The 72,089-nt window shown below is 39.1% G+C and overlaps 1 protein-coding gene across 1 annotated transcript; it reads right to left on the bottom strand.

The window, feature by feature from the left end:
• Nucleotides 1–2,896: 2,896 nt before the first annotated feature.
• SHISAL1 (shisa like 1) lies at nucleotides 2,897–17,491 on the bottom strand (the record flags this gene model as incomplete). The annotated part of the gene is made up of 3 exons (XM_084288522.1): nucleotides 2,897–3,206; nucleotides 9,305–9,518; nucleotides 17,425–17,491. 3 exons carry the CDS (start codon nucleotides 17,489–17,491, stop codon nucleotides 2,897–2,899), a joined length of 591 nt encoding a protein of 196 aa, XP_084144648.1.
• Nucleotides 17,492–72,089: the final 54,598 nt, after the last annotated feature.

Here is a 72,089-nt window from a genome sequence, read left to right on the forward strand (position 1 = left end):
GGACACCATCTGCTGTAATATAATGGTCCTTTAAGTCTGAGCTGCACTGAATATATTCAGTCAGTACTGACTGCTACACCAAATGAGTTCCTTTCTCACTGATCCTTTTCCTTGGTCATACTATCATTACCTTTTCTATCCCAAAAAATCTTCAACCTTTTTGCTCTAGATTTTCTTTTAAAACTAAAGAGCAAGTTATGAAATAAAAGGACTGCTGCTAATATCCTTTTTTACAAAAGAGTGCCATCCAAAGGTTTCAGATCAAGACCAACACTGTCTTTATATGCTCTACAGCTTCAGGAACTGCTGTCATCTTTTTCACCCTGCTCATTCTTGGATCACTTAATTTTGCCAAATCTCGGTGTCTAGCCCTCTGGAACACTTCTAAATTGCACTGGTGACTTTCTACCCTTTCCCTCCAGGACAAGTCTAGAAAACTCTTCTTGCCATGAAAAAAATCACCTGCCTCTTTTGACACCTCATTCAGAGTATTGGTTTATTCGTCTATCTTCCTTTGATTCTGTTTTCTTTGGTAAAAAACAGGCAAAAATTATTCAATGACATTTTGTCCCATGGTTATCAGTCCTCAGTTTCTTCTTTTTATGTTCTTGCTACTCCTGAATCTGTCTCCCATTAGGCATGTGTTTGTTTTTTTTTCTTTTGTTTTGTTTTGGTTTCATTTAACTTTACAGTAGCCTACTTGTGTCATTCTGTCAAATGAGATTCAGGTATGCTTTTTCAGCTATGCATATAAAAAACTAACCTGGTTTTCATATTGCTTCTGTGTCTCATGCCACAAATGGTGTGCATTGGTGACATCTCACATTGAAGTTATTGCACTGTTGATATTTATACAGTCTTTTAAAACCAGACCAACAGACACGTAGATACACACAGCAAATTGTCTTTGGTACCAAATGAAAATTAACTTTATAATGGTTGATGCAGAAACAAAGATTTGTAATTTATTTGTACCATAGAGCGGAATCACAGAATGGCTTGAGTTGAAAGAGACCTTTAGAACCACTTAATTCCAATCTCCCTGCCATGGGCAGGGACACCTCCCACCAGACTAGGTTGCCCAAAGTCCCATCCAACCTTGCCTTCAACACCTCCAGGAATGGGGCATCCACAGATTCTCTGGGAAGTCTCTGCCAGTGCCTTGCCATTCTCTGAGTGGAGAATTTCTTCCTTAAACTAAATGTCCTGGTTTCAGGTAGGATAGAGTTATTTTTCCTGCTGGTAGCTGGCATGGTGCTGTGTTTTGGATTTAGGATGAGAATAATGTTGATAACACACTGATGCTTTAATTTTTGCAGAGCAGTGCTTACACCAAGCCAAGGACTTCAGCTTCTCACACTGTCCTGCCAGCGGGCAGGCTGGGAGTGCAGCGGGAGCTGGGAGGGGACAGACCCAGGAGAGCTGACCCAAACCGGCCAAAGGGGTATTCCATACCATCTGGCATCATGCTAAACAATATATAGGGGTGGCTAGCCGGGGTCGGGGGACCAGCTACTAGGGGATAGGCTGGGCATCGGTCAGTGGGTGGTGAGCAATTGCATTGTGCATCACTTCTTTGTACTCATTATTAGTAGTATTACTATTATCACTATTATTATTATTTTCCTTTATTTTCTGTCCTAATAAACTGTCTCTATCTCAACCCACAGGCTTCATTTTCCTGATTCTCTCCCCCATCCCAGAGAGGGAGTGGGGAGGGTGAGCGAATGGCTGTGTGGTGCTTAGCTGCCAGCTGGGTTAAACCACAACATTAAACCTCCCCTCTTTTAGTTTAAAACCAATATCCCTTGTCCTATCAGTACATGCCCTTGTAAAAAGTCTGTCTTATAAGCTCCCTTTAAGGGGGCAAGAACCTTCTCTTCTCCAGGCTGAACATCCCCAACTCTCTCAGCCTTCTTCATAGGAGTGGTGATCTAGTCCTCTGGTGATCCTTGTTGCCCTCCTCTGGACCTCCTCTAATGGGTCTATGTCTTTCTTGTGCTGGGGGCCACAAAGCTGGATGCAGTATTTCTAGATGAGACCTCATGAGGGCAGAGTAGAAGGGCAGATTCACCTCCCTTCACCTGCTGGCCACTCCTCTGCTGTTGCAGCCCAGGATACAGTTGGCCTTCAGGACTACAACTGCACATTGCCAGCTTATGTCCAGTGTTTCATCCAACAGTACCCCCAGGTCCCTCTCCATAGGGCTGATCTCAATTCATTCATCCCGCAGTCTGTACTTACGGATTGTCCCAACCCAGATGCAGCACCTTCCAATTGGCCTTGATGAGCTTCATGAGGTTCATGTGTGCTCACTTCTCAAGTCTATCCAGGTCCTTCTAGATGGCATCCCTTACCCATATAGTGCCAACTGCACCACTCAGCTTGGTGTCATCTGCGAATGTGCTAAGAGTGTGCTCAGTCCCATTGTCTATGTCATTTATGAGGACGTCAAACACTACCAGTCCCAAGATGGACTCCTGAGGGACACCACTCGTCACTGGCATCCACCTGGACAGAGAGACCTTCACCACCACTCTCTGGGTGTGGCTATCCAGCCAATTCTTATCCACTGAACTGTCCACCCTTCAAATCACTTCTCTTCAATTTAGAGACAAGGATGTTGTCTAGGTGTAGTAAAACTCTTTACCACTGAAAAATGGCAGCACCTATTTCTCTGAGACAACAACATTAAAAGATAATTTAAAATACTCCAGAATAAGAAATCACTCCTAAGCAGTAATTATGTAAGACAATTCACAATATAAAGAACTATCTGCTAGGTTCTCAAATGGTGTCACTCAGTCTGAATTTGTAGAAACTTCCAAATGCAGATCATTGTTTAAACTACAAAACAAGAGAGTCAAAAAATACATCACAGAATGGCTTAACATACTTACCAGGCAGATGTACTCTGAAAAGACACCAGAGGTGGGCTTAAAGCATCTCCTTTTAAAGTATGTACTGTCTGTGACGTTTGAGGCTGTGGCTGAGGCTGATGCTGTGTCTGTACTTGGCTTGGATCCTGAGCAGGGTTAATCCATCGGCTCTGTCCTTGTGTCATCCACTTTCCCTGGATTCCCCACCGTGCCAGGTAAAGTTTGCAAATATCATAGTTCATTGAAGAGTAATATAAAAGGTCCAGTACCAGCAATATCACCACAAAAAAGCCATAGATCCACACCCCTAACAGTGCACTGTAGTTGCTGTGAAAGTAACAAAGGCAAAACAAAACAAAACAAGTAATGTAATAAGTATAGTGGTCATTATAGTAAAGGTTCTTTGTTCCACTAATTATGTAAAAATAATATACAGATGAATGATACCAAAATTTTGTTTTAACGAATGTCGTAAAATATTATCTATTATTTTAATCTGTCTAAATACTGCTGTAATCATGATATGGGAGGCTTTTAAAAATGAAGGCCCCTACCCTGCAAACATTTTTATTTCTCTCTCATCTGTGTACATATATATAAACGTGGTATGTGATTAACTTTGATGCTTTAAGTGAGCCCATTGATAAACAAATGTTTGATGGGTCTTATTCTAAGTTTTATTCTGCAAATTCTCTCTCAGAGAGCCACCCTTCTGGAAGCAACAGGGCATTTATATGAGTGAGGATTAACAATATGAAAATATGCTGTAATCATTGAACCCAAGGGTGCCTCTACTATTGAAACATTCACTGCTGACAAGCATTATAAACCCCTTGTCTTAAAAGCTGTTTATCATGTTTGGACTTGCTCTGAATTTTATGACTAATAATTACTGGTTGCAGAAGAGACTTTCAAGAGCAACTGCTAAAGATCTAAAGTTAAAAGCCTGCTAAAGTTAGCTCGTGCTCAGTTTAGGTAGGAAGAATATGGACAAAACTGTATTATATAATGCATTCAATAAGAAAGAAAATGCGTACTATGTTTGTACATTCATGTTGGTGTAGCTATAAGGTACTTATGGGTAAAGGCAGTGAAAATTATCAGCTGCCGGCATGGTGCATGGAGCTTTGTAGCTAAGACAGGTGAGTAAAGTTACTAGAGGGTAAAGAAAGGAAGAAAAGGTATAAGGGATCAACAGTACAGAGATCAAAAAGGGGAAAAACGCTAAAGCTACTGATGCAATATTCCTAAAAGAAAAAAAAAAAAGATTACGAGTCATAAATGTAGTTTGAATTGGAAATTCTGTGAGTGGGGAAGAGGAGACCAGAACAGAGATGCGAAGAAACAAGTAAGAATGAAATTATTACGTGTGCAGAGAAAGAAGTCCGATCTAGACCTAAGAGCTTATGTGGAAATAATGTGTAGTAGAGACTATAAAAACAAGAGCAAGCAGAAGGGATACTAATAAAAAGTATCATTAGGAAGACAATCTTGGGGGAAAATGACATCTAAGCATATCAACAGGCAGCCCCCATCTATTTGAACCTGAACTTACGTGAATACAACTGAACACATTGATGAACATTGATGAAAACTAAAGTGCTCCAAGAGGAAAAAAGCCTGAGAACACATATTATAGATATAAGCCAGAAAGATATATTGACAATTTCAAAATATGTTCCAACCCTTTTAAAACCTAAAACTTTTCAAGTCTCTGCTTCGAACTTTCACTTCCATTTAAACTTTTATACAGATCTTCCATTTTATAAACATAATCAGCATTTGAAGCAAGAGATCAGATAAGAAAACAGAATTTTAATTTGTGTTGCTGCCTGTCAGCAATTAATGAGACTGATTTTCCTCTCCAGTGAATGGTTCTTCCACTACACTGATATAAAATGCTTAGATTAAATGTGGTTCCATAGCAAACAACTGTGAGTAATGAGAGCTGTTAATGGGCCCTTTCTGTCTAACTTTATGAACATTCATTCTAGCCTAGGAGTTTTAAACTTTTCAGTAAGTTTCTAGGAGGATTAGAAGTAGACAAAATGTAGTGATTCTGAAAACTCTTAATTCAAGAGTCTTTGCCTCTGCTAAAGACCTGTACCTGCATGCCTAAATTCAAACAACAGTGGGTAGGCTTTTGACATGCATTGAAATCCTTGCAGTCCAAAGCACTTGGAACTGTAAGTGGGTTTGGTTAAGCTAGGCTTCTCAGTAGTGGTACTCTTCATTTTCAGTGGGTTTACTCCTACTGGGGTAAAATTCTCTATCTTCTGCTAATATAAATAAAAGTGAAGGCCAGAGAAGTCAGGAAGAAATCTGCTGTGACAAATCCTGTTCCTATTCATTACTAATACCAATGCATGTTAGGAATAGGTGTGCTGTATTTGATCCATAGTAAATATTGGAAAAAACGTTATTTTTTGTTTTTGCAGCAATTTGAGAGGCAGAAACATTTCTTTCAGTTACCTCAGAAGAATTCTTTTGTATTTTAGGCATCTACTTTTACCCAACAAACTTTGGCTAGTGAAAATTTGAGCTATTTTGAGAGTTCCAATTTAAATCTGTTCCTTCTAAATAACATCTGTCTCTCACTAGTACAAAAATGAAAGACTTCTTTATTTAAAATAACAGACAGTGGCACTACAGCACTGTCAAAGGTACCTTGTGAAAAATCACAAGCAAAATTAATAAGTAGTACGTTTTGTATACAAAGGGAAATGCCATACTTTGATATATTTTGTTTCTCAAAGTATTAAGATGGTAGAAAGTACTAATTTTGCTGATACTTACTAATCACATTAAAAATTAAAACTTCCCTACAAATTACGAAGATGCCTTAATTAGAAAATAAACAACCTTTCTTCTGTATCACTGAATAAAAGTAGGGCCAAAGATACAGCAAAGAACTGTGAATCAAAACACCTAGACATGCTCTCATGTCTTGTTAGACATTGGAACAGGCTGCCCAGGGAAGTGGTGGAGTCACCATCCCTGGAAGTCTTTAAAAGACGTTTAGATGTAGAGCTTAGGGATATGGTTTAGTGGGGACTGTTAGCGTTAGGTCAGAGGTTGGACTCGATGATCTTGAGGTCTCTTCCAACCTACAAATTCTGTGATTCTGTGATTCTGTGATTTCATTGAACTGAATAATTTAACAGTAAAAATTTCATCTTACAGACGAATTTTTCTGTACTTCTGTTCAGAAGTTTCATTTCAATTAAAAATGAAGTGTGAGTGGATTCCAAATCTGTCGGGATTCAAATTACTGGGGTTTGCTCCTTTGCTCGGACAATCAAATATAATAAGATTTTTTTTGGTGTGGTTGTGTATCCTCCTCCCCTTCCCCAGCTGAAAAGTTTGGTTGGCCTTGCCTCCCAGTTCTCCTGCCCTCTCAGTCAGTCACTTTGGAGCTTCTCTTTAGGTTCAACACAATGCTTTGCAACGTAACGCTGAAAACTACTTCCACAGCCATGTTGCCCAGTCCTCTGCTGTTGCATGACCAACAATACAAAAGCGAAATCTGGAGTAGAGTTGCATGATAATTTTTTTCTAGCTTAGTGAGAGAGGGTAATTCATAGGTATGTCAGAAAAGCTTAGTGGCTCATTATTTCAAGATACTTCAGCTTTTACAAAAATACAATGTATATATGGTAGACACTTGATACAGAGCCTACTTGTGTAACGGTCAACCCTGGAAAACTTAGCGATAGCTCAGTGATATGGTTTAGTGGAGGACTTGTTAGTGTTAGGTCAGACATTGGACTAGGTGATCTTGGAGGTCTCTTCCAACCTAAATGATTCTGTGATTCTGTGAAAACAGGAATGAGAGATAAGGAAAAACATGGATGTATTACAGACTGCCATAATGTATCAGATTAAGGATCAGATTAAGGATCCCTGCTGATACCCATCATATCTGCTGATACCCATCAGAACTTGCATAATAGAAAAACAGAGAGAATATGAATACAAGATTTAAGTAAATACTATTTTTAAGACAGATTAAGTAATTTATTAGATGGAAAAATACTTTCGATGGCAGAACTTTTTTTTTAGTCTGTTAGACATCATTGGTATTTCTGTATTTAATACTAAATGAATTGTTCACATTCAAAAATATTATAAACTGATTAGTTTGCATGATTGCAAAGATATAATAGCCCAGTATTCTGCAGTTACCAAAACAGGGGAATCTTTAGTTATGGTAATGGAAATAATGTAAATAAATCTGGCTACAGTTACACTGTATGACTGTAGAAGACGAATGTGTTTTTTCATCTGCACTGTGACAAAGAAGTTACCTGTGACTTCATTTTTTTTTTTCCCATCAACTGTATGATAAAACAAGAGGTGTGTTTTGATGATCACAAGAATGGCTATGGAGAAAAATAAATCAAATAATGATATCGAATCACTCTTCCCTTACAACTATATACATTTTTTCAGTTCATTGCTATTCCCATATCCTAAATTATTCTCCCCAGCCACAGTGCAACCACAGCCACAGTTCCACTAGAAGCTTTTTTCAGTGGTGTGTGAAATTAGATCTAAATAAATAGCTGACTTTCTAACAGTAAAGTGAACCCTAGATGTATTAGAATCCAGATGAAGTTAAATTATTTTACATATTAAATAAAGTCAGAGTGTATTAAGATGCTCATTACAATGGTCTTAATGTAGGCATCTAGGCTTCACATTTTTTGGCCCCTCCACAGCATGTTAACATTATTAGGAAGTCTTCCACCAATCTCAGTGAGCTCAGGATGATGATCTCTCTCTCCCTCTCACTACACTGGAGGAGTTTTAAATAGAAAGTTAGCTTCCCTTCATTTTTCTGGCCCTGATGGAATTATCAGAGGTAATATTTCAGGAACTTACACAAGGGGAATACTGGTTCCACTCTGGCACTTCTCTAAATTACATCTCCAAAAGCTTTTTATTGTATTTAACATGTTTTCCCCTATCTTCACAAAAGATCAGCATGTAGCTAATGTCCACAGGAAATTCTGGACTGAAGACATATGTGGGAATAAATCTGAAGGTGGCTCTCAACACTGACTTTTGACAATAAAGACATATACATAAGTAGTTTTCTCTTTCACTTGAGATGACTTACAAAAAATGATAGCTTGATTATAACTAAAATAACACACGCATTAGGCTCTAAGTACTTAAATTAAAATTAGATACTGTAATCCATAGAATACCAAATAGCCTTCTTTCCCATTGATGAACTGCTCACACACAATAGCCCTATAATATGAACAGCTCTACTTGTTTACTTTTGTGGGTGCAGGTGCATGTCTGTACATGTACACAAGTGAGTGGGCACACAAACAGAGAAGGCAGGTAGCAGAGAAAGGTAGTACACGCCAGGGGATATTTTGCAGTCCTAACTCTTTTATACTACACATGATACAGGCTTCTTTATACTACGTGATTGCCACTAACACCTGTGAAATTAGAGTGTGTGATTTTTACATCTATACAAGATTCAAACTTTGATAGGCAGAACTGTATGAAAGGTGGTTGTTAAGGAAGACAACAGTTTGCTGACACTGAGCTGGGCTGCTGCTGGCTGCAGCTGCACACAGTGAGCTGAAGAGCCAACATCAGTATTCCAGCACCATAATCTCCTAGCAGACTTGCACCTTGTTTCATATGAATGAATGACAACACACTGACCAAGTTTGGCTCCAGAGAAGAAAACACTGAAATCCCTGTAGTAATCAAAAAAATCAATAGACTGGAATTCCTGTTGTTTTTAATCCACCCCTTTCTTGCCCTTGGGGGGGCTGGATACAAGAATAAGCTGACAGGGGAAGGCAGAAAGATCAGAACTTGACCCTGGGGTTTTACAGGGAATTCCATCAGCTGGAATTTGCCCTCTGAATCAAAAGAAATAACAGTGGATTAGTGTGGCCTGAATATCAAGTAAGAAATAGGATACAGATCACAAGTGAATATTTAGCCATTATAAATAGGTAATCAGTAACAAACATCTGCTTGCTACATATTAGTTCCTTAGGACAAAAATCAGTGATATTTAACTTGGAGGATAGGTCTCAGAACAACATGGAAGTATCTGAGGTAACAGGCAGGAAGACCACATGGTTACAGTTTGGATAAGACTGAGGTTGGGGAGAGACACTTCATGTGTAACTTTTGTATGTAACTCTCTATTTCTTACATTTAAATGCAACTTTTACATACATACTGTCCTAGCAATGTTTATGGGAAGTGTCAAAACAACAATAGCAAAGCTAAATATCCTTTTCTTTTAGGTGTTCTGTAAGCAAGTTTCTGTGTGTATGTAATTATTCTAATTGCTTCCATCATTAAGTACACCTCAGATTACGTTACTAGACCATGAACAGTTTAGTGAAGAGCACTTTAAAAACTCATGTACTCATACTCACTTATGCATATATCCATCTGCATTCCCTGTTAAGTTCATCTGCATAACAGTCTGAAATTCTGTCTCATTGCAGCAGTATTTAAATACTGTGTTGTTATGGTGACAGCAAAAGATGTAAGATTTATTGTCAGAAAGACGGGGGCAGTGAAAACCGAAGTGGTAGCGACCTTTGTAGTCTGTATATGGCTCGCAGACCCGAAAATGTGCAGACAATACTGTAAAACAAAGAAAAATATTGGCTTTGTAAGTTACTTGTGTTTTATGTATGCAATAAACTGTAATTTTTCATTGGTTAAGCTTAAATATTTTTCTTTGATTTCCGAAAAATGTTAACACTTCAGAACTTTCAACTTCATAACATTTAACACTAAAACATTTAGCATGGTTTTTGACTGTTATCATTGCTGTGGTTCTGATTATTATTTCTTTTAAGGGATGAGAAGAAATACCCTTCATGCAAGAAACCCAAAATTATTCAGGGAAACATTTTCATACTGCACTCACTAAATATACAGATAACCACAAAGACTTAACAATGTTCATGTTTGATTTTCCTGTGATGACTTCATAAAAACAAAAAGCCTATATAAAAACTACAATAAAAGTTTGATGACACTTGATTTACAGTCACAGTTACTGACAAAAAATTGCTTTTCCACTGTAAAGGTAATTCTTTGATAAGGATTATTTTGCCATAAATAGTAAGTACAAAACAGTATAACAGATCTGAACAACTCTGAATTTGCAATGATATAGAACTAATAGAAATATTGCTACTCCTGGAAGTTCTTACAGGTCTTCTCTATTAAATTTTCATGTGAAGTGTTTATTACATCTCTGAGAACATTTTTTTCTGAAGAATGTCACAATGATTTCACCATCATTTTCCCTGAAAATAAATAAACAAATAAATAGAAATGTTCTCCCATACATATCCTTAGAATGCAGACTCAAGGCTGCTTGCTGCATGGTGCCTGGCACACCACAGTTACATCTTTGTGGTAAGATTGCTGGGGACCTAATGGTTATAAACAGCTCTGAACTAGAAGCTTTGCAAGCATCTCAGTTTGCCAGAGCTAATCAAGCATGCAGAGGAGCAGCACAGCAATCCCTTCCAGCATGGGCCTTAACCACCTGCACGTGACTTCCTGGTACATCTGAAAAGGCTTGCAAAAGAAAAGCCTATGGCCAATATTTGGCTCCACACACTGCCAGCATTTTAACTGATTTATAGGTTTTTTGTTGTGGTAGGCCCTGTGGCATATGAATCAACCTCTGTAAGTTCCTCTCTCTACTTGCCTCTATCTCTATGGATTGTAGACCCTGCAGAAGCTATCCTCCTTTCTCATACCTCAGCTTCATTCCTAAAATTAGTTGAGATGAACCTAAGCTCTAATATAAGCTAAGCACAGTATATATATATATATATAAGCACAAAAGTAACAGAAGTAAGTAATTTCAGCTGATTGGTAGGATAATGCATCTATTGTTCATGTTATAGATACATATACATCCATATGCATGCCTGTCACCATTACTTTAACAACTTTGTTCCAAATCCAATGACACTATAACCTGTAAATATTTTTTTTTCTTTAGACCTAGGTGAGCCTCTGTAGCTCTAACAACAAATATGCATGATCAAATTCTGTTGCAACATCCACAAAGCAGGTAATTGCATGAACATGTATTTGTTTGAACATATACTAACTTCCCTGTCTACTCCCCCTTTAATTAACACAACAATGATGTAAGTGTTCCAGGATTGATTAAGTTTAGAAAAATCACCATGGCTGAAGTTGTAACAAAGACCACCTGGTCCAACCCCTGCTCTAGCAGGGTCACCCAGAACAGGTTGCCCAGGACTATGTCTTGGTGGCTTCTAAAGATTTCCAAGGAGAAGACTCCACAACCTCTCTGGGTAACCTGTGCCAGTGCTCCCTCACCTGCCCAGCACAGAAGGGTTCCTGATGTTCAGAGGGAACCTCCTGTCTGCCAGTTTGTGCTCACTGCCTCTTGTCCTGGCACTGGGCACAAAGCCTGGCTTTGTCTTCTTTGTATTTCCCATTCAGGTATTTACAGACATTAAAATTCCCATCTGAGCCTTCAGTTCTCTGTACTAAACAACTCCAGCTTTCTCATCCTTTCCTCATATAAGAGAGGCTCCAGTTATTTCATCTTAATGACCTTTTGTTGGATTCTGTCCAGCATGTCTAATTCTCTTGTACCGGGGAGGCCAGAGCTGGACACAGTGTGGTCTCACCAGTGCTGAGGAGAGGGGAAGGATCTCCTCCCTTGACCCACTGACAATACTTTACCTAATGCCAGATACCATTACCTTCTTTGTGGCAAATGCACACTGCTGGCTCACATCCAACTTGGTATCTACCAGGATACCCAGGTCCTCTTCTGCTAAGATGCTCTCCAGCTGGGCAGCCCCAGCATGTACACGTACATGGGGTTGTCCCTCCTTAGGGACAAGACTTTGCAAACTGCATGAGGTTCCTGTCAGCCCATTTCTCCAGTCTGTCCAGGTCCCTCTGGATGGCAGCAACATGATCTCTGGCCTATCAGCCACTCCTTCCACATCTATATTATCAATGAACTTGGTAAGGGTGCACTCTGTTCCATCATCATATTAGTTTTATCTATTTATTTATTTATTTGAAAACACGAGACGTGGCAGGAAAGAAATTCATAAACCAAACAGAGCTTTTAGCTAATTATTTGTTTCCTAAAAAGAATGGGAGCTTGATGCAGTTCCTTAAATACAGGACTCCAGTGCCAGCTAAGATTTCCCTAGCCTGTCTCCAGCTTTCAGTGGAGGAGGTAGATGTCTCTCATAGGTCCAGTGCACACATGGATGACCTAGGGCAAGCCAAATGGTATTAAATGCACATGGTTAAGCATTTGTAAAGGGCCCTAGGTGTTTGGTACCAGCTTGCAAGGGTGCATTACATGCACATTGCATATATACATTGCGTATAGTAATATTAGTCATTATTCCTAGTTTAAAAAAAAAAAAAAAAAAAAAGGAAGTTGACCCATTTCTAGTAGTCATACAAAGTGGCATATCAAGGTAATGCCTGCCTAGTGTTTTACTGTAAGTCTCTTCAAAATCAGGTTCTAAGTCATATTATTATTGTGCCTAATAAATTTGAGTGAAGTGGTAGCCTTCATAACGTAGCATTACACTTCAGTAGTGACGTTTATTCACAGCATTTTTATTTTCAGTATTGAACAGGACAGCACCCATCTAATCCTTCTCTGATAAATGGCTAGCTTCAGATGCTTCAAAGGAAGATACATGTGCCTTATTTAAAAAGCTATGCAAAAAAAAATGTAGTAAGACACATACACTTATCTCATTATACATGTTTTTCACTTGTATATTTTATTTATAGATATCTAAATTGTAATATATATATATAATAAAAAATGCAGGTATAATTATTTTTGTTATAATGCCTTTTAAGGCTTAAGATATATTAACTTATTTTTCTGTTAAAAATGTTGTATTGTTACAACTAATTACATGTTAGTAATTTTTGAAGTGTTTAGTATAGATTGTTGTTTCAAGTTTTGGACATTTTAAAGAAAAATGCCAGAACTGGCATTGAAAATAAAAGGATATTAAAAATACCATTTTTCATATGTTTTATGTTGTTAGAATTGAAACTTGTTCTTTATGTTTCACAAGCAATCGAATACTTCCATGCTTCTGAAATTATTCAGTGCTGTGACAGAAACTGAATAGTGACAATGCATTAGAAGACTATAGAACTTTGAGAGGCTTAAATTACTCCTCACTGAAAAGCAGTTTATTTATCCACATATGTGAAATATTCCCTGATCCCTAGAGAGGTTCTTAGTACATTTTAAAAGGAAAATTAAACCCAAACTTCTTTGGTGATCAAAACTCGGGGAAGGGTAACTATAGAAAGGGGGGAGAATGGAAAATAACATCAGGTCAGATCATGAGTTATGCCTCTAATAAAATGTATTCCAAAGCAAACCCCTAATAGTAAAATGTGTATCAGCGATTAAAATAAATAGACAAGAAAAAGCATAAAGTTATGTATTAATTCAGTCACTGTGTTAAACCCAGTATGTAGCTAATCACCACAAAGCCGCTCAGTCACTCCTTCCCCCAGGGAAATGCTGGAGAGGATCTGAAGGGCAAAGCAAAACAACTTGTGGTTCAAGATAAAGGAAGTTTAATAAGTGAAGAAGGAAGAAAAAAATAGGTGACGTGAAAGCAATCACTAACCACTAGCAGACCGATGCCTAAGCAGTCCCCAGGCAATGGTAATTTTCAAAAAAACTCTCGTCCCAGTTTTATGGCTGGGCACAACATTATCTGCTCTGGAGTATCACTTTGGTCAGTTGGGTTCAGGGGCATCAGCCATATGTCCCTGCAGCCTCCTTGCTGGTGAGAGGGACGGGAGCAGTGAGAATCAGAGAAGGCCTTGATAGCGCCCAGAAACAGCTATGACGCTGGTGTGTTACTGATGCTGTTTGGTCACCAGTCTATAGCAAGGCATCACGGGGGCTGTTGTGAAGAAAATTAATCCCATGCCAGCCATATCCAGTACACAGTGAAAAACCTTTATCAATTTATTACAATCTGTGTAATTTCAGTTGCTGTCTTTATTGGATCTCCGATTTCCTGATAAAACAAAGTACAATGTTTTACAAAGTATTCTTCTGGAAAATACATGTAACTTAAATCCTGAGCATGAAAGAGCTTTAACTCTGCTGAAATTAGGATAAAACTGGGACAACTGAAAGGTTTTAAGCTGTCTGTTGCAAAGATTGCAGCTGTTACTGAAGTGGAATTGCTTGTGCAAATTCTCGTCCTATTTCTGAAATGTATTATTGAACAGGTTAGTGATATAGATGCTCTTATCTCTGTTCCTACTAATTGATGGATAATGGTCATGCTTCAAACGACTGATTTGAGCTCATCTTAAAATGTATCTACCATAAAAAGTAAACAACCAGTGTACATCAAGTTACTACTTCACTACTTGTTAACAGTTAATCTGTGTAATGTTGATTAATTTTTTAATTTAGCTACCAAATTTGTAAAGTACCAGGTTTTGAGAATGGTTGATCTTTATAAGCTTTCTGTATGAATCTATACAAATATTCATATATATATATGTTATTTAGCACAATGACAATCATTTGAAAGCCTCAGACAATTTTGATATACAGACATTAATTTTTTACTTGAAAGGATAATTACTGTAATGTGCAAATAATCCCTCACCTTTTGCTTTGCTGCCATCCCTGATTTTATAAATGTGTTTCAATCTATTACATGAGTTTAAGCATCAACATTCCTGCAAAATAAATCTAGGAGATAAAGAAGCCTGAAAGAATATTCTTATGGTATGACTGCATGCCAGTCCTCCCTTTATTAGGCAGTCCCTATCAGATTAGTACAATTAATGTGTCCACAAATCCTAAAATTGTGTGCATTGTGATCTTGATAACATTGAAAAAACATTAGTCTGAAGTTTTGGTATTCCCAATTTGATTTTATACTCCTTTCCTCCCTGCACAAAGCCGCAGCCTACCTACTCCAAACTAAACCCTTCCTTTTCAGAGTTATTTCTCCTTGCTCTGAGAGCTTTTTGCCCACATTGGGCAAGTGCATCTCCTTCCTAGCCACATAGCTAAAGCTGCCAAACTTTATCCTCATTCTGAGTCACCACCTTAATACCTAACCTAAGTTTGTTCCACTGCCATTGCTTCTCTCCTTTTCTGACAAAAAGACTGGGTGCTGAGAACAGCTCGTCTGAGAGCTTGCCTGTCACTTGTGCCTATATTTTCCTTCCATTGACAGTTACATTTCCAATTCTTAACTGCAGTTTTAAGCCATGCAGAGAACTTCAGTATTAAGATTGCACAACTTAATATATCAGACTTGGAAGTAAAGAATGATCTTACAGACAGAAGTTTGTAAATCTAGGGAACTCCAAAGGGCTTTTGCATTTAGATTTTGATTTCCGCTCAGTTTAAGAATGATGTACATAACATTCCAGTGAGAGTAGTAGCCTATTTTTCCTGTCATTGTCACTGCATGAAGCCAATAGTTGTCCTTTGTGGAAGCTGATCTATGGTGGACAAAAATGTACATTCAATAAATAATAAATTTCATCTATGCCCTGTAAAATGCCAGTTAGCAACAGCCTAAGTGCACTCCTACAGATGTCAGTAGCAAAACTCCACAAGAAGTAAAGTTAGGCTGGCACCAAAGGCTTGTGATGATTCCAAATGAAGCCTGCACTCTACTTGCTAATAATCAGTGTTAGGTAATAAAATACTAATAACCAAGAAGCAAAAAGATAAGGTACATTTACAAATACAATAGTTTATGATGTTAGTAGATAAATTACATAAGAAGTAAAAGCTATTCACAATTAGTTTCAAATAAAACGTTTTACTTCAGAGGCAGTACATTTCTTTTCCTAAAAGAAAAACATGTCAAAACCCTGGCTTTATGTTTGGGTTTGAGGGAGTAAGTGCACATATATCAGTGGCTGACTGGTACTATTTGCACTCTTAATGTGATTCCCAGTCAGCTGGAACAAAGCCATTTATATAATATTGAGGAAAATGATTGGAGAAGTAGGATTTGAGGAGGTCCCAGTAGAAGTTCCCTAAAATGAGTGGTAAAAGTATGGAAACAATAAAAAGCAGCAGAAGAGACTGGAGCATCTGGAACAGTTTTGTGATGTTTGATCAGTGGTATACAATCACTGAAGTCTTCTTGAATAACTGGCTTCCTTTATATATCAGCGAAATAGCTTTCTGAAATGACTTTAAACTGGAAAATGACAAAGAGGTTGCTATAACCCCCTATGCCTGACTCTAGCACATAGGAATAGGTTACTTAGATAACTAGGGATGCAGTGCCATACATAGGGATATCAGTGAGAGGACTTCACAGGAAATGGCTAGAGAATAAACTGTCATTAGTAAGAATCAGCTTGAACACTTGCAAACAAGCATTGAGACTGTAGGAAATAAAATGCATGATTCAACTAATTGATGAGGACATTACACTGGATATTACAGGCATTACACAGATACAGTACTGTAACAACTTTTACTGGAGCACAAAGATACTTTAAGATATATAATACCCGGTGAAGTTTTAAGTATAGTGATTATGGATGTGTACTACAAGGGAGTATGAATCAATTATGACGAAAATCTCCTTTTGAATTAAAAAGCAGTTCAAGAATGGAGGGTAAAAGAGGTTGTATGTACTCAGAGTTTGAAATACCTAGAACCAAATATATTTGGACTGTAAATATCCTTCTCCCCCCTTCCCCCTCTTTTTTTGTAAATCATCCTTCACTACAAAAAACTTTAATGCTATAGATAACTCCTGAAGAACAAATGCAACTAGTAATCATAGCACTCAACTAATTCTCAGTCTAACAGTTGACAGATTTCTGCACAAAACATCTCTGTGTGCTAGTAGCAAACATCTAGGGCAGATCTAACAAACACCTAGAGAAAAAAACACATGCATACTCCCTGGAACAGTCAATTCTTCAGATTCAGAAAAATAACACAATACTTGCATACTGCAATGCCATGCACTTTTATTTAAGAATGTATGTATTTAAAATAAATAACATCATATCTAATTTACACTGATCTCAAACATAGCTTACATTCCATATTTGATGCTTCACATGCTCATATAGTTTTGTGTACACTTATAAAAATCTGTAACCCAACTTACTCTTTTTCTAAGAAATGGTCATTTAGCAAAATGGTTGGATATTATGCTGGTGCAGAGCTTGCTTTTTTTCTTTTAGATGAGCTGAAAAACTAGCATATCTAAACAGTAGTTTTGTTTCTTTTAAATTTTCAGTCTGCTTTACCATGTCTGTGCCCACCACCTTTGATTTCTTGAACTAAATTTTCAGTTACACTTCAAATTTCAGCTTTAGTTATTAAATGCAAAGATGGCTTTATGCTATTCAATTAACAATTCATTTGATCTTTTTTTTGTAGGAATTCAGTATTAAACTGAAATTAATTTTTCCCTGTGACATATATCAGTGAAAGAAAAATTCAAGGTACAAAGGTTACCTGCTGACAAGAGCAATGAAAGCAGAACCATTAGCACATTCAAGGACTGTTGACCACAACTTGTCATCGTTGGCTTTCATTGGTCCATTACAGAATCACCTGTTTGACAAGATGCAACAATATGGTTAAGTGTCTGTTTCATCTCATTTTCATTTGTTCAAGCATGTGCTTCCCCACAAAGCTTTGTGAACTGAGATTGTTTCATACAATAAGAAAAAAAAAATCATGTCTTTCTGGACCGGGTTTTAGAAGAGAAATAAATTATTGTTTCTATGATTCCTTTCTCATTTCACCCTGAATGTATACAGCTATTTATATACTTTTCATTAACCCAGGGTAAAGATAAATTTAATTTAAATTAAGTCTTTATTGGATATTCACACTTCCCTTGTAATCTAAGTTCAGCACGATTGTGCTTATTTTATTATTTCATGAATGGGCTGTTGTATTTTGCCTTTAAGAACTAGAAGGATATAAACAGTATAAAAGTAAATTATCTGCTTTGAAAGTCAATCTGTTTTACCCCATTAGAGGGTGCAGTCATTCAGAAAGTGGGTTAAGCAACTAAGATGGTTGGAAACATTTCAAAAAATGTCTTTTCATGACAATCAAAGCATTTCATGGGATTATTCTTATTTCTTGTTTTCCTGGAAATGAGAGCGAGATGTGATGCAATTTGGCTGGCAGTTGTTCATAAAAAGGCTCTCCTAGTCCTTTTGTAAAACAGCCCCACAACTGGTGGAATCCACACATCTTACATCCATCTTGATTAAACATCACCAGCTCTAGATCATGTAGCTCTGGTGGAGGTTGTGTCCCAGTGCAAACATCATTATCAACACCAGTAGGAACATCTGGTACCCTATCCTCTTATCATTGCTAATGAAGACTAACGCTGGTCTTCAGCATCCTGAACTCACATGGACATTGGAGAATAATGAAGAAATAATTTGTTGATCTGTACAACACTAGGAGCTCAGGCTATAAACCAGAGAGATGAGGTGATACTGATGAAGGTTGGTGGGACACATCAAATACTTGGGTGTTTGTACTTCCCCCCCCCAAAAAAAAAAAATTAAAAAAAATTAAGGTGTTTATAAAGGCACAGCTTGGAAAAATTAGAGGAAAATGGCAATTTCTGCCAAAAATTAAATTGTTTTTGACATCTCAAGAGAAACATGACACCAAATGCTTATGAAATCAGTACTGTATAACAGATAAATACAATGTAGTTTACTAACTGATGCCTACTATAGGCTATGGTAGCAAATTAAATACTGAGGCAACTGCACCCGCATTTTAAAAAAGGGAGAAAATATTAGCACTATTATCATAAATAACTGCATTCTGAGTAACATTCTGAGTAACATTTTTTGGCATGGGGAGGGAGACAGTGCTATTTACAAAGTGTTTAGGGACAATAGATTTCTCGGTAATAAAATATACATGTTAAGCACAAGTAAATTCTGTAAGAAAGCAGACGAAGAGAACAAATCACAAACCTAAAAATCAGTGCTAACTTCTGTACAAGAAGTCATGATAGATTACACTGTAATCTGCAAGTGCAACTAAAGTCCAAACCATTATAATGCTTGTAGCTTTAAAATAAATCAATTGGTCAAAGGGGAAAACTATTGGAGGTCGTAACACTATGAAGGGAAAAAATGGGACAGAAAATTATGTATGCTAATTAGGAGCATATTAAGAATACTTCTATATACATCAACTCTGTTTGAAAAAGCCATCACCTTTTTCCAAAGGAATATCACATCAATTAAAATATCAAGCAGATTTAAAGGTAGAATTTCATTAAAAAAAGAGTAACACAGAGTATAAGACAAAGGTTAAGAATGTGGAAGTTTAATCAAGCAAAACAGATTAAAAGAACAAGTTATTACCCATATTGTAAGGAATAAAGAGAATAAGATTTTTTTCCTGTGTAAACCAAAGCTGCAAGAATTCCAGTAGTGATTCATTACAAGAAGAAAATCTTGGCTTTAGTAACAGTTAATTAAAAAGAGATCAATAAGCACTTATGTCGTGTATCTGGGGAGACACAATGTTTGGTATAGCTGAGACTACTAGATAATTCCATACAAAGGAATATTTTTAAATCTGCAATTCTGTGTAATCTGTATCCAGTTATTTCAGAAGAGATGGCTGGGGAGCATATATATCCTTTTCTTGTTACTTTTGTTGGTAAACTATGGTGGCTTTCAGAGGAGATAAAGAAACCTAATGACATTTTAAGCAGTAAATTGGATAATCCAGGTAATTTTAAGCTTGTGAGAATGATAAGGAGAAAGTTAATAGAATGGTTAATATAGAACCCAATTAATAACTAGTTAAAGAGAGTAATATATGCATATCACAGTAGGCTAATGGAAAGTAAATTGTATGTTTCAGTATTGATGTTGATGAAGGTTGCCTAATAAAGAGAGTAATAACATCATAGATTTCTGTAAAATAGTTTATGAAGTATCACAGAATCACAGAATTTCTAGGTTGGAAGAGACCTCAAGATCATCGAGTCCAACCTCTGACCTAACGCCAACAGTCCCCACTAAACCATATCCCTAAGCTCTACATCTAAACGTCTTTTAAAGACTTCCAGGGATGGTGACCCTACCACTTCCCTGGGCAGCCTGTTCCAATGCCTCACAACCCTTTCGGTAAAGAAGTTCTTCCTAACATCTAACCTAAAACTCCCCTGGCGCAACTTTAGCCCATTCCCCCTCGTCCTGTCACCAGGCACGTGGGAGAACAGGCCAACCCCCACCTCACTACAGCCTCCTTTAAGGTATCTGTAAAGAGCAATAAGGTCGCCCCTGAGCCTCCTCTTCTGCAGGCTGAACAAGCCCAGCTCCCTCAGCCGCTCCTCGTAGGAACTTGTTCTCCAGGCCCCTCACCAGCTTCATCGCCCTTCTCTGGACCCACTCAAGCACCTTGATGTCCTTCTTGTAGCGAGGGGCCCAAAACTGAACACAGTACTCGAGGTGCGGCCTCACCAGAGCCGAGTACAGGGGGATGATCACCTCCCTAGCCCTGCTGGTCACACTGTTTCTCATACAAGCCAGGATGCTGTTGGCCTTCTTGGCCACCTGAGCACACTGCTGGCTCATTTTCAGCCGACTATCAACCATCACTCCCAGGTCCTTCTCTGCCTGGCAGCTCTCCAACCACTCCTCTCCCAGCCTGTAGCTCTGCTTGGGATTGTTGCGCCCCAGGTGCAGGACCCGGCACTTGGCCTTGTTGAACTTCATGCAGTTGACCTCAGCCCATCGGTGCAGCCTATCCAGATCCTCCTGCAGAGCTTTCCTACCCTCGAGCAGATCGATACATGCGCATAGCTTGGTGTCATCTGCAAACTTACTGAGGGTGCACTCAATGCCCTCGTCCAGATCATCGATGAAGATATTAAAGAGGACCGGCCCCAGCACCGAGCCCTGGGGAATGCCACTAGTTACTGGCCTCCAACTGGACTTGACTCCATTTACCACGACTCTTTGGGCCTGGCTATCCAGCCAGTTTCTAACCCAACAAAGCGTACTCCAGTCCAAGTCAAGAGCAGCCAGTTTCTTGAGGAGAATGCTGTGGGAGACGGTGTCAAAAGCTTTGCTGAAGTCAAGGTAGACCACATCCACAGCCTTTCCCTCGTCCACCCAGCGTGTCACTTTGTCATAGAAGGAGATCAGGTTCGTCAAGCAGGATCTGCCTTTCATAAACCCATGCTGACTGGGCCTGATCGCCTGCTTGCCCTGCAAGTGCTGCGTGATGACTCTCAAGAGGATCTGCTCCATGAGCTTCCCTGGCACTGAGGTCAAACTGACAGGCCTGTAGTTTCTCAGGTCTGCCCTCCAGCCCTTCTTGTAGATGGGCATCACGTTTGCTAGCCGCCAGTCAACTGGGACCTCCCCCGATAGCCAGGACTGCTGATAAATGATGGATAGTGGCTTGGCCAGCTCCTCTGCCAGTTCTCTCAGTACCCTTGGGTGGATCCCATCCGGCCCCATCGACTTGTGCACATCTAAGTGCCGTAGCAGGTCACCAAACCACTTCTTCGTGGATAGTGAGGGCCACATCCTGCTCCCCATCCCCTTCCACCAGCTCAGGGTACTGGGTATCCAGAGAACAACTGGTATTGCCGCTAAAGACTGAGGCAAAGAAGGCATTGAGCACCTCCGCCTTTTCCTCATCTCTTGTAACTAAGTTTCCCCCCGCATCCAGTAAAGAATGGAGATTCTCCTTAGTCCTCCTTTTTATGTTGATGTATTTATAAAAACGTTTTTTGTTATCTTTAACGGCAGTAGCCAGATTGAGCTCCAGATGAGCTTTGGCCTTTCTAATTTTGTCCCTGCACAGCCTCGCTACATCCTTATAGTCCTCCCTAGTGGCCTGCCCACTTTTCCAAAGATTATAAACCCTCTTTTTCCTCCTAAGATCAAGCCACAATTCTCTGTTGAGCCAGGCTGGTCTTCTTCCCCGCCAGCTCGTCTTTGGGCACGTGGGGACAGACCGCTCCTGCGCCATTAAGATTTCCCTCTTGAAGAGCGCCCAGCCTTCCTGGACCCCTCTGCCCTTCAGAACCGCCTCCCAAGGGACTCCACCAACTAGTGTCCTGAGCAGCTCAAAGTCAGCCCTCCAAAAGTCCAATACAGCTGTTTTACTGGTCCCCTTCCTGGCCTCGCCAAGAATAGTGAACTCCACCATTTCGTGGTCACTCTGCCCAAGACAGCTCCCGACAATCACATCCTCCACCAGTCCTTCTCTGTTTGTGAAGAGAAGGTCTAGCGGGGCACCACCCCTGGTAGGTTCACTAACCAGCTGTGTCAGGAAGCTATCTTCCACGCTCTCCAGAAACCTTCTAGACTGCTTTCTCAGGGCTGTGTTGTGCTTCCAGGATATGTCAGGGAAGTTGAAGTCCCCCACGAGTACAAGTGCTGAAGATTTTGCAACTTCTGTCAGTTGCCTGTAGAACTCCTCATCCGTTTCCTCATCCTGGTTCGGTGGTCTATAGCAGACCCCGACCAGGACAGTAGCCTTGTTGTCTCTGCCGATCCTAACCCAAAGGGACTCGACCTTGTCATTCCCAGCCTCGAGTTCTACAACCTCGAAAGACTCTCTAATATAGAGAGCCACACCACCACCCCTTCTGTGCTGCCTGTCCCTTCTGAAGAGCTTATAGCCAGGCCATTGCAGCACTCCAGTCATGAGACTGGTCCCACCATGTCTCTGTGATGGCAACCAAGTTGTAGCCTGCCTGCTGCACGATGGCTTCCAGCTCCTCCTGTTTGTTACCCATGCTGCGTGCATTGGTGTAGATGCACTTCAGCTGGGCCATTACCTTATCCCCCGGCCTTGCCATTGTTCCCCCTGGCACAGCCCCAACAATCCTTGCTTCAGCCCCTTCTTACCTAGTTTAAAGCCCTCTCAATGAGCCCTGCCAGCTCCTGGCCCAGGATCCTTTTTCCCCTAAAAGACAGGGACCCATCTGCGGCCATCAGGCCAGGTGCTGAGTAAAGTGCCCCATCAGGAAATGAGAACGATACAAAATAACAATATAGTTTGTCAGCTATGGAAGACTAACTCAGACTGCAAATAAGATGCACATTTTTTAAAAAGTATAGTCTTACTGGCAATGGAGTGCAACTTTACTAGAAGAAATAAATCTACAGAAATCTAGAAGGTTTTCAGGGAGGTGAAAATTTACCCAATTACATCCAATCAATAAAAGTGGCAACAATGATTACGGCATTTTAATTCAAGTCTTGTTATGCTTGCCAGCTCAGAAGATCAGAGTGAGGAGACTTGAATGGTAGAGATATATAAAAGAGGCCAGGAAAATGACAGAGAGAGAGAGAAAGAGAGAGAGATATCTGGTGCATCATCCACCAATCAGTGTTGATTATCATATCACCTACGGTGATATGGCGTATCATGACACCAGTCAGTGGATATATATATATATGTATATACACATACACATATAAATGTACATATAGAATCACAGAATGGTTTGAGTTGAAAGGGACCTTTAGGACCACCTAATTCCAACCTCCCTGCCATGGGCAGGGATACCTCCCATCAGACCATGTTGCCCAAAGCACCATCCAACCTTGAACACCTCCAGGGATGGGGCTTCCACAACTTCTTTGGGCAGCCTGTTCCACCGTTTTAATTTTTTAATTTTTATTTTTTAAAAGACAACATTTGAAGAAAGACAATTTTGTTGTTGTTGTTGTTTTCTTTTTATAAAATTTGAACAGCATGTAACAAACCCAGTGGGAAAGGCAAAGGGCCTGGAAGTTAAGAGATTAGGTTTTCTTCCTTCTTCTGTACATTGTTGATTAGCTGTGTTGTCTAATGCACCAATTTTAATTTTCAATGCACCACTTCAAGCTTATTTGTGGTCAGTGTGATGGAAAGGAGAACACCCATTCTTTTCCCTTTCCCTTGACAACCTATTCCTAGCCTTACACCACCTTCTCTTTTCTACCAGCAATTGCAAGTGTCACTGCAACTACATCATAAATTAGGCTGAAGAAATAGTTTGGGAATCACAGTTTAAGAGGGTGGTGGTTTCCCTTTCCCCCCTCCATCCTCCCCCGGCATTTCAACATTTCTACTATGAGATAGAAGTAATGGTCCTTATAAGTGATTTGCTGTCTTTTCACAGAACAAGGATTATGTTAGGAATATTGCTTTCGCTTGCAGAATATGCAACAATGAATGATTCAAAGAGAACCAAATTCAAAATAAAGGTGCTGTGATGTTATGATCAAGGAGAATAGACATTAGTATGAGACAATGGGTGGGTAGCTTTTTGTTCCAGCTGACAGAGCCTGTGGTTGCACTGCACCTTCTAATCTCACCACCACTACGGAAACCAAACTCATTTGCTTTTAACCGCCGCCCTCACCATGTGATCACTAGATGAAGTGATCAGATATATGTTATCAGATCATTATACAAGACTACTCTTCAGCCACACACTGTGACATTCTAGCTCATTCTTTGCTGCTACGTACACTGCTTTGGTTATCCATATGTTTTTATCTTGCAGTGTTTTCTTGAAAGGAATCAGTGAATCATTTGAAATAAAAGCTGCCAAGAAAAATAACCATTTCACATGGCAAGATTTTATGCAGAAATATTTTCTCCTCTTCACTCTGAAGGAAGGGGTAAAGCTATGTTTAGGTGAGATGCTTGAAATATATTGTACTTTTTTGTTGTTATTAGAAAGAACAAAAGGTGCTAGCAAGAGGATTATTAAATACATCAGCACAGTCTCACAAGTTAGCTCTGTGCACAGAACAACAGAAAATTAGGCTAGTAGCAATCCAAGAGATCATCTAACCCATCTTTCTGTCACAGGATTAAGTACACCAAGTACATTCTTAGGAGAAGTTCACAGAATCTTCACCACCAGAGGCATTTTCCAGCCTCTGAGGGAGATTCCCTTCCAGTGTTTGTCCAATCTCATGGCTAGAAAGTTTTCCTCTACCTAACTTGCAGCTCCTTTGCTTTTATTCAAGCCCATCCTCTTGAGTCCAATGGACCTGGAGAACAATTTGCTCAGGGACATATTAGTTACACCTCTCTCTGTGTCAGCCTTCAATTAACATATACAAAAAGAGCCATCATACCCCCACTCAGTCTTCTCTTAGGTTCACAACTTCTACTTCTTGCAATCTTACCTTTAAGAACACATTCTCTACACCTCTTCATAAATCTTGCTCTACAGTTTATGGAAAGGATATCACACACTTCTGTGGTGTGCCTGTAGTACTGTTTCAGCTTCAGTTGTTTAATTCATACTTTGTTAGTGCTCAGAAGGTCCTATTAAATACCCCTGTGCTTGCCAACTCTTCCAAGTTAGATAAAATTATGACATCCCAAATGTGCGGAGAGCCACAGGGCTTCTGCTAAATCTCACAGTTTGTCAAAAGATATGTAGGTATGTTATAATCAGATAGGAACATCTACATACAGACATAACAATATGCCATACAGACATAAAAACATGCCACCACATGTGACATAATGAAGGACTCCTACTCCTTTCCACACCAATCTCCAGCAGGTCTTCCAATTTTAGTGATGTAGTGGGTTTAAATGGCAAGTTTTTGGTAGCAGGGGGCCATAGGGGTGGTTTCTGTGGGAAGGATCTAGAAGCTGCCCCATGTTTGGGAAGGGCCCCACTGCTGACCAGAGCCGAGCCAATAAGCGATGTTGTTTTGCGCCTCTGTGAGAGCATATTTAAGACAGGGAAAAAAACGCTGCGCCACACTGGGAGTGTGAGAGGAGTAAGAGACAGCCTTGCAGGCACCAAGGTCAGTGAAGAAGGAGGGGGAGAGGTGCTCCAGGTGCCGGAGCAGAAGTCCCCTGCGGCTTGTGGTGAGGACCATGGTGAAGCAGGATGTCCCCCTGCAGCCCATGGAGTACCATGGTGGAGCAGGGTTTCATGCTGCAGCCTGTGGAGGAGACCACGGTGGAGCAGGTGGCCCTGCACCGACAGAGGCTGCCGCCTGTGGAAGACCCCTGCCAGAGCAGATTCTGGGCCGGACCTGTAGCCCGTGGAGAGGAGACCACGCAGGAGCAGGTGACCTAGCAGGAGCTGCTGCCTGTGGGGGAGCCAGGTTGGAGCAGATTTCTCCTGAGGGATGGACCCCGTGGTACAGACCCATATCTGGAGCAGTTCTGGAAGAGCTGCTGCCTGTGGGAAGCCCATGCTGGATCAGTTCATCAAGGACTGTATCCCGTGGGTGGGACCCCACAGCACAGGGGACAAGAGTGACCGAGAAGGAGCGTCAGAGAAGAAGCGCTGTAGACTGACCATAACCCCCATTCCCCCATTCCCCTGCGCCACTCGGCTGTGGTGGAGCTCGACTGCCTTACAAACTTACTTGTCTTTGGGTTGCAGTAGCCAATGTAGTTCCACTTGACAGAACTTTATGATATGGTCTCGCTGATAGTGTTGTATATGTAGTGGTAATTCGTGTCGAGAAAATGGTTGATATTAATAAAGAAGGGGGAGATTTGGGAATGTGGCCATGGGGGTTGGAAAACCCCGTGACTGAGATAACATTAGACTCTTAACGACGAGGCCATCAGGAATATAAATGAGTTCAGAGGGAACAAAGAAGGGTGATTCAGGAGACTCCATGCAGTCTCAGGTTTCTTGTTCTCCAGATGGTTTCTTGTTCTCCAGCTGTTAAGGCATGGATGTTTCCGGATGTTTGCTGTTGTTGTTACATTCAAAGTTGTTTGACCAATGAAAAGTTGTTTTGAAAAGAACTGCTGTGGAGAGAAGAGTATAAGAGGGGAGCCTGCCCTCCAGATAAAAAAAGGCAACACGATGAAGTTACATCAATAAACAAGCAGGAAAAAGAAGTGAGGGGGAACAGGCTGGCAGAACAGAGACCAGGACGGGAACAGGCACTTTGATTGCCTCATGAAGATAAGTTCGGCCAAACTCAGCAAACTGCTCAGAGAAGCTCGTACAGGAAGTCACTGGAAACAGGCGCACTGGAGCTGGAGAGAAGCTCGAGCTGAGAGAAGCAGACCTGTGCACACAACTGCCTCTCGCTGGTAAGCAGTTGCGCATTATGGGGAATCATACGTCCTTAGGAACAAAGACTGTCCTGGTAACCTTACAGCTAATTCTCCTTATTAACAATTGGACAGTTTATGAGCCTGAAATATGGGACCAAACTGAGGTCAAGATGTGGGACTCTGCAACTAAAAACGACAAGGTTGCAGTGGGATTGCTCGGCACCTGGCGAGCAATCTCTGAGGCCTTAAAGAGCCATGTGGACCCACAGTCACAAACGTGTGGTTTTCCAGATAGTGAGGGAGCTGCGGGCTCCTTTACTGATCCGACTGCTACGCCATCGGTCCCTCTGCTGCTACAGCCATCAAAGGCCTTTGCTGTTACGCCCCCTGTTGACCTGAACGTGCCTTTTGACCCAGGCCTATTGGCCTTGAAAAGGAGATGGATATGCTTTTCTTCAATCTGGGAAGAACGGGATACATAAGGCCTGAAGACAGAGTTGCTTGACAACTGAAAGTGAGACATATTGTTCAAAAGGAATGGGAAATGGAGACTGTTAAGTCATGGAACTGAAAGGATTGTTTGTTACCTTTTCTGATCGTGAATATGTATAGGCGTACTCCATTTTAGTAAGTTATGGAACTTAAAGGATTGTTTGTTACCTTTCCTGATTGTATGTATATATATAGGCATGCTTGCGTTTAGTATGTAAAGCAATGTTCTGTATATTTAGAATGTTTGATGTTTGTGTGTGCATGTTGGTGGAGCGTAGACTCCCTGCACACCCAGCGCTGTTTACTTGCCTTTTATACCTTTTAGAAATATTTGTTTTATAAATATTACAAAATTCAGATTGAGTTGAGACCTCATTTATAACAATAGCGACAATTGCTTCTTCTTCACCTTATACACCAGCATACAGAAAATCATTGACAGAACATACCAGCTGTAAATAACACACACAAAGTATAACATTCATCATGCATGTTACGCAGCAAAGATTACTAGCAAGCAGTACTGCAGTCATGCAGTCTGTTTCTTCTCCTAGATACTTCAGAGTCCAAAGAAATGAAAAGAATAATAGTGGAGATTGGGTACTATTTCTATTTTCCAGAGAGAAAATGAGGCATGGAGAAGTTACAGTCATAAACGAAGAACATACCAGATTTGGGAACTGCACATGAGGTTTCTAGATCTGATGACTTAAACAGGAAACACTGATTAAAAATGCCATGCTCCTGTGAAAACTGACCAGGTTAGGGGAAACTGAAAAAAACAGACTCATTCTCTATGAGAATATAAACTCATTTGATGTTTAAGTAATTTTCATACAGTTTACATATGAAAGAGTGCCTGGCTAGGTAATTTTGCTTACCCTACTTAATAGTCAAATTTGAAGTCATTATAAGCCTCAGTGATGCCTTTGGTCCTAGTAAAGCTGGAAAAGCAGAGTCAGAAGTCCAGCTTAGGACAGGAACTAGATGCCTGCCATTGTCTCTGAGATACTCCTGCAAAATCTCTAACCTAAGGAACTCGAAGGAGAATTACTTAACCAGTGTGTAATTAAATACACACCTTAATTTATGGAAAGATTCTGATGAAGGACACCAATAATGCTTTAAACGATCCTTGCAGATTATTTTTTTTTTTTAATCACTGTTAGATATCTTAGAATAGCCATACCAACTTTCAAATTTAGAGACAGTGAGGAACAGGACACAACTTAGATGTGCTAAAGAAGCCAAATAAGAATGTAGAGTTTTGAATCACTGGAATGATTTGATTTTTTTTTTTTTCCTGGAAATTGTGGCTGATTAACTACATTTCCTATCTGCAGCAACACCACATTATATACATTACTTCATCACGGTCTAAGTGAAGAATCCATTATCAGCACAGGGAACTGTTTCTCACAACCTAATCCCAATGATGCATTCTTTTGGGTATTTCAGAAAAATGAAATTGGTTAATTTATTGTCATAATTTTATTGTCCTGTAATACCGATAGTGTTAGCTGTTTTATTTGAATGAGCAACAGAGAAAACTGGTTGTAAAACTTCGCATATGACCAAAAAAAAGCTGGTGCTACAGCTTCTAAGGGGGCACACTATGCACGCAAATTTTATAAGCAGAATATTACTTTAATCTTAATATCTCTATGGGCTTTCAAGGTCTATTTGCAAACGCCCTATCTATTGTCACAAAGTTTTTTGGACTCTCTTGTCTAATAAAAATATAATCTTTTGGCAGTTACCACAAACACTCATTATGGAGTGAGATTCTTTTCACTAACCATAAGACTTTTCATGCCCACTGTGTAATGTATTTGTCAGTATGGATGAAGTCATATACCCCAGACAATCAATTGTGTCTTGGGACAGTAAATGACATCCAAAATATGCTGAATTATGAAATCCTTAAATCTCAAGTATAGTTGAACTGAACCTAATGAGGTCTCTGAAGTGCAGAGAAGCTTTTTGTTTAGGCTTAACTCACTTCAGCTAGAAGTTCCAAAACTGAATTCCAACCTTCCCACAACAATTTTTTTTTATGCTTCTCTATTGCACCGAGACACTGTTCATCTTGTTGCCTCATCCAAAAATGTGATATAAACACATTTTCTGAAAATTATGTGTATTTGTGACACATTTAAACATAGCAGAAGTGAAAGATTAGCCTAATCACTGGAACTTCAAACTGCTGTAGCCTGTCCCCGCCTTCCTTCCTTCCAGGCAGTATTATACCTTGCTACAACTGTCATAACTATAGTTTAAACATTCTAATTTTCTGTTTACTGTCCAGGCTGGTAGCACCATTAGAGGGTTATATTCTAGTTAGTTAAGGTCACCTCTATTCTTTCAATCCAGTTCTCTATATTTCTTTCCCATGTAATTTAACTGATAAAAGTTTATACAAGTTCTTGTTCTTAAGAAGTCTTCTTTGAGCAAAAGAGCCTATTTCCTGGTTTCCTACTTGACTGTAGCATAAACCAGAATAGGTCATTTTGTCTACACTGCATAGAATCATAGAATCATAGAATACCCTGAGTTGGAAGGGACCCATAATTATCATCGAGTCCAACTCCTGGCACCACACAGGGCATGCACCAAAGCATCCACAAAGTCAGGTAAAAAGGTTGTTTTTTAAAAATGTGAAATGTTTCGCATCCTAAATGCAGACATTGAAGAATAAAAACAGGAAAAAAAACCACAAATGTTGTTCTAGAAATGTCTAAGTGCTTTTTTAATTTCTCTTTAATTTATAGAGCAAGAGAAATATATGTTGTCCTGGGTCAAGTGAAACATTCTTTGGTTGACTTGACAGTTTTTTCTTCCTTCCTTGAAAAAGCAAAAACATTTCTGTTTAACCTTATTTAATGTCACTCTGTTCCCCACACAGTATACTTTATTTTTTCCATATGGCCACTCAGAAACCTAAATTAAATGACAACTTCATTACATTGAAATCAATGACAAAATTTTCAATAAAAGAACAAAGCCTGGAAGTTTTGTTTCTTAACAATAGATTTTTGGTAGTATTCCTGTAGGTTAGAAAGAGGCTACAGTCAAATTCCTATTAAAAACTTGTCTGTCATACCAGTCACAGGTCAAATTCATTTTTCCATTTCCAGAACAGACTGCTAGATATTTGAAAATGGACATGATCAAAAGTTTATCTTAGAGGTAAACTTCTATATCCCTATGATTAGGGGCTCTGGAATGTCTGGAACTAAAAAACAAAACAAGCAAACAAAAAAAACCCTGAAAATTCTTTAGTTACTAGAACAGTGAATCATTACAGTTATCTCATTGCGTCTGTTAAGTGCCTACTCTTCTCTGGAGCTCTTGTTGGCACAGATACCTTTTAGCTCAATGACTTCTATTGATTAGTTGTAAATAAATAGTAAATGCTGTTTGACTGGTTTAACATTCTATTTGTTATGTCATCTCTAATTTTGTATGTCCTTTTGAATCCCACTTCCCAATAAACGGTTTCAATCTTTTCCATATTCTTTCTGGAGCAAGTTTAGTGTCACATGTCATGTGAGGAATATGGGAGAAATTCAAGAGTCCTTGATTATGAAACTAGGACTGTTTTAATAAAACTTGCATCATAATGCTTATTACAAATACATGCTTAGAAAATGAAAGTGTATTGAAACATCAATTAATTTGAAGAAGTAGGAAATGATTTTGAAATGTTTTTATTTAGATTGATGTTAACATAGGTTAAAAATTGTTTTCTTCAAGAAGTTGCATCATAAGCAGTTCAGAAACCCTATCAATTAGAAATACCACCCAGGGAATATCAAAAAGTCAGTTAAAAGGAGGCCTTGTTCTTAACTTAATATATTCCTAGCTAGGAGCTATTTGTTCTCTCTGGATACTTTTGATCTGTATTCCCATCCCAAAACCCACCCCTATCTTTATACCAGTTGTATACTGAAAATACCAAACTAGCATGGTTTAAATGCAATTTCACCTTGCTTCTAATCTCTAGGAATAGCAGCTTCTGAAGGTGATTTTAAACAGATGAATTTCCAAAGCCAGTAATGCAATTCGTTATCTTCCTCATAAGGTAATTAAAAATAATTGGGAAGCCCATTCCAACTTATACGAATCACAAATCTCTCTCAGTCTAAAAAGAAAACTCATCTTGTAGTATAGCACTGATTAAGGAAGAATTTGCCTTAAGAGAATAACATTTTGGAAAACATTTCCCAGTTAATCAGGCTTGCAGCTTGATATTGCACCAAGACCAAGCTCTACTTAATCCTTCGTAGAAAGGTTCACATAACCAAGTTAAGCATCTGCACTGGAACTGCATTCTAATGTCATAAACCTTGTCACAAAGGAACTCTTCAAATGAAAACTATATCCAACTGTGCACAGAGATGAGACCAAAGTTCACCTGAAGAAGTAGTAATTTTTTCAGGGAAGTCAAGAGGCAGCAATTAGAATTTAAACATCACAGTTTGCTTCTTTGTAGGGCAGTCACTTGATAATTTATAAAGGTAAAAGTTGCAAAAAGCACACATCTAAGAATCACTGATATATATATCAAAGTGTAAATGGATCTGTTTATCTACTAGAAAAATATCTGTGATCTTCAATTGGATGAAGCAAGTCATAAAGAAATCCAGAGAGCATTGTTTATTAAGTAAGCAGAAAGGAAAACTGTATAGGAATGAAGACAAATATGACTGTTAGTGTTTATAACCCAACAAGCTACGAGAAGAATCAAAACAGCAGCTTATGTGATGGCAATACACAGATTTCTAAAGATCTCTGACCAACTGCTAAATGTCTGCAACACAAAACAAACTGATGCACTTAAGAGAGGAGACCTGTGGGGATATCAGCTCAACAAACCTGAAACAAGCTAATAATAAAGTGCTGTCTCAATTGCAGCCGTATAACACCATCGGTTCAGAAAAATAGACATGTGAATGGCTAACAAAGCATTTGCAATTAAAGTCATACATTTAAAATTTTGGTAGTTGAATGGTATGACTACCCCAACAGACTTTTTTTTTTTTTTTGAAAACTGGTATTGCAATTAAAAAGGCAGCTCTGCCATAGAAGTACGTATGCAAGATTTCAAAGCCAATAAGGGACCAAAGGTGTTGCCAGTTAACCTGAGGTGTTTGGGTTCTGTTATTTGTCTAACAGGTGGACGAAGGCAACAGCCAACTAAATTCGGCCTTACACAGCATACCAGCATGTTAGTGGGTATCTGAAACTACTCACAGATCACAAACATCAGTACCACCAGGAACATAAATGAAAACTTCCATCTTTGTCTCAATACAAGAGAACAGCATCCCAGTTATCTATGTTTTCTCCAGAGTCAGGCCTCTTATTGCACAATTAAGCTATTAGCTCACAAGAAACCAGCATTTCCAAAAAGAAGAGATAAAAACAGAATAGGGAGCCAGATGAGATCTGTATGCCTCCTACAGCACATCTTCTGGTTACATAGGCTGGTCTTTCAGCATGGGAGGAAGTTTCTTGCAAAGAGGTAGACAAAGGAAAATGTATGTGCATGTCTTTGTATTCAAGAAATAAAATGCAATGTGAGAAGTCTAAAAGCCACTTGGTTTTATTACAGTAAGTTTCATAGTGGGCATTACAACAAAAGCATATCCACCAAAATGGATGTATCAACCTGTCAACACTACACCAGGGCACCAAAATAGCCTGCTACTTTCTATCCACCATCCATGCTATTTTAATTTGCCTCTGTAGTTGGAGCATGAAAAACATTCTGGAATGGTTTGCTGTACTCTAAAGAAAAAATACAAATAATGAACCTTAAGTATTTATATCATACAACTTACTGATGTCACACATTCTTACCACAAAAAGCCAGACTGCAGGCTTTTTGGCTTTCAATAAAATTTATTCTTGAAAACAAAAACTCTTCGCATATTATGTATAATTCAAATCGTTCTGTTATGCAAATCCATAATTCATGTTGTTCATTCATATGAAAATAAACATGTTTATTCTTCCATTGACTCAACGCTAAAAGGAAATTAATGCAACCTAAACCTACCTAAAATATAAGTAAAAAAGTGAATAGTCAATGCTTCAGAACTTTCTTACTGGAAAAAGGCAATTGGATAAATAAGGAAAGCTGTTTTTCACCAGGAAAATCAGCAGTGTTGCCATACAAAATGTGTACTGGTGCAAATACATTAATATTTTCTCCACTGTTGCAAACCTGATTCAATCTGAAAGTGTGCATCAAGATTATTTCCAAATATTTAGGTGCTGACTACAGACTGCTTAACAGCCTCAAGTGGTACTCTCTTTTTTACCTTTTCAGCTACACACAGGCTAAAAATCTATCCGGTTGCTTCAGCACTCCATGACCAATTGATAACTTAGGTCTCAAGCTTGACAATCAAGTACTACAGAAATACATGATAATTACAGCAGTATTGACAGGTCAGTGTAAGCACACCTTCTTTCCCCTATGTAAATACAATTCTGCCACAATACTGCAGTATACAAGTACCATTTCAGTCTGATTTATTCAGGGTTTGCTAAGTGAGAGCTAGATTTGAAAAAAAAAATCAAAGATCCTACTTTTCTCAATGGACATGGACCTCTTTGACGTGTCACCTTTCAAAAATCAGCTATTTTAAAGATAAAAAATGTTTCTTAACTAAAAACAGTGTAACTTCTATTCAAATGCTAGAAGATTTTGCATCTGAAGAACGAGTGCATTATGTTAAAGTGATTTCCCCTCATTCCCCTTTTGAAAGATTCCTCTACCATTTTGGGACAATGTATTTTCAAGAATTCATCTTAAGTGACAGGGAATGCTCTTGGATATTAACGTTTTGTTTTGTTTTTATTTTTTTTCCCACCAAAGTATTTCTGAAGTATTTCTGGGTTTTTAAAATCTGTATATATTCATACTGACTTAGCAAGCAAGCCCCCATTTGCATGTAGTAGATCAATTTTCACCCACTGGATTTTGCAAAGTTATTGTTACACTAGACCTTTTGGTCACAGAAAAGGATTCTGTGTTGGAGAAAGTCAGAACACTCAATGCAAGCAACACACGGGCAGAAATCGGTTGCAAAGACTTGGCAACATTATTGTTTTTAATTAAATTACAAAAAAAAAATATTTATAAAATTTTAAAAAAATATAAAATTATAATTAAATTACATAATAATATAATATAATATAATATAATAATATATTATAATATAATATATTATATAATATATTATATAATTATTAATATATTATTATATTATAAAATTTTAATTAAATTACAAAAAAACCCTTGCCACTGGAAGTTTAATGTTACATGTACTTCACAGCACAATGGAAATTACATTTCAGGCTTTTCTGCTTTAACATTTATCCTTAGTTGTTTGTACTAAAGTGATTCAAAATCAGTTACCTAATTTTCTTAAATGATTATGGCTAGGAGCAAGCCATAATGCTAGGAACTCCTACTCCCCCGTTGAGCGGTGCTACACCTGTACCAAAAAGGCCATACAGGTGCCCACTCTACTGCAGCTGTTCCATGTAATTTGCAAAGTAGGAGACATACTACCCTGTATGATTTGATACAATGGGGCCTTGTTTTTCGGCAGATTCTCATAAGATTTGTTATGTTCCACTAGAGTAACTTGTGTTACCCAGACTTTTTCTGAAGTCTGAGAAGAGCACCAGAGAGGCTCAGAAAACAAGGCAGTCAGAATACTGGGTAGTCCTGAACCTTGACTGACCAGCAAAGCAATGAATTACATTACTGTAATGCATATTACATATTTGGTGTAATAAAAACTTTTAATTTTGCTGAGTTTATGAAGATGTGTCCACTTACCAGCTTGATCACTTGGAATCTGCATGAACTAAGCTGAAATCATGGTACATTGTCACAAGCTGCTAGATATGACTAGTCAAGTTTTCAAACCCACTGAAAATATTTTAAAATTTACTCCAAAAACCTTTTTACTATCTTTCAATAGTATCACCTAATAATTATGTCAAAATATAGTGCACTACATAACAGAAAACAAAACAATAATATGAGATAGGTTATCAATAAAAATGAGTAGTGAGAAGATGGACCTTTTATTATTGAAGAAGGAAGCCTCTTAGCAATATGATGCATAATGAAAATGATGCTGCACATATAAACCAAGTTTACACAAAACATAGGCTAGTTTCCAACTGAACAAGTATCTATCTTCAGGTGATAAAAGCACATTTCTTTAAGATGTTTAGGAAAATGTATAGTTAAAAGTGTTAGCACTTATTCACTATTGATAAGTGAACTATGAGGTACAGGGAAACTTTTTGAACACTGTAATGGATCAAATAATTTTCTGCCCTAAATACACTTTGAAACCAGGACCAGTTGTGCAGGATGAAAATTCAAAGCCTGTTCCAATTCTTGTAAAAATGAATGCATCCGGAAGACTTAAAATATCAACAATAGTATTTTGTATTTCCATAGTCATCACCATAATATAATTCAACATTTAGCCATGTTTTAAGTTGTCACTTTACAGACTATCTAAGCAGAACCATTCCTATAGCACTGGAAACACTTTCAGAGTTTTGTTATCCAATACTTCAGATCCAAGTGACTCTGCTAACATGTGCTTCATTTTGGCACACATGTTTTTAATCAGTACCATGCAACCGGCACCTGTGTGATTTTCACTGACTCATCTCTCATTTCCCCAATCTCCCATCTGCAAAGAATACTGTTAACAACTATGACCAACCAAATAGAGCAAGACACAGAATGTAAGACACTTAAAAGAATAAACAAAATACTTATTTACTTATTAATTAACTGACTACACAATGCTGCACATACCTGTGAAGTCTTGGATTTTCTACACACTAGAGCTCTGTTGTCTCAGCTTGCTTTGCTTGTCCAAGATCAACTTCTTCCAAAAGATGGACTGAGTATTTATCCAGTATTAGATATTAAGAAGAAATGGATACTGGGAGTAAGTCCTCTGGATAAGCTTCCATTATCTAAAGTAGGGACCATCTACTGTCTCATCATGATGGACTGACTACTTGCGACCATTGCTCTTGCTCTCCGTCTCTAGATCCAGTTATTTCTGGTGCTCTTGTGGGAAGAACTGCTGTGCTCCATGCTTCAATTCTAAAATCAAGTACATAATAGTATTCTGAGAAGGAAAACAAAAATAAAAACAAAAAACACATATGCAACAAAAAAATGACTCTAGGACAAGAAATCTGTTCTACTGTATATTTGATGTCTCTAGTAGAAGAAAGGTAAGTTAGGGATTCCTAAGCAGAAATCCCTTGGTAGATGTTCAAACTGCTGGGATGCATCTCACCTGTCTTTATAAAATGTTCTGCAGATCTAGATCTATATTCAATTATTGAAGAAGAAAGCACTTTCAGCATGCAAATCAATATGAACATCTCTATTTGGAATACATGGAACATATAGCGGATGGAGAGAATTCCATTGTGCATGAATACATCCAGTTTAATGAATCACATCCTACCTACTAGCACCAAGAACCAACAAGTGTATGACGGGTTTAGAAAACCTCATTTCTGAAAGTAGTCGATTGTCTTCTAAGTATTTTTAATTCAATCCAGCAGATGGGACCAACTATAGAACATCCTAACAGGTAAGTAAGGAATACTGCACTGACACCAGGCTGTAACTCCAATATACAACAGGAAACCAAGAAAGACCACAGGAAGATGAAGGCTTGACCATTTGAAAATAAATGAGGATTTGTCAAATGAAGCAAATCTAAACACATGGTGGACAGCCACATACAATTTGCAAAGAACTCAGGCTACTACAAGCAAAAGAATTCTGATACAGAAGAACCAATCAAATACATAAAAAAATAAAGAGGAGAGAGATCTGGGGAGACAAATGATTTAAAGTATTTCCTATGCCTTAGGCAGTCCAAGCTGCCTTCTTCTTAAAGCTCTTAGAAAAACAGAACCTTTATGCCTTGTTGGTACCCCCACGAGAGAATGTTTTCTGTTGCTAGATCAGAGAGAAAAAAAAAAAACACACCACCATGACCACAGCACAAAGACCGCTTGAATATTTCTGCTGCTAACCAATCAAGCATCTGACTGTTGATATGCTGTTTTTCTGATATAATAGATTTCTGGTAGAGACCACCCTTAGTCCCTTTCTTTGTGACTCCAGGTCTTTTTTCTTCTCCCTCTCAACCACATACCTATCTCTTGCAATTGCATGTTCTCCAGCTGTTGCCCTTGATCCCAAAACTAGTAAGGCAGGCTTTCCACAATCCTGTTGTCACTCCTCCTTCACAACCTCATTTGGCTGTCAAGTCTTGCCCATTAACTCCTCCAAAGACTGTTGCAGAAGGGCACCAAATACGTAGGCTTAGTATGAGAATTTCTTGACCAGATTTATTTTATAGAACTTAGGAGTTCCAACTCCATGAAATGGTATCAAGCCCTTAGACATACACTCCCTTATACTGAGCTGATTGCCTCTTCAAAGTATGCATGGCTTGGCAGAACACTTCTCTGCCTTCACCTGGAAATCATTCACATAGAGTCCACCATTCAAGATACCAAGTCACTGAGGGATAAAATAGCAAATGAATTTCATGTCAGTAAATGCAAAGCAATGCAGGGTTGAAACCTCCTCCCACCACTAGCTTTACACAGTGGTGGCCTCCAGCATAGCTACTGAATCTTAGAAGGGAAATATGAAATCAGAAATAAATAATCTTATGCAAGTCAAATAATTCTACACAAATGGTGATTCTGTTCTCAGTAGCAGTCAGCAGACAGAATTTTAGAAGCTGGTGGGAAATGAAAAAAAGAGAAGCTCATTATGTCATAGTATAAATTTAGAGCTCATCTACGTATGTAGAGCTGGAAGGGGAACAGGAGAGAATGAGGACAGTAAAAGGTGTAAAAGACTTTCTGTACGCATGTAATTAAATGGACTAGGAAGATTCAGCTGTGAAGGGAACTCATAAAAGTCCGTAAAACCTACAACTGCCATGGGCAAGCTGAACAGGCAGTAGTCATCCACTGCTTCTCATAATACAAGAACTGTAAGCTAAATAGCATTGTCAGAAAGCAGTTCTAAAATAAACAAAAAGATGTGTTTGCTTTTTTTCCCCCACACAAAATACAGCTTAACTGGATTTTGTAGATGACAACAGCTTATATTCTAAAAACTATTAAACAAATGTCATCGGTAAAGCATCCACCAATAGCTATTAAACTCTAAGCTATGATCTCTGATGCAAAAGGTACCTGTGATGCAGATGGCCAGAAGCTGGGAGAGCATATCTATTTGTGGAAATGTCTGCTTTACACCATATGATATCTACTCCAGCCAGCATTGGAGCTATGACAACAGGCTAGATGGATGTTTAATCTGACCCAAAATGTCTATTCTTACATTTATTTTCTGTGTCATCTACCCTATCCAAAAAAAATATATATATAAATACATAAAAGTACAGTCCCCCTCACCCTGTTTGCCATCCTTACAAAATGCCTAAAAAATAATAATAATAATAACTCTAAAAGAATGGATTAAGAGTTCAAAGTCACCTTAATGGTCCCCAAAATGCTGGTTTTCTGAAACCCCTTGATACCAATTGGTAACCTCTTGGTATCAATGAAGTTGCAACCCAGGGTCAGAGCATGCAAGAGATCTTCAAACAGACTTTTACATCTAGAAAGTAGATTCCTGTTAAAGGACAAGCCCCTACACTGATGCAGTTATTACTGTGTGTATAGGCAACTACTATCTAGATAACTTAAAATTGCCCTATACCCTACACAGGGTACACAGCAGGCAAAAACTTCAGAAGACTCCTGTGAAGTGATCAACTTGTACATTGCTTAGTTGTTAGACTCTGCAGGAAAAAAAAAAAAAAAAGGACTTGTTCAGTCCTTAACTTGCTTCTAAGAAAGCAGCTGATCCCTTTTGTTATCATAAGGAGACAGGAATAAGAATCTTTCCGTGGTCTTTTGTTGTTCCCAATCTAAACCTTATATATATATATATATATATGTATGTATGTATATATCTTACTGATCAGCTGTGTGTTTTGGGGGTTCTACTTTCTATTTCATTATTTATTTAATGACAGTGAGACTTCACTTCTAGCTTAAAGAAGCATATTCTTCAGACTTTATTTCAGCCTTCTAATGGGAAAGATCCACAGCTAATTATTCATACCATTACAGTTTCAGAGATCCTTCACTCTTGTGATAGAACAAACTTCAGCATTGCTTAGCTGCTTATTTACTGATGTCTTTTAATGCACTGACAGTCTTGCTGCAAAGTCTGGATTCCTTTCAGAGGTGGAGGACAGCCTGAGTTTCTGGCATCCCAATGAATTTCTGTTAGATCCATCACCAATAAGTCCTTCAAAATCCAGGCTCTGCATTTATTTTATCACTACATTTGTTAGCAGTAATGAGCTGTGCAACAGATGGCTTCCTTTATTGGGTCTGCTTTGTTACTAATAACTAGCAAATTAATTTAGGTGACATCCTATTCCAGGCCCACTACCCCTCAAAAGGAAAAAAACCTTCATACTTACGGATTGCATTCAGATTGGATATATAAACTACATGTGAGATAATGCCACCATAGAACCCAATTAGTATCTATCAAAAATGTTTTTACAGTTCATACTAACAGCACTTTTTTGTAATTGGATAAAAAAGTTCGTGCAAGCATAGCCAACATGGTTATAAGATTCAAATTACAAAGTTCCTTATGGACCACATCTTACATTTGCTTTCAAGAAAAGGATATGGGTAATCTACTGTCTTAAAATTAGCTCTTTCCACCCTCCCTTCACCTCTCCCCCAATTCATGGTTTCTGAAAGCCTTCACAAACTCTGAATCTCTCTGGCTTCTCAGTCATGGAAAATGCTCTTCTGCAAGAAGACAGGACTTCTCTTCAGGAAAAGAGGACTTGGCTGTAATGACAACTCTGGAACCCGTCTGATTGTATCATGTGCTCAGGATCTCAATTCACAAGAAAACACTTTTTTTTTTTTTGGGGGGGGGGGGGCGGGGGGGGCGGGGGGGGAGGAAGGCATTCTGCGTCACATATAAATTCTCCAATATAAGGCTATGCAACCGACTGTGTTTTTTTTGTTTTTGTTTTTGTTTTTTTGTTTTGTTTTGTTTTGGTTTTTGTTTGTTTGTTTGTTTTTTGTTTTTTGTTTTGGCAGCTAAGTTGGAAAAAATTAGAGAAGACATTCATGGTGATATGGGATAAACATTTGTTTAGTTTTGGTGCTTGAAACTAAAACACCCAGAACATTTACTTCATACCAGACAGAAAGGAAAAGCAAAGGAAATAGAAATTTGGCTCACAAAACAGGGAAAGATTTTCCTTGTTCTAACCAGTGTTGCATAAAACCAAAACCACTACCACTGTTCCTAATACAATTACCTGGGATAGATACAAAGAGGAAGAAGTTGAGTGAATTTTGGAAGCTTGTAGGCAGCTGCTGGACACTGTAACTTTCATTTGCCCAGCCCATGCCATCAGTTTGCTGCAAAACAGTCATGACTGACTTTGGACATTAAAACAAATGGCAAGATTCCTATTACTCTCCACCATGTGGCTGCCTAAACCCACCTAAAGAGGGATAGGTGAGATAACTTAGAAGGCAGAAGGAACAGAAAAGGAAGAGAAAGCTCAGCTTTGATTGTGAGAAGTGACAACACAACAGTTTTATTTACATTATTTAAATGTTATACACTGCTTTTAATTGTTTGTTGTAGATAAATATATTATGCATAAAGTTGCAAAAACAACTCTTGCTTTTAATGCCTAATTATCAAAAAAGAGACACTGATATAAACACAGCCTGCTTAAGAAAGGTGCTGACTTCACTGAGAATATTGCTCCTCTTATCTCTCCTTAAGAAGCACCTAGCACCAAGAGTTCATTAAGATGTGAGACAGGTGCAATACAGAACACATCTGAAAAGCATGCCTGTATTTTTGTAGTTCTTGCTTGATGTTTTCAGGGCGGACTATAAATATCAGTGATTCAAGACTACTGGATTAAATTTCATACTTCAGAGAAGAATGAAAGAGAAAAATAATCTGTTAAATGTTAAAACTAAACTCTTGTGAATATGTGTACTCTGTATTTCAATTCCATCACTGCAGGAGGTTTAGGAAGCTGTTACCTGTGTTCGATAGGTAAAGTGATACGTTTTGTTCCTACCAATCTCAATCATTTGGATTCACATTCATGACACTGCCAATCTTCCACTGAAGTCCAATGTCAGAAGATGTAGGGAGAGGGTAGGTAGAGTTGATAAATAGTTATTATAAGGGTAACAAAGTCTGGATCAAAATTTGCCATAAGCAGTAACCTTGTTGTACCCCTCATATTATCACTGAGAGATTAGAGCAATTAGAAAATTACAAAATGAACATACGTTATGAAAATTCATTTTAATGAAAGCTATGCATGTATGCCTATATGTGTCCATGTGGATATATATTAATTTCTCTTATGTGTAACAGATTATAGGAAAAAAAAGGGAAGGAGGCTTCGAACTACAGCCTTAGGGCTTAAAGTGACTAATGATGGATAGAACTTTCCCTGCTATGAGTGTGTCACTGAGAAAGAAGACAGAAGATAGAGACTCTCTAACAAAGACAATTAATAAACTGCACAGCTCTCTGCCAAGAATGACCCAAAAGCGTGGGAGTGTAGTGATAAAGAGTAGAAAGGCAAAGAAGCATTATTACTGTCAGTTCCCTTCCTCATAAATTTTACATTGTTATATTTAGATTACTGGCCAGGAGTGCATCCTGATTCCTGCATAGGGGACTCACGAGGGTTTGCTTTGCATTCACAATTGCATCCCTCACAGATATGGGGCTTGACCCTGCTTCCATTCAAATATGGACTTATAAAATTATAATACAAGTCTTGAAACAGTTACTTCAAATTAAATAAAAGTTTGAGCCCCTTCATGTGTGCTCTTCTACCCTGAAAAAAGGTGAATTGTTTCTTCATTGCAAGATGGGCTTCTAATTTTTAAATACATTTCTATTTGTGAAGCTCCTAAAAAGTAAATACTAGCAACGCACGATGTGGGCTGGTTTCTAACATAAAGTATACACCTCTAGAGTCAAGAGACAAATGGTAAAGTCCACTCAGAGCAAAAAAAGAAGGGAACAGGAATGAGAAATAGTGAAGAGTGACTGAACCTGATTTGTGCAGCAAAGATCACAGAATCACAGAATTGTAGGGGTTGGAAGGGACCTCAAGAGATCATCAGGTCCTACCCCCTGCCAAAGCAGTTTCCCTAGAGCTGGTTGCCCAGGTAGGTGTTCAGACGGGTCTTGAGTATCTCCAGAAAAGGAGACTCCACAACCTCCTGGAGCAGCCTGTTCCAGTGTTCCGTCACCCTCACCATGAAGAAGTTCTTTTGCATGTTGGTGCAGAACTTCCTGTGTTCCACTTTGTGGCCATTGCCCCTTGTCTTATCCCCACAAACCACTGAAAATAGGTTGGCCAAATCCCTCTGTCTCCCACACTTAAGATATTTGTAAACATTAATAAGATCCAGTCTCAGCCTTTTCTCAAGGATGAACAGACCCAGGTCTCTCAGCCTTTCCTCGTAGGGGAGACGCTCCAGGCCCCGTATCAGCTTTGTGGCTCTCTGCTGGACTCTTTCCAGGAGATCCCCGTCTTTTTGTACTAGGGAGCCCAGAATTGGACACAGTACTCCAGGTGAGGCCTGACCAAGGCAGAGTAGAGGGGGAGGATCACCTCCCTTGACCTGCTGGCCACGCTCCTTTTAATGCACACCAGGATTCCATTGGCCTTCTTGGCCACCAGGGCACACTGCTGGCTCATGGCCAACCTGTCATCCACCAGGACCCCCAGGTCCTTTTCCTCAGAGCTCCTCTCCAGCAGGTCGTCACCCAGCCTGTATTGATACGTCTGGTTGTTCCTTCCCAAGTGCAGGACTCTGCACTTGCTCTTGTTAAACTTCATATGGTTTCTTCCTGAACTTCATTTGGTTTCTTCTTTAAAGATGCTGACCATACAGCAATTTGTACACTTTGCCACTTTTCTATTGATAGAACAACTTGAAATCTGTCACAAATCATAGATTAGAAGCAGAATAGCACCAAGCCCAAAGGAACCTTTCCATTTGCCATGAGTCCTGGAAGGGTGACAGGACAGGATGTGACCCAGTAACCATTGCACTGGCAAATGCCCCTGCACTGCTTACATGGCTACTGAGTTGCTTCATATGGGAATTCACAGATTTACCCAAACAGAGATGAGAGCCTGCAATTAAAAGCGATAATTAACAGTCTCTGACTTGCGTGTATAGAATCTCCTTGCATAGTTGGATTCAGTGATTGTTTGTTCTCTGGCTAGAATCCAGCTTCCTAAATCCCTGCCAATAGTATTTCTAAATATGAAAATTCAGCAGTATGTTGATCAGGGAAATGCTGCTATGTCACCATACTTTACAACACGATTGCAATGAATTACTCTTAAACTGTACACAATCAAAAAAGATAACAAGCATGATTATACTGAACTTACTTCACAAACACGTTTACAATATTGAGAACAGCCATGGACTAATTCCTCTCATGACTTTTCAATTCTAGCCCAATCTGTCAGTGAGCAAAAAGCCACATAGGCATGTCAAAACTTCTATACCTCCATCTGTATAAAGGGAATTTATTTCAGGTGCAACTGAACACATTGCATTTAGAAAAATGAGTCTTAACATTTTTCACAAAACAGCAACGAAAACTGTCCTGTAAAGATGTCATTGTTCTGCTTCCATTCACACATGCTTGACTTTTTCATCATTTTGAATAGCTTAAGTTCTTCATGAAGCTTCATTGCTTCCACTGACAATACTTCTGCCTTTAGTTTTATGTTGTCTTCTATGGCTTTAGAGTAAACCACACAGCTTTGTACTGAATTTCTGCATTTGGGGATATTTCATGTGAGTAACTTCTCATTTGGTCAACTTTGGAAGCTTTCTGTCCACATTATATGCCATGGTTATACTGAAAAGACAAGACAGGAACAAAAAAAAATAATCTCAACTGTGTAAGAAAATGCCAGTATTTTGGATTTTAATGTTTTTTGAAGATTCATATTTGCTATTTACAATAAAGCATCTGAAGAGAACAGAATTTCCCTGGAAGAGTTTACCACTGTAGAATTTTTCCTGTGTTTTTGAATGGCAAGATGACCTACCTGGGAAGTGACATAATGGGAAAAAATGTCAGCCACACACTTTCCAAGACAGAGTTTCTTTTCTTTTCTTTTCTTTTCTTTTCTTTTCTTTTCTTTTCTTTTCTTTTCTTTTCTTTTCTTTTCTTTTCTTTTCTTTTCTTTTCTTTTCTTTTCTTTTCTTTTCTTTTCTTTTCTTTTCTTTTCTTTTCTTTTCTTTTTTCTTTTCATTTTCCTTTTCTTTTCTTTTCTTATGTTCAAGAATTGTTGGGCAGAGGAGCATGTTGATGGTGGATGCTTTTAGGATTCCACAGGAGAAAAAAAAAAAAAAGAGAGAGAGAAAAAGGGATGCAATCTCCCAAACTCTCACCACAAAAAGCAATACAGTACAAGATGAGAAATTACCAGGTGAAGCATGGTTATCAAAGGAAGTGGTGTTCTAATTACCACAGGCTGAAAATTATGTGGAAAATCAGCCCTGGCACTCTCATATTTGGGAATGCTACACAGATGACAAATGCACAACGTATATGGCTCAAGTGACTACCTCCCCGCCCCCTCCTTGCACCTCGACAGCTATGTAACAGTGGCTCTCTATGGGCAAAAATAGCGAAATATAGGGATTTTGGAAAGCAAGCACAGAGCTGCAGAGATCTACAAAATACATTCCTGGAACAGCCTACTTCCAACAGGCTCTAGGTACTTCACTTGAACTCCTTTTAGAGAAAATGCCTGTAATTGAAAAAGTTCCTCTGTTAAGGGAACCACTGGAACATCTACACGGTAATCACAAAGGGTTAAGACCAAAGCGGGGGAAAAAAGTGCTAAGCTAAAAATAATACCCAGGATATATAGAAAAATCAAATTGTTCTAGTTAGGAATCAGTCTTTCTAAACTATCACAATTCCCAGCAACAGGACGCAATCTTTAGTTTTCCATGATAACTTCCAAATGTACCCTCATCAGTGTGGGAAAGGGCCTTTTGTTTCTCCAGGTGAACTGAAATCCCTCTGCCTTTTCTGCTTGAGGCAGTGAATCCTTTGTGTAATAGTTACTAAGTCACACTTCACTACTTCCAGACCGTAGCAGGACTGGAATTCTAAGGGACTGAATAGTGCCAATTAGAATAAGTAAGATTTTAATCAGTGACATGATCAAGCTTCAATTGCTTCTCAGAGCAGGCAGAACTGGCAATCCTCCACAGTCCTTCCAGGAATGTCCTGAGGTTTGTTGTTTGCAGTCCTTTGTCTGCAAGCATGTTACTGTTGAGAGGTTTGAGGCATAAAACAATGCCCAATTCTTTGGTGTAGTGTTATAGTCCAGTTCTTTTTTAGGAAGTTTCTTTCTAGCTACTGAAGTATGTTTAGGAACACAATTTGTTCCTGTGGCAATCAGCAAGAATTTTGCCGTTCTCCAAATAGAGCAGGAACAGACTCCCTGTCTGCAACATCAGACACCCCAGCATTAAGTGACAAAATTGTGTGGGCCTGCTAAGCTTCACTAGTGTGAAAAGGTCAGTCCACAAATCAAGAGCCGCAAAGGGAGAAGCGTGCAGATTCTTGCTGGGGCTGCTGCGCGCACAGAGGCTAAGTCCCTCCCTGCCTTATCCCAAGAGAACATCACGGAACAGTACCTTAGCTTACACTCTGAGCACACCACTTGGTGGGTCTGCCAGGCTGTATCTCTTCCTAGTGAAAAAGCCAAGGCAAATCAGTCTTACCATAAAAGTGTAATACTAGTCAGGTGAAGATAAGGCAGTTTAGATGTAGCATCAGCATCAAAAGGTTTAGATGCCATCTGAACTCATGTAAGTACTTAACGGCTCCTCTCTGTAGGCTTTATATATAGGCAAGGGATACTGAACTGTAAAATAGGGAATGCTCTCTATTTTGCTTGCTGTGTATCAGTTTCGTGGGGGTGTGTGGAGTCCATCTTCCTTGCTTCTATTTTGGTGAGGAGTGTTATATGCACCTAGAGTACCAATAAAAGCAGAAATCCTCTATCACAGGAACTGCTAATAGAGAAATTTGCCTATATTTTTCTCCACCATAACCAAGAAAAAGAAAAAAAATCAGAGTTAAAGCACTGGAAGAAAAAATTAACTGCTCCAAAGGTAGCACTATGCTGCCATTAGATTTTCAAGATAGCAGAGGCTTCTGAAGTCTGTTGGATATTACCTGGATGGCAAAGCAAAGACAGGATATTGCAAGGATAAACAGTTTGTCTCTTTCTTGTCTTTTGCCTCTCTCTCTAGAGAAGTCAGTCCCTCTGAATTAAAATTACACCACAGACATTTCCAGTCACCAGAGGATGAACTCAGAATCACACTCTTTATAATTGAAGCTAAGTAAGGCACAGAAGACTTCATACTGGGGAACCCACAGAGGCCAGCAAATAGCTCTGTCTTTGTTTTCAGAGCCTTTGAAAGGAATCCTTTTGTTCGATATTTCTGAAGCAGTAAAGCAGTCTGGTCTGCTCCCTCTCAGATTTGATTCAAACTTCTGTGATTTAGCTTCTGCCTTTACTGGGCTTCTGGTGACTATTAACACCATTGTTTCTACCCAAGTTGCCACTATCTAGATCAATCTTTTGAAATGTCTGTCTTCATAGAGTGCCATATTTCTTCCCGAATTTTTAAGTCCTTATAAGCCTCCACACGTTCAGGACGCCATACCATGTTCAGCAGGACTTTGTGAGAAGAAAGATTTGCTTTGCACTTCAGACTTCCTATAGTCTGTATTGCAGAGATGCACAAACTGATCACTAGCTGGGCCCTACAACTACTGACTCCACTATTAGTTTGAGCAGTAAGATGATTTGAAAGTAACAAATCTGAGCGGGTATCTCCTTTCATCTCTCTATTTTGTAAGTAGGAAACAGATCCAGGTCCAAAATTTCCAAACTCACCAGTGAATTTGTGCATGTCAACTTGCAGGTGCGCAACATCAGGCATTTTAGAGACCTGGGCTTTTCCCCCTCCAGGTACATTTTAAAAAAAATAAATCTTTGAGTTGTGTCAAATTCGGGCCCTAAAATTCTAAGTTACTTTGAAATCATTGTACAGAGTTGATTAAAAATAAGGCAAGTAAATGAAAGGATCGAAAAGAGATTTCTAGATCTTCTCATGTAAGAGATCTCATCTTTAAGAGGAATAAAATGTCTCAAACACAAGAGCTTTATTTCACCTTCCAATAATATGCAAAAATACTTTTTTCATCAGAATTTAGCTGCCAAAGTAAGATAAAGCAAAAAATGCAAATCTACCATATAAAGCAGAAAAGTGGGCAGTTCAATAAAAGTCCGGTTTTCATCTGTAACCTTTCCTAGGAAAGAACCTTACCTCGATCTAAAAGCCTAGTTTATCAGAAATCACCACTATCCATTTATAGGGTGATTTTGAAAAGTAAGACAAACAAAAAAACACAGCTGGACTTACCACCAAGTACATCATATTTTGAAGTGTAAACATCTTTATAGTAGTTTATCAAGAGCATAATTAAGCTCCCAGCTAGAACAATACAGAAACAGTTCTCATACCTTCCTAATGTCATTACTTACTGCTGTCAAATGTAGCTGTATGCTTTATAAGATCAAAAATGGTACTTGGAAACTCCTCTGCCTTTCTCCTACTTACAAACACAAGAAAAGGAGAAAGAACAAGTAAGTATTAAAAAAAAAAAAAAAAGATTCCACTTCATTTCTTTAGTGCTGGTTTGTGTGCCACTGACAAGCTCCTTCCCACTAATATGCACATTTTAAATTCATGATTACTCTATTTTTACATACAGAAAATTAGTACATTCACCCTGACAGCAAAGATACATGTTCAGGAAAAGCGGGAATGAGATATAATTTATTTTCTAGCCCTTGAAGGATAGATATGTGAACTCTTTCTCTGAGAGTCTTCTATAAATATATTTAGCAAAAGAAATTTTAAGGTACTAGCATTAGAAGCAACTCCTCCATTACCTCTTCACACTGATCTGTAACAATCTTACTGCCTCTCAGACTGTGGCTAGAGATCATGCCAAGACCACAGTGACTGATACAGAAAAAAATGCTGCCTATCATTTCTTGTTATTGTACCGCAGTAGCGTTTTGCTGCTCCAGCAGAGATCTCTCTGGGCACAACAGATTTTACACTGGAGATCCTACACTCCAAAAAAACAAGACTGAATGAAAATAGGAGGATGACAAATGGGGGAATGATGAAATATAGAGGTAAAGCAACTTGTACAAAGTAGATCTGTTACAGAGAAAGGAGCTCAGCCATCTCCACTAAATACTGGTCTTGCACATTATTCACCAAACCACCTGAGGGACTTCCAACACCACAGAAACAAACAACACTTAAGTCTACTTCTACATGCCACCAAAGTTTAAGCAATACATGGCTTCAGCAACACGTAGCTTCTTGAATATAAACACTGCCAGAAGCATTTTTGTTTTAGAAAAAAAGTGTACATTATATCAAAGTTATGTTGGTATACTACTGAGTAAAATATAACATAAACCCATATCATCTGTACCTATGGATTTAGCCTTCACGTTTGCTTTTTTCTCCACTCCCTCAAATATAACATCTTTATCAGTAGCAGCTCATACACTTAAAAATCTATTTACAGACCTAAGCAAATAGTGTTCTGAAAAACAACTCTAAATACAGGCTTTTTATGAAATATCTTTCATAAGAGAGCCCTGCTATCAATATTAAAAAAATGAAATGAAGACCACCCTCCCCCCCCTCCCCCGGCCACTAGGGTCTGAGAACTGAATTGGAATATCTGTTGTCCTTACTACCACAAGTAATAACAGACTGAACTTTGCAGAGGACATAAAGCACAGAATAAAGCCCAGTTCACTTTCAGTCTGTCTATATTGACTGTGCAGCACTAAGTATTACAAATTTAGTAATTCAGTATAAGAACGTAATTTAATGACATTCAAAGGAGATGAGATATTAAAGTATCATTTCTTTTTCTTTCTTTGCGTAGGGTTGTCATATATTTGCTTCACTAGGGCTGTTAACGGTCAAAAGGTCCTCAATTCCCAAGAAATGTTGTCAGGCAGATGTTTCACTACTGAGCTGCTAAAAAGACCAGAATACAAAAGGCAAGGTCACAGGCTTTGATTCCTTAGAATGTTTAAATAAATGATTGAAGCACAATTTGTCTACGGATATTAGAGAACACTAATGCATTTGGAATGAGGCATATATGTTTTAGCACTTTGCTCAGCTCAGCTTGGGATAGACTCTTCCTCAGAGTAGGAAAGAGATACTTAATTTAAAATAGATACAGTTTGTTCGCTTAAAAGGAGCTTTAAACAAAGAATAAAAATGTACACTTCTTACTAAAAGTTCCCCTATTGCTATAACTTTCTACTCAAGTGTTTATAATTGAACATCAATTAGACAGTATTTGGGTTTTGAACTGCATATTCTAAAACATTTCTTACACGCTCCCTTCCAATGCTTCTGTACAGAACACTACATATTAAAACGTTTCTTGGAAAACTATGAAAATTAATAGAACTGTTTCAGATGTTTAACTTGACATACAGTTAAAAGTGTGTTGCTCATTTTCTCTCTTTGTCTCTCTCCCCCCCTGCCTCCCTCTCAAAAAAGCTTTTAATTCCTTCTCTGGTTGCAATACTAATGCAAGTGATAAAGACTGTCATTCAATTTTAATCTTTTCTTTCTTTACTATTGTATAACCGTGCTAGATGTATACTCTTTGTCATAGTAGGCATTCCTACAAATTTAAATCTGCCAAGGAGTCACATTTTTACCTGAATCTGATGGAGTTAACCTGAGACAGTAGTGACTGGTTGTTAGCATAAATAGGATTAGAATTATCGATTTCAGATGGATAACACTACACATTACCCAAAGAGCAAGCAGGACTGTGCTAGGTTGATTAAGACTGAAGCTAAAGAAGGAAATTTTCACTTGAATCATTACAGAAGAGGAACATAAAACACATATTTACTACTCATAACAGAAAACAACACATTGAAATTTAACAGTACTTCATCTCAAAAGAATTGCTTGATTAGCTTGGAACACTTCGCAGGTATGAGTGGGCAATATTTCCTTTTTGAGACACAGTAGGATATAAAGAAGTTATGAGGCCTATCAAGGTCACACCACAAGAAGGTGACAAACAGTAAGTCACTCCTGACTCCCAGCCCTGTGCTCTACCACAACTACAGAGAAGGCGACACCCAGCCTCCCAGAGGGTTCTGTGCTCAGAAACGATACGCAAAGATAACAAGCATCACACTTGCAGTACTAACATGGCTAAGGAGCGCTTGCTTGAGTAAGAGACAGTTCAAACTGTATTTTGGTCCCAGCTTTATGGCCAGAGGAGATAAACCAGTAAAGGAAAAGGTGAGGAATCTCGTCCAACTCTCCACACAAGTCCCATCCGCGCATCGTTAAGGAACGCAGGCAAGCAGCCGGGTGGCAGCGGACCGCTGCACCAGGAATGCAGGATCGATCAGGTTTTATTTGCTAGCTTTTCTCCTCGGTGACAAAACACGGCGTTAGCACGAACACATTTCACGAAATGGAAAAAAATAATAATAATAAAAAGCGGGCAAAGAGATAACGCCGAAGGCTCGGAGGGGTCTCGTTGTCATGGAAACGAGTCACCAACGAGCTTTCTAAGACAGGCGTGATTAATACCCGAGCCCTGCTTCGATTCGAACTATCGATTCAGAACCCAAACACATACACACGGCACGACCCCAGCAGCCTGGACGAGCAAGGCAGCCGGCCCGGTGCCGCGCGGCCGGGCTGGCAGGAGGCACGCGAAGTTTCCCAAAGGCGACCTGGCACGGCTCGGCACGGTTCCCCCAGCCCCTTCCCCTCCCCAAGCCCACCCCAGCCCGCTGACCTCTCGCCAAGTCGCTGCCGGGCACGGCCGCTTTCCTCAGCAGCCCCCCGGGGCTGTGGGTCGAGCCGGGCGGGTGCGTCAGTGCTCGAGGCGGAGGACGAGGCGCCGGCGCTGAGGAGCCGCCACCTCCGTCGCCATCTCACTGCTCCGCGGCTGCCCCGTCCCCTCCTCTCCCCGCCCGTGTCCCCTCCCTCTCGCTCTCCTCTCCCCGCCCCGGCCGCGGCCAACCGCTCCCCCGCCACCTGCCGATGGCTCTCAGGTGCCTCCTGGCTCTCTCCGGAGCACAGCAGCGACTGTCCCGCGTCAGCCCGCCCCGCTGTCCCGCACGGAAACTTCCCCGCCTTCCTCCCTCCTTCTCCTCCTCTCCCGCGGGGCTGCCGCCATCGCCTCACGGGAGCCGTGAGGGGGCTGCGGGTCAGGACCGCTCCCCTCAGAGCCCCAGGTAACGGCCAGCCGTGGGGGTTAAACGGCCGGCCCTTTGCTCCGGGATCCCTAGGCAAACGCGGCTCCAAGCGAGGAAGGGAAGGAAGACGTGCGCCGATTTTGAGGCTCAATTGCCTAAAAATGTCAAAACTTTATCTTCCCCCGCCCCCGCACTCTTCTGCCTACAGTCGGGGAGAAGCAGGCTGCCTTAAGCCGGCGCCCATAAATGATCTCACTCGTGCGAATTTGTAATAAAAACTATTTTTCATTTACACTTTAATGCATAAGCCGTGCAAAGCAGGAAGCTCCGCAGACGCTGTTGCAGGAGTGATGACTCATGCCCACCACATGTATGTTATTTGCTGTCTGGGGATGCAGCTATATTTAAATAGCTAATCGGTAAAAAATCGGTAAAATATATATTTAATATATTTTTAATATATTAATATATATTTAATATAATATATTAATATATATTTAATATATTTAAATAGCTAATCGGTAAATCAACGGGGATGTTGTAAACTGTCTCCCATCACTGGGATCTTGCTCCTTGACATGTCTTAAGCAATGGTCTAGCATGAAGGTATGCTTTGAATATTCAAGCAACACTTTTTGCACAGGTGGTGCACATGGAAAGGAGCAATCACGGATGTACTTCTGAAATCAAGAGAGAATATAACTTTACTAAATTTAGCCACTTGTTTAAAATCTGAGTAAAATGATTTCAAACATAACTCAAGGTCCGTTGTCAGCTTGTGCTGGTTTCTTATGGTAGGATCTCTCATTACACAGCCACATAAAACTAGGCTATACTGTCCCATTGGGACTAATTCTTTTACAGACACCAAATAAAACTTATGACGAGGTGGGCTGCTGTTATTTTTTCATAAAATAATTAGAGCACAGGAATTGTGGACCACCAGTTAATCCATTTGTTTTCTTTTTCCCCCCTGTATTCTGTAGTATCGCTGATTCCTCAATTTAACTCAACCCTGAAAAGACAAGAGCAACAAGCCATTCAATTTACCTTTCCTTTCCTTTCCTTTCCTTTCCTTTCCTTTCCTTTCCTTTCCTTTCCTTTCCTTTCCTTTCCTTTCCTTTCCTTTCCTTTCCTTTCCTTTCCTTTCCTTTCCTTTCCTTTCCTTTCCTTTCCTTTCCTTTCCTTTCCTTTCCTTTCCTTTCCTTTCCTTTCCTTTCCTTTCCTTTCCTTTCCTTTCCTTTCCTTTCCTTTCCTTTCCTTTCCTTTCCTAGCAGACCGTAAGAAGGAAGCTCTCTTTTCAAGTAGACCATAAGAAGGAAGCTCTCCCCACACGGACACAGAAATTTGAAGCCATGCTTGAGAGGGACTTGGGCTTCAGACACTCCTATTTTTTTCTGGGCTTCTCTTTCTATTAGAGTGATGCTCTTTCACTCTCATCCATTTCATTGTTGTAAGTGACCAAAGGAAAAGCTGGAGTCCTCTTTAAATAAGACACAAATGGTTTTGTATTGTTCAAGCGTATTTCCTGAGGAGCAGACATGGTGGAGCGTGTACAAGTAGGAGGGGCAAGAGCAGGAGGCAAGGTGTGTATTTTTGTGTGACTTTGTTGAGGAAAGAAATTCTGGACTTTTACTGGTATGAGCCTTTCTTCAGCTGGCTTTTTGGTCAGATCTCAAACCCACAGGGCTGAAATGCAGCAAACAGTAGTAGAAAATGCAAATTAGGACAAGAAATGAAAATTAAATCCTGATCAGTTGTTCTGCCATCCCATGCTAATGCCAGATGTAGCAACCAAATGCTTGTGTCCTGATAGCCTCATCATCATCTGCTTCATGCTGTATGGCTCTCTTGCAGTAAGTATAAAATAAAACAAATCTTACATTTTAGGTAGCTGGAGGAGACTTTCTTTTTTGTTTGTTTGTTTTTCCTTACATAGCCCCAGGTCTTCCTGCTCTAGCACTCTCATACAATAAAATCTGTTTAAAATCTCAACTTTTACTGTTTAAAATCACAGCTTCTACTGCTGTGTAGACTTAAAGTTCATGCTTTGGTATGGAGAGTGACACTAAATAGAAAAGAGGAGAAGTGAGTGATTTATCTATCAACCCTGTCTAAACCAGTGCTGGAACTGATGTTTGGATCAGCGCTCCTAAGTCTGGTGACAGAGCTCCCATTTAAGCCTGTACTACTTTAAGTTTTCAAATATGAAGTTCTGTAAGAAAATACAAAAGATGGCTGCAATCCAGGCAGCAATTGCTTGTGTATTTGTGTTCTAAAGAAGCCTTGAATGGGAACCTCATTTGGGCCTTGAGATGATGTCACCATAAATAGTATAGTCACAAAAAAGCATAGCACCACTATTCATATATTCCTCCTCCTTTCTCCTCAGGCTCACCTTCCCCCCCCCACCCCCCCCCCCCAAAAAAAAAAATAAAAATAAAATCAGAGGAAAGCACTATGTTAAAGCTCACCACATCTGAGCAGCTATTTTATTATTTTAGCCACTTATGGACCAGATACGGGAAGGTGCCATTGACTCCGGGAATGGCAAGCTTGCACCCAAGGCTTTATATTACAGAACCTTGCACTGAAGCAGACAGGGCAGAGGCCAAATGTAACAATCTGCATGCATGAGTTATGCATAAAGATAATCTTATATGTAAGCTCTAGTGGGACCGACCCCAGATTTCACATGGTTTCATCAGTGAAGATCATGCTTTGTCAAATCCAACAAGGACGTATTCTTCCATCCTTGGAATTCCACACATTTTCACCCTCTGTGTAACTGCTAACATAGACACAGCTTTTTTCCTGTGCCACACAGGGGAGTCTTAATAATGCATTATGAGTGCAGAAGTATAGCACATGTCAGCATCAGACTCATTCTTGAAGTGGCTGATTCACTTTTCCTAGTACTTTAAATAGCTTTAACTGGACTGTCAGGACATGGAACACACAGTGTTTCCATGTAGTATTTGGAAAAGAGAGAGTCGTCAAGTATTGCTTCAACCATCTTTCATAACTCATCTTTAAGTATTATCTAGGGGGAGTTTCCATGGATTTTTTTGTGATGCACTTGCATGCTAACCAGGTACACCCATGGCACTAGGTGCTACCAGATGAGAAGTGTTGACATCTGTAGAGAATTAATAGTCAGAGTGCTGACTGCCAACAAGGAAGTCCAAACTCAGGTGGTTTGGACGTGGCTCTGGCTACCACATGGTTCTGAAAGATTGACAAAGATGTTTTTCAAAGCCAAACGTCAAGGAAATGACTCAGGGAGAGACCTTGCTCTAGATGTCCAAACTGTGTATATACATGTATATATGTATGTGTTATTTGCAGGAAGAAACTGATACTTAAAACTGATACTTAAAAAGTGGATGAGAATCAAAAACGCTGGCATATACTGCAGGTTTACTGGAGCCAAGAGATTGGAAGACATAGCTACAGCAGGAACATTTTGCTATTGTTTTAATTTGCTTAGGTTTCCAGGAGCTAAAAAAAAAAAAAAAAAAAAAAAAAGGTAAAACAATACTTAGTGATAATAACATACACCACACAGACACATTATGTGCACATTCACACAAATATATGTGTACTTTCAAGCCCTTATCCAGGGAAGCAGAATGGTTTGCAACATCATGGAGCACTAATGGCCCTGCTGTGCTAGCTTGTGGTAAGGACTTGTACTGATTCACCTCAGAATTCACCTCAGAATACATACCAGTGTGTGGAATTGGCATTAATCCTGTTATCAAGGAGGGAAGGACATTCACTTCTCCTCCCACAGAGCAGTCGACTGTGAATTCGGGATGCGTTCTCCTCCATTTGATTGCTAAGCAAGTCAGACTGCAGCACCTCTCTCCCACTCGCATGCACCCCTGCCAGCTGCTGTTCAGCAGGCAAAGACAGGAGGATAACTATTTTTGTGGAAGCAAATAAAAAATATTGGCTACTCCTTTGTGTACACACTGGGTTATGCTACAACACCTGATGCTTAAAGCCTATTAGCACTGTCATAGAAATATTATGCAATGGATTAGTTATCCCACAGTAGCCATGTGAGGCCATCACTAGCCTAGCTATATCTCTTTTTTCCCTTAGATACTTTCGTCTCTTTCTCTTTCTACTGATTGCCTAGGAGAAAATGTGCAATTTCTATTGTTCCCGAAAGGTTAATAGATCTGTGCTTTTTGACTGTAGAGCAGAAGGAGGAGAGCTGGAGCAGTGTTCCTGTCTGACATTCAAAGCAAAAAGAAAGGGGTCTCTCTAGTTTTCTGAAAGGACACTTTTTTTTTTTTTTTTTCTTTTTTTTTTTCCCCAGAGATAACCTACCCTTCTGAATTATTCTGCACATGGCAGAGAAGGTACTATTTCCAGAAGAGTCAGAACTGGACAGGATCGTATAACTTTGTGTTGATGGAGAATGGAGGGAAAAAGTGGAAAGAAACAAAGAGGATTTGGCTCTACAAAATCCCAGTAGGTATTTGTGGCCACAGGGTCCAGCCAAACATTCCAGTGATATAGTATAAACTCACTTTAGGATAGAATAAAGCTTGTGGATTGATATTGTATAAACTTACTTTAGGATAGAATAGAACTTGTGATTAAAAGTTAGCAAGGACAAAGTAAACAACATCTTGTTATCCGTAGACCTTCTGTTACGTTTAAGCATTTTGTTATTTGAAAACACCCCATTATCCGTTAACACTCAGTCAGGCTGAGACTTGAGATAACTTGAGTCAACTGTCTGTTATGTCCTGTTAACTGAGACATCCTGTTATCCGCCGACCCCCAGTTAAACCGAAAGACAACTCAGCATTTTTACAGCCTGGAAAACAACTGATTAAGAAAGTGCATTACGAGGAAGACCTACGGCCTTCCTCCCAAAGACCACTGCCCACATCCTGGAGACCCTGGCCCACAATTCTTGGAAGGCTTTGCGCAAGCGCAAGGACTGATAAGCTAATTAGCATACGAAGCGAGGGTAGGCGGGGTTAGGTAATGAATATGTATAAGTGCTAATTGAATATTCATTGTTTCGCTGTATAAATACGAGATAGTTTGTCACTTCAAACATGCACGATAGGCGGAAGGATCCCCCGTGCATCCAGCGCTGCAATAAAGAATATACCACTTAAGGAAATTCGGCTTTGATCTTTAAATCAATTTGGCACCCCAGATGGGACAACCTCTCTGCCAGTCTGCAGGACCCGCTGGGGACAGGACTCCCTAGGGTACCCCCGGGATTTCCCGGAGGGACTCCTCGACTCACTGGATCACTGCAGAGGCAGACAAGGACCCCATCATTGTAAGTGAGTATATTCTTTATTCTGGTTTGGTTTTCTGGTAGACCGGTCATCTGGAACTGTCCGTTAAGTCGGAAGGTGATCTTCTGCAGGACAGTATTTGGTATATACTTTGTGGTTAGTACCACAAGTATATCTGGGGACCTTGAGGTCCATCTGGATCTGGAACTGTCTGTAAGTCGGAAGGTGATCTTCTGCAAGGCAGTATTTGGTATATACTTAGTGGTAAGAACCATAAGTATATTTGGGGACCTTAAGGAAAGAGCTCGCTTTAAGGTCCATCTGGAATCGTGTTGCCTATTTTGGTTTTCTGACTCATGGAATGTGGTATTTAACTCTGGTTATTGTTACTGCGATTTTGGCTATTTTCTTGGTGATAATAATAAGTTTTGTGACGTTGTTATAAGAAAGATATCATTACAGTGTTACATATTTCGGTTTTCTGACCTATCGCATGTGGAATTTGACTCTGATTATTGTTATTGTGACTTTGGCAATATCTCCTGGTAATAATAGTAGTTTTGTGACATCACTATTGAAAGATACCTGCGTGCCCACATTTTTGTAAGTGATACATATATTCTGAAATTGTGAATTAGAAAATGGGGGGGTGAGAAAGCAGTGAAATTCCTAAGAAAAGTACGTTGGGCTGTATTTTAAGTCATTGGAAGGATATAGGAGGGGTCCCGGGTGGAGGTGAAAATAAGAAAACTCTGATAAAATATTGTTATCAATGGTGGCTGCTTTATAAGTTGTAATATGGAAAAAAGTGGCCTTTTAATGGAGCCTTAAACCATAATACGTTGCTACAGTCAATGTTGTTTTTGAGAAGGAAAATAGAATGGAATGTTGTCAGCATCTTGGAGGGAAAAGGTACGGAATTAAGTTGGTCCCTGACTGAGCCTTTGGTGCTGGCATTAGAAAAGTACAGGCTGGAGAAAGATAAAGGAAGTGTTAAAAGGGTTGTTGAAGGTGGTAAAGGTTGTGTGGCATGTAGTATTTGACAGAGCTGTTTGAAGTTGAATGAGCAGGGAAAGAGGATGTAGGAATGTTAACAGTTCTGCCTCAGCCCAGGGCTGAGATCTTAAAATCTTGGGTGTTAGCCCTCTGGGGCAAAGGGATCATGATGGGTCCCAGAGAGTTGTCACAGAAACAGAAAAGCAGTTAACTCTTAAAACAACCTGAGTTCATGTGTGAGCTCAGATTGCCGATGGGATCGCTCAGGGAACTGTGGACAATTGCATTTCCCTGACCGACCCCCACTAAAACCCTAATCATCCTGAAAATTATGAACAGTTAAGTAAATACTAAAATCTGGACGAATTGGGAATTGAGAATATGCTTCCAATAAGGTCTAAAAGAAACCCCTGTGGAATTTTTGAACCAACTCTGAAATATAATGGGGAAGGAGAAAACAAACAAACAAACAAACAACAAAAAAAAAACAACAACGGTTTGGACCTGGCTTCGGACGACAAATTGACTAGCCTGTTTCTAGGGTAATCATCGGCCCCTGATTTCAACAGGTCTAAGGGGGACCTGGGGTATCTACCCTAGCAGATCCTCCACTGATTATAATGAAGTTAGGAGAGGAACAGAAGTGAAATTTTTTTATTGATATGGGGCAACGTATTCAGTTCTAAATCAAGCATTAATGCCTTTATGGAATGATTATGTTAGGGCAAAAGGGTGCAACCAAAAAGGCTTATTTTCGTGAACCTTTGAAGTACAATTTGGGGAAATGCTATATATGGAGTGGTAATTCGTGTCGAGAAAATGGTTGATATTAACAAAGAAGGGTGATTCAGGAGACTCCATGCAGTCTCCGGTTTCTTGTTCTCCAGCTGGTTCTCTTGTTCTCCAGTCCATAAGGCATGGATGTTTCTGGGTGTTTGCTGTTGTTGTTACATTCAAAGTTGTTTGACCAATAAAAAAGCTGTTTTGAAAAGAACTGCTGTGGAGAGAAGGGTATAAGAGGGGAGCCTGCCCTCAAAGGAAAAAAAAAAAAAAAAAAAAAAAGCAACACTATGAAGTTACATCAGTAAAGAAGCAGGAAAAAGAAGTGAAGAGGAACAGGCTGGGAGAATAGAGACTGTTAAGTTATGGAACTTAAAGGATTGTTTATTACCTATCCTGATTGTATGTATGTATAGTCATACTCGGGTTATTATGTAAAGCAATATATAATGTATAATATGTGATGTATAATATATAATTATATATATATATGTGATCGTATATTGTATATTATATGATATATATATTATATAATAACAATCTGCAATAATAATATATAATATATAAGCAATATATAATATATATATATAATATTGCAATAATAATATATAATATATAATATCTGTATACTCTGTATACATGTATTTAGAACGTTTGATGTTTGTGTGTGCGTGTTGGTGGAGCGTAGACTCCCTGCACACCCAGCACTGTTTACTTGCCTTTTATATACCTTTTAGAAATATTTGTTTTATAAATATTACAAAATTCAGACCTCATTTATAACAGGAAACAAATGGGGATACATAGGTTTTTATATCCACCTGGATCTCCAAAATCTCTATTAGGTTGAGATTTGTTAGAACAATTAGAAGCAGAAATTATCTTTGAAAAAGGGAAAATGGAATTAAGGATAGGAGAAGAACAACTAATAAATGTGTTAAGCCTGGCATTAATATAAACAGACCTTAAAAGTGAAATACCCTTAGAGATCATAAATAAAGTATATCCAGGAGTTTGGGCCACTGAAGTTCTTGGAAGAGCTAAAAATGTGACCCCAATAATTGTTAAATTAAAGCCAGGAGAGAAACCCGTTAAGGTTAATCAATATCCTTTGAGGATAGAAGATAGGAAAGGAATTAAAGAGATAATTGATAGATTTATACAGTATGGGTTATTGATTGAATGCGAATCAGAATATAGTACACCCATATTGCCAATTAAAAAGGCAGATGGAAAAAGATATAGGCTAGTTCAGGATCTGAGGGCCATAAATAAGATCACTGAGGATATACATCCAGTAGTGGCAAACCCTTATACTTTGCTGACTAAATTAAGGAATAGTCAAGTCTGGTTTACCGTACTGGATTTAAAAGATGCCTTCTTCTTCCTACCTTTAGCCACTGAAAGCCAAAATCTATTTGCCTTTGAATGGGAAAACCCTGACTCAGGCAGAAAGACACAGCTAACAATGGACAGTGCTACCTCAAGGATTCAAGAATAGCCCCACTATTTTTGGAAACCAATTAGCAAAGGAACTTGAAACTTGGATACCTCCGGACACTGAAGGGGCTTTGTTACAATACGTAGATGATCTCTTAATAGCTACCGAGACTAAAGAGAGTTGTATTCAATGGACTATAAGTCTCCTTAATTTTCTGGGTTTAAATGGATATCGAGTCTCTCAACAGAAAGTCCAGCTGGTTCAACAACATGTGACCTACTTGGGATTTGGAATTTCGGGAGGTCAGCGAGAACTAGGAACTGAACGTAAGGAAGTCATTTGCCGGACTCCAGAACCCCAAACGGTAAAGGAGCTACGAACCTTTCTAGGAATGACAGGTTGGTGTCGCCTTTGGATTTATAATTATGGACTAATGGTAAAGCCTCTAAATGAATTGATAAAGAGTAATCAGTCAAAGTTAGTCTGGACTGGAGAAGCATGAAATGCCTTTAAACAACTTAAACGAGAATTGATGCAAGTTCCGGCTTTGGGATTACCGGATCTCTCAAAACCCTTTTGGTTGTTTTCTCATGAGAGACAAGGGATAGCTTTGGGAGTACTAGCACAAAGATTGGGTCCCTATAAATGAGCAGTAGCTTACTTCTCTGAACAATTAGATGAAGTAAGTAAAGGATGGCCCGGATGCCTTTGAGCTGTTGCAGCTGTTGTTATCAATATACAAGAAGCTCGGAAGTTTACAATGGGACAGAAAATGACAGTGTTAGTCTCCCATATGGTCTCAACAGTTTTTGGAACAAAAAGGAAATCATTGCCTTTCACCACAAAGATTTTTAAAATATCAAGCAATATTAGTAGAACAAGATGATGTGGAAATTGTGGTCACTAACATCGTAAATCCAGCTTCTTTCCTTAGCGGAACTCTGGATGAACCTATAACTCATGATTGTATAGAAACAATGGAGACTGTGTATTCTAGTCGACCCGATCTTAAGGAAGAACCTTTAGAAGATGCTGATGAATCTTGGTATACTGATGGGAGCAGCTTTGTAAAACAAGGACAACGTAGGGCAAGATATGCTGTTACAACTGCTCAACAGGTAATCGAGTCTAAACCATTACCCCCTGGGACATCCGCCCAGAAAGCAGAGATAATTGCTCTTACACGAGCACTGGAACTAGCAGCAGGAAGGAAAATAAATATTTGGACAGACTCTAAATATGCATTCAGCGTGGTACATGCTCATGGAGCAATTTGGAAAGAACGTGGATTGCTGACCGCTCAGGGAAAACAGATAAAACATGCTGAAGAAATTTTAAAATTGTTAGAGGCTGTAAAACAATCAGAAAAGGTAGCTATCATGCATTGTCAAGGACACCAAAAGGGAACGCTGACTTTGAAATTGGAAATCGATTGGCAGATCAGGAGGCTAAACAGGCAGCTGAAATAACTGAGGTGAAGGCATCGTCTTTAATACCAGACGGTAAAATCCAAACTATATACATGAACATTTGAAAGGTAAAATGAAACCAGATGGATGGGTATATTTAAAAGATAACTGTGTAATAATACCCTCTAATTTGACATGGCCCATAGTTCTTACGGAACACAATAAAACACATTGGGGAAAACAAGTAACTCAACAATGTAGCATCTGTTTATTTAATAACCCCAATACCAGGAATAGAATAAAATTTGGAATAATCAGTAAAGGAAATTTATCTGGGACCACAGTGGTAAATTGATTTTTTCGAAACTCCCTAGAAAAGGGGGGTATTGTTATTTTCTGGTTCTGACTGACACGTTTTCAGGATGGCCCAAAACTTTTCCTTGTCGAACAAACAAAGCAAGAGAAGTGGTTAAAGTCTTGTTAAATGAAATAATATCATGCTTTGGGATTTCAGTAGCAATGTCTTCTGAGAGAGGTTCACATTTTTGTGTGCAAGTGGTACAACAGATAAGTAAGATTCTAAAGACAGATTGGCAATTGCATACTCCTTATAGACCACAGGCAAGTGGACAGGTAGAAAAATGAACCATTTGATTAAACAACAAATAGCTGAAATCGGACAAGAAGCTAATTTGTTATGGCTTCAATCCTTTCCTTTAGCATTACTCAGAATTAGAGTTAAACCTAGAGTAAAAGAGAATTTGAGCCCCTTTGAAATTTTGTATGGAAGGCCATATCAATTTCTATTTAGTGGAAATGATCTAATGCAGCTGGGATCAGAATATTTATATACTTATATAACTGAACTTCAAAAACAATTAAATAAAGTACATAAATTTGTGTTAGGGACCAGGGTTAGAGGGCTGGATCAACCAATCCACCCCTTTAAGCCTGGGGAATATATATATAAAGACTTTTTCAGGACAACCCCTCGAGGAAAAATGGAATGGACTATATCAAGTGTTGCTGACAACTTACACTGCTATCAAGATTAAAGAACAAGCCACTTGGATCCACTATTCCCGAGTGAAGAAGGCTCCAGGAGCTCCTTGGAAAGTAACACTAGGTGACGATGAACTGAAACTAAAGCTTAGTTGAACAAAATGAGGACATTATGGTCGGGAGTATTTGGTAATATGGTTGGCAGAAAATTTGTTCATAGAATTGTTTTGTTTTTATGGCTTATAGTTGTAATTGTGATTCAAGAAGGTGCCTCTGTGATAATAGAGAATGGAGGGTGGCCTTGAACTAAAGCCGTAACAACAGAGGATAAGAACTTTAATGGAAAGTTAGCAGTTATGGTCATCTGGCGAACAAATGGTAACTATTTATGTAAACCATCAGAATGGCAAAAATTAGGAGCACAAGATAATGTATCCTTAGCTCTTAGTTGTATGCAAGCACAGTTATGGTTACAGGCAACGGCTGCCTTGATCATTAGGGAAGGAAGTGAAGGCATTTTTCCAGCTGAAGTCCGAAAGGCAGTCTGGGACAATACCAATGATTTTGAAAAGAAGTTCCAGTCTTGGTGGACCCTGGTGAATTTTACTTATGATCCCGTTGTTAACATGGCTACTGCCTTCGTGCTTACTATACGTAATGCTACAGTTCATGTTATTCACCTGATCCTTGCACTAGGATTAAACCATGAGAAGACAGTGCTTTATCCTTCGGAGCATAGAACATGGGCACGAATGGAGAATGGGAAATGGCAGTCTGTAAATCTAGAATCATGTGTTACACGGGAACAACAAGGATTTATTTGTGAAAGTAATACAACTGATGCTCAGGATGTATGTTTTGACACCAAGCAAGGTATCTGTCACTTTGAAATTCATCCAAATACTAGTCAAAAGACTGCGCTTGTATATGTTAGTCAAGGGTGTGCGTGTTTAAGAACTGCTTGTGATTTTGTAGAAGTAGATAAGGAGAATATAACTCTCCATAGCAAAAATCATTCTAATTTTTGTATTCGTAGCTTTGTTAGAATCGTTGGGTGTGATTTTCTATGTTTGGCACCAGTGGTATCCCACCAGCTGATCAAGTCTAACAACACAATGTATCATAAGTTACTACCTACACTTATTGGGATGAACCTCACACTAGTGAAGCAACTAGTTAAACACCAAGACCTGATTAAAATTTTAAAAGGCATTCAGGAAAATGGAGAGAAGACTCTAATTACTGTCCATCATGATACAAAGGAAATAAGCAGAGTTTTGCAAAGAGTAAAACGAGACACAAGTCACAACTGGTGGGATACACTTTTTGGATGGTCGCCAACTGTAACTGGAATTTTGAACACATTGAGTCACCCAATTATTGCTTTATTGATATTAGTTGGTATAAGTTTAATATTGTCTTTTGTATTACTTGTTTGGAATTGGAAATTGTTACAACGAATGTCCATGTTAACCTCCTTGACAAATGTGCATGGTAAGGTATTGAGGGGTACATATCATAAAGACTGGGAAAAAAATTTTCGTATTAAGTAAAAGAATTTACTAGATTTTCCAAGAAAAGGGGGGAATGATATAGTATAAACTCACTTTAGGATAGAATAAAGCTTGTGGATTGATATTGTATAAACTTACTTTAGGATAGAATAGAACTTGTGATTAAAAGTTAGCAAGGACAAAGTAAACAACATCTTGTTATCCGTAGACCTTCTGTTACGTTTAAGCATTTTGTTATTTGAAAACACCCCATTATCCGTTAACACTCAGTCAGGCTGAGACTTGAGATAACTTGAGTCAACTGTCTGTTATGTCCTGTTAACTGAGACATCCTGTTATCCGCCGACCCCCAGTTAAACCGAAAGACAACTCAGCATTTTTACAGCCTGGAAAACAACTGATTAAGAAAGTGCATTACGAGGAAGACCTACGGCCTTCCTCCCAAAGACCACTGCCCACATCCTGGAGACCCTGGCCCACAATTCTTGGAAGGCTTTGCGCAAGCGCAAGGACTGATAAGCTAATTAGCATACGAAGCGAGGGTAGGCGGGGTTAGGTAATGAATATGTATAAGTGCTAATTGAATATTCATTGTTTCGCTGTATAAATACGAGATAGTTTGTCACTTCAAACATGCACGATAGGCGGAAGGATCCCCCGTGCATCCAGCGCTGCAATAAAGAATATACCACTTAAGGAAATTCGGCTTTGATCTTTAAATCACCAGTTCTGAAAAAAAGAGATGAAGCTAGATGCAGTATTAGGACTTGGATGTGGAATCCTTAATAAGGGGAAAAAAAAAAAAAGTGATGGAGGACACTTGTAAGTAGAGTTACGCAAAACAAATGGGGAAGTGTGAAAAGTCAGTAAATGCTGGGATGAATATTGTATTTTCCACAATTGACAGTTTAAATTACTGTTCAGTGCCTAATAGTTTTCTAGTCACTGTTCACTTCCTGTCAGTGATCATACAGAGCTGGATTGCTAAACAGTGGATACATTTAATTCCCAATAAGATTACACTTAAGGGGTGGGATTGTTAATGCTGAGCAGTATCTTTTACAATTTTTAAAGGAGTCTGAAATCCGTGACATGGAAGAGCCACACAGATATGTGATGACTAAATTTTACTGGGAAATACTAAACCAAAGCAGGGAGAATAGCAAATAGAATAGGTTTTCTTGTGGTTACAGCACAATCTTGTGAATCATTTTTTTCCCCTGATTCTGTGGCTACCCTTGACAATTGAGCACCATTTTAGTCTAGCTATCCTTAACATAACATAAAAATATGTGGTCTCCCAGATGTGTTGGGGGACACATTGTTTGTAAGGTATTTTAAGATTCTCCAAAGGAGAAGGAATTGGCTTTGTTGCAATTTGCTTACTATAAGCCCCCAGGAGTTCTCTTGCAGCTAACTGCCGGCCTGCATGCTTGCTTTATGAGGTTTGGAGGGTGGTGGAGATGGGTGGCACCAGTGAGAAGGGCTGCAGTCCGTGGCGCTGACTGCATGTCCTGATTTCTCAGCTGACATACATGACCTTTCCAGGGTGGATTTCTTAGGATTTTTGCTGGGAGTATAGGTTGGCTTTGTGTTCACCAGTCTTCTTCAGTCCTGCTACAGCTATAGTACATTTAACAATCTGGTCCAAAGAAGGAGAAAAGGACGGCTTTTCTTTGAGTCAGAAAAGGTTTTATTTTGATGGGTGCGCAAAATGAGATTTCTCCCTAATCTCCTGTGTAATTCATTCATGTAATCTCTTCGTAGGCACATCATATTAATCCCTGTTGTTACACAGAGAACCTAAAACATTTAAAGTGTCAAAATATACTGCTTAACAGATAGACCAAGATGTTGAATCTCCCTGCTCTTTCTTCTGTAATAAAAATTTACATTGTTCATATGCTAGCATATCACTGGAGGTATTCCCTGAAGTTGGTATTCTCTGTGAAAACAAACAAATAAATAAATAAAAAAATGCTATACATGTAGTATAAAATAAAGCAATGACAAAAAAAGGGATTTTTCTGCTGTAAGGTAATCAACTGCAAAAGCTGGTTCAAGGGGCTTTTAAGGGGTAAGTCAAATGCAGAGACTGAAGTAAGCTTTGCGAAGTTGCTTATGTTTACTTTTATATTCAATTTCCATGGAATCTATCAGTGCAGAGCAAACACTCAGAAAAAATAAATTATAAAACCATCATGTATATAGAGTTCTCCTGCACAATGCTCCATGTTCACAGGTTTTTGGTTGCCAGCCTTGGTCTAGGATTTGCATACAATAGATATGTCTTTACTGTTAGTGGGAGTGGTTTGTAAGCTAAATCCCCTGTGGATTAATAAGTGATTACATCCAGAAAAGTATTCCATCCTCATGTTTCGGATTTGTTACTGATGGACTAGAAAAAGATTCAGAAGTTCATTTAACTCCACAGAACAATTTCTCTCCTGCCTGAAATGGAAACTGGGATGATTACCTTCCCTGTAATGGCTTGCTTCTCCCTCAAGGTGAATCCTCTCTTCTACAGTTAACCTACATTCACAGAAATAGGTGTGAAGAGACAGTAAAGCAGACTGCACCAGTACTTTCACCAGTGCCTGGGTATTTCCTGGAAATTCTCGAGAGTTTGTACCATGCTTTAATTTTTCTGTTATTTGCTGTATTGTGCTCTCTTCAGTACTTTCTTCTTTGCAAAAATGAACACACTGACCACGGGCAGTTTGGAGGACAGACTTTTAGATGTTCTTCTAAGTCATCTCTGCCCATATCCTTAAAATTATTTAGGCATTAGAGTAAAACTACATATTCTAGATGATCTGCATCACAGATTAATTAGAAAATGTTATCTTCACTTTGAAGCACAACTTAATACAAATTTACTTGCTTCATGCTGCTCCTTCCCTTCTTGCTTATTCATATCAGAAACCTTTTTTTTTGTTAGTGAAAATAAACTGAAATAGTTTACTTGGTATTTCAATTCTTCACAGCTGTCTGAGCTAAATAAATGCTGCTCTGTACGTCTTCTTGCATCAAGGGGTTATGAGTGAGACTTCAAAAAACTAAGGTCATTTTCTGTTCAACACAGCATTAATAAGACGTTGCGATTTTGCTGTTCTTTTCTAAACGATGGCTGCATAGCTATGGTGTTCTGCATGACTGATGGAATATTTTCAGGATGAAATATATTAAACAATATCAGTGTCTGGAAGTAGTAACTACTAGGCACTTGATGTCATAATATTAAGATTATTCTTCCATTATTGTCATATAAATAGAGGACTGTTTTGCCTGCTGCTTTATTGGGGAAATTTTGCTTTATGTTGGCTAAAATACTTTTTGCTTCTCATAGAAAAAACTCTGTAGGTTGCCAGAAAGCATATCACTTTGTATTCAGTCATACTCAGGTTGCCTAACCCACCAAGAAATGTCCACTGCACTGAGCTGCCCACTGTGCGTGAACAGAGAGAGCAATCTAGACTTTGGGTCAGTCCATGGTAGAGGAGGGGCTTGAGGAAAAAGAGAAATGTCAGGCTTCTGGAGAACAGAAGCTGTTGGAGAACAGAGGTTGGAAAGATAAGGTGTATCAGAGTGTCAAAAGAGAAGCGGATAAGGGGTTGCTGATGAAAAAGGGAAGAAATGTAGAAATAATAGGGAGAATCCAAGAAGGCAGAAGAGAACTGACTCGAGAAAACACATAAGGAACCATAAGGGCTAAAACTAAAACCAGCTCGCTATAGAGGCCAAAGGGCTCCTGTAAGAAATGTGCAGAATTAGAGGGCTGGAATTCTTTAATACTGACCATGGTGAAAGTGACCATGGTTGTTTCTTATGCAAATGCATGGTGATACTTACATGTCAGGGTTTCTGAATCCTGTTGTGTTGACTCTCACACTAAAGCCTTTCCAAGGTAGCCAGGGAATGCTACCAGCATGACTGGTCATGCCCACTGAAATTCCTGACACTTTCTTTAGGTAAAATACACTTGCAAAGGAAAATGTACACATAAGTAAATAAAAAGAAGTCACAAATATTTTCAGAACTATTTCTCAGTTGTGAAGGCAAACATTCACAAATACATCCCCCTCATCCCTCCCACGTATCCAGTGCTTGTCCCAGTCTACTGAGGACCAGAACTGAGTACTAGAGGAGCTGCAGAGTCCAGAACAAAATATCTTTTTTTTTTTTTATTTTACGTAATTCCAATATTTATTTCTGAATTGTCATATATTCTTTTTATATTCTTGTATGCATCTAAAAGGATATGGTTTAATCATGAACTGCTTCTGCTTTAGCTATAATAGCAATATTTTTTCTACAAAGCTATGTAAATCCAGCAGTCTCACAGTTCAGTGTAATATTTCCACATTTCATTTATTTGCAATATTCTTAAGAATCTTGTGGGAATTATCTAAACTGTCTCTGGTCTCCTTTGCTGAAGGAGAATTGAAGCCAGTTTGGCATTCTTCTCTTGGGCTATTCACCACCCAGTTTGAGATGCGGACAACAACATAAGATTTTCTGGAAAACGTGTCTACCTGTTCACTTTTGCTGCACAACAGCAGGAAAAAAAGTCACACGATATTCTGTGCTTTTTCCTTCATTGCCAAGACTTGCCCAGAGTCTGGGTGGATTAGGAAGAGCTGCTAGAAGAAATACAGATTCAGCTGACAGTGCCTGCTGTAACTTGGGATCAGCCAGCAGGGACTGAAGAAGGGCCTTTTTGAAGGTGTTCAAGTGGCAGACAAGAAGATACATATTAATAGCAGATTCTAATAAATCTTCATGGGACAAGAATCAACATCCTACTGTTGCAGCCTTTTAAGCACATGCAGTTGTGGTAAATCTTGCAGTCCTGACAAAGAGGAAAGTCCCACTAGAATTAATAGGCATTTGCATGAACCAGGATTGAATGACCACAGACTTGCAACCCAGCCTGACAAGCCTTTTCTCATGACAGCATCCAATTAAAATTAATGAAGTAACTTGTTCAGGATCACTCAGTGAAATGTTGGGAGAGGGAAGAGGAGGGGAACTCAGATTACATGAGTCACTGACAAGTTTTCGTGATGTTACAAAGTCAAAACCCCATAGAAATGCTGAAGAATACTGAGAAATGCTACCCATTAGTTAGAGTGGCTCCCAGGCAATCTGTCTGGTGTAATCAGTTTGCTTATGTATCACTACTGAGGTAAAAAGTGCTACTTTCTGACAATATTTCTCACATGTTATCAGGTATTCTGATTAAAATGTGAGAATTGTCTTTACTTGTCAGGTAGACTAGATCCCTACTCTCTTCATTTACATCATTTCAGCTTCCACTTGAGATTTCAGAGTAGCCTGGAGATGATGCTTTTTCAAATGTAGCTGTCTGTGCCTGATTTTGCCCCTTGCCTATCTCAATATATTAAAATATAATGTCCATGACCAACTCTTCTTTTTCCTCTAGCTGATTCTATACACTGGATACAGCTGAAGGGTGATGATGTCCTTTGATAAGCTAGCTGGGAAGACATCAATTTAACGTCACCTGTGGTATTAGACTGCATGAGGGGAATGGGGAAGATGTAGGGATTTGGTGTGCTACTTATAAATAAACAAGTTTCCTTGCTTGTGTTGCAAATGCTACAAGGGAGTGACTGAAAACAGGAAGAGTTTCAGAAATCTAGTTTACTTTTCCTTGTTTATGCTACTTGATTACCTTGTACATTTCTGTTTGCAGTAAAAATAGTTAATATCCAGTCATTTTCATTTGAGATCTCTCTAGCACCCACACATCAATATAACATTTGAATTGCAAATACTGAAAGATTTATTAAAGACAGTAATTTCCTTTCAAATTTTATGTATATATGCATATATATCTTCCTATTGTTTTCAGTTCATTTAATGCACTTTCTCAGAAAACTATTCAATCACAGTTTTTGCAAGAAACATTTGAGTATAGTGCAGGAACATAAACGCTCAGAGAAAAGCCTCCTTGCCTAGACACTCAGTACCACGTTGTCTGACACCCATGCAATTTAAATGATCAAAGGAATTCAAGAATAAGATCCTAAATTGCATCCTCATCTATTTTTCCAGCTGCTTCCCCCTCTCCCAACTTGCTCTACTTAAAATGAGGTGCTTGCTTGCTATGGTCTGTTGTACTCCAAAAAGAAGTAGAAAGTGTCTGAACCATAAATATAAAACATGTCAACACATGTCCACAAACACCATGCTGGTGTCATCCAAATATCTGAACCCCTGAATTCAATGTATTTCCTACAATATGCCAACTGCTCTCCTAGAAACAGTATGAGAGGCCTGAAAAAAACTCCCTAACATACAGAACAAATTAGCATAGGCCATTGATAAAAGCAAAACTGGTAAGTCCCCTGCAGGACAAAAACTTCTTCCCAAGCGCTTCTTTCAGGGAGAACTTGAAGTATTTTCCCATTAGTGGGAAGACTGTTAACTTTTTCTGAAAAGGATCAAAGGCCACACTGGATTTTCATTTCCTTGAGCTGAAGTTTCAGAATTCTGTGTGGCTCTGCAGTTACGATATAAAAAGAAAAGAAAAAAAAAAAAAAAAAAAAAAAAAAAAGGGGGGGGGGGGGGGAAATATGGTCCCCTGAAATTAAACACTTATGTTATAAAAATAAGATTCTAATAGTCTTAGCTTTCTGCTCAGCATTACAACCAGCATTTCAAAACAACTTATATTTGCTGCTCAGTGGATACCAATTCTTTTGGGAAACTGTTTATACTTTTTAGACTTTGGTAGCAGAAACAGTTATTAAGGTAATACAGCAATACATTAGCGATTTTTCTCTGTTCATAAGGTCTGGCTTATCTTTCATGTAAAGCAGTTGTAGATACATAACAGCTGGTATAAAGTCAGGACCTTTCCTATTTTTGTAAGACTGGTGATTATAGTGGCATTGCCTGTGATATAGCCAATATATCTCTCTGGTTTCAATGACTCATGACATTCATAAACATAAATCAGATTAGAAGAAGGCCCCTTGATTTCTCTGCATTCCTGTATTTTCTGTCTACTTCCACTGGCAACCATGAGTTTCCATCTTTTTTCTTAAATAAGTTGGTAGAATGTTGTCAACTTAGGCACTTAATGCTTGATCAGTCGTAAACAATCACCTAAAAGGGAAGAGAATCAAGAATCCATATTTTTGTTTTAATGTGCCTAGAGCCATATCTCCAACTGATATAACTCAGCACAGATCCATTGTTCTCAGACAGTGTCTTTGAGGAAAGACTTTCTGCTTCAGATCTAAAGGAATGTGCTTCTTGCACTGAAATTCATGAGAACACTGACACTGGTTTGAATAAATGCAGGATATAGGCCTTGAATAATCTGATTTTCAAAAATTCTGGGCTCCAGCTTTTCCCATTGATCTCAGCTGAAATGGAGGAAGATAAACAATAAAATGCTGGTCCCAAAATAACAGGTCACCAATGCTTTGCATGGGTCATTCGCAGTGGTGGAAAGGAGGTTTCCACTCATTCATGGCTATCCCACACTGGCTACAAGAGTGAAAACATCAAGCTTATGTTCTACAGGCAATATTCATGTTGCTGTCAACCCAGCTCATGTGTACTGTCTTTCAGAGTGTGCAATATTTTACATCGTATGGTAGGCT

Source organism: Netta rufina (assembly GCF_964035555.1).
Source record: "Netta rufina genome assembly, chromosome: 1".
Lineage (NCBI taxonomy): Eukaryota > Metazoa > Chordata > Aves > Anseriformes > Anatidae > Netta > Netta rufina.